Source organism: Capra hircus, chromosome 16 (genome assembly GCF_001704415.2).
Source record: "Capra hircus breed San Clemente chromosome 16, ASM170441v1, whole genome shotgun sequence".
In the NCBI taxonomy this organism is placed as follows: domain Eukaryota; kingdom Metazoa; phylum Chordata; class Mammalia; order Artiodactyla; family Bovidae; genus Capra; species Capra hircus.
This window is the reverse complement of record NC_030823.1, coordinates 77,681,888-77,753,477: the sequence shown is the minus strand read 5'-3', so window position 1 is coordinate 77,753,477 and position 71,590 is coordinate 77,681,888. Positions and strand designations below refer to the sequence as shown.

The 71,590-nt window shown below is 46.8% G+C and overlaps 1 protein-coding gene and 1 long non-coding RNA gene across 2 annotated transcripts; one reads left to right on the top strand and one right to left on the bottom strand.

Annotated features, from left to right (window-relative positions):
* ZNF281 (zinc finger protein 281) lies at positions 39,393 to 51,116 on the top strand. Its single transcript, XM_018060820.1, has 2 exons — positions 39,393 to 39,502; positions 39,649 to 51,116. Exon 2 carries the CDS (start codon positions 39,663 to 39,665, stop codon positions 42,282 to 42,284), a length of 2,622 nt encoding a protein of 873 aa, XP_017916309.1. The 5' UTR covers positions 39,393 to 39,502; positions 39,649 to 39,662; the 3' UTR covers positions 42,285 to 51,116.
* On the bottom strand, positions 65,261 to 71,390 carry LOC108637796. Its single transcript, XR_001919340.1, has 3 exons — positions 71,151 to 71,390; positions 69,546 to 70,843; positions 65,261 to 66,794 (listed from the first exon to the last, which is right to left on the bottom strand). It is a non-coding gene; the product is annotated as an uncharacterized LOC108637796 (long non-coding RNA).

Below are 71,590 nucleotides of genomic sequence, written 5' to 3'. Positions count from 1 at the left end.
CTTTCTCATTAGAATTTTCTACAAAAAGGTTTTGTTTTTACATTTGAAAATTAAAAGCAACTGCTATTATACTTTACTTATATACACTCGTTTTGCCAGATAGGTGGGTAGATGGAATAATACATGTAAAGAGTGAAAATCAGTGGTTGTATACATCAAGCCATGTTGATCGGTCGATGGGAGCATTAATCCAGACTTGTGAGAAAATGGGACTCGTGTGCCGGGGCCGTGGGATGTTGTGGAAAGTGGACTGAGGCCAAATCTGCCTCAAAGCCAAGTTTAGTTTTCCGACTGTGGACGAGTCTCCTGACTTTTGTGAATGTCAGTAGCTCCATCTGTAAAATAGGAGTAGTGGTGGGCTTCCCTGGGGGGTCCAGGTTAGGACTCAGCGCTTCCACTGGAGGTGGCGAAGGTTCCACCCCTGGTCAGGAATTAAGATCCTACAAGCTGTGGGGCACAGCAAAATAAGAGAACCAAAGGAAAAATGACGCTTGCCCTGCTCACCCCTCTATTGCTGTGAGAGCCAAATAAGATATTTCAGGAAAAGCATTCTGCAGACGGAAGAGGTGCAGGAACTATCTGTGCATTGGACATAAAAGACACCGAAATAAACAGAGAATTGAGTGCTCACAGCAGATAATTTGCTACAATATTTGAACAACTTTTATGACAATATGGGTGAGTCAGGCCAAAAAAAAAAAAAAAGCCCGTCATTTAGTTAGTAATTATTGAGCACCTCCTATGTGTCAGGCACTGATTGAGCCTGTTGTATTAAGAAGAGTTGATGACCATTTCTGAAGGGGTGATGAACTTGAACCAGGTTCAGTGAGAGTCCCATTCACCTCCTCTAGCACCTTTACACGGAAGGTGAAATCCTCCTTCAGCCTCAGGGGGATCGATTAGATTCTCTACATTCCTCAATTTCTGGGAATGTGCAGGCTTTCCAATGCTCCGCAGACGTTCAGCTCACGTGGGGCTGGTCCTGTGTGAAGTTGTTAGGCTCTAATTCAGTGACAGTGACTGATCTCTGGTAAGGAGGTGATGCTTCTGGAAATAAAAATAGTCCTGCTGCAAAGAACAACCTTAGATTAACAACTCAAAGCAAGAGAAACAGTCTTCAGGTTCCTGAAGTGACCATTCAGTTGAGAACGGAAATGTCAACACGGTCGTGGACTTTATTGATTTTCCCATGGATGTTATTTAGCTCTGGGTGTCTGGGAGATCCCCTCCTTTGTCTGTCAAAAGTCTTGCTAATTTTTCAAGGTGCCGTTAGAGGGTCTACCCCTCATATGCCATCACACTGTTTCTTACTTATAATTCTAAGATTCTGCCTATGTTCTGTTATTTCGTGTAATTATTTAGTATAGTTTAAATGTTTTAGAGCAAGGACAGTCATCTTCTCCTTTGAGCTCCTTTTGGCTTCTGGTAGCATGCAAACCAAATAATCATTAAACCTAACTACAACCACTTAAAAAAACTGTCTGACGTAGGTGAGCATACAACATTAGGATTTTTATTAATAACACACTGGTGACCTCAAAACTAACAGCTAAAGCTGTTTTAGGCACTAAAGAACAGTGGCATATTGGGTTGGTTTTCCTTTAATGAAATTAATTTTAAAATATCACCAGTCCAGGGACTTCCCTGAAAGTCCAGTGGTTAAGACTCTGAGCTCCAAATGCGGGGGCATGGGTTTGATCGCTGGTCAGGCAACTAAGATCCCACATGCTGCAGGGCACAGCCAAAAATATCACCAGATTAACCTTTAAATGCTGTTTAAAAATTCTGTTTTCTCCTTTGTACATCTTATGACAGGTTCTTTAGTAAAAAGCAACACTAGTTCCTATGTGTTTTAGCACTGCAGTGGGTACAAAATAGGCTCGAGAATATAGCAGATTAAACACTTTCTAGGAGGCTCAGCTGTCTGAGAATTCTAACAAATCCAGTGGACTGGAGCTCATCAGAACAAGCCATTGTGAAGACCCCGTGAGGAGGGGTTTGATCTTCGGGATTTGATGTTGATGGGATCAAAGGGGAAAGCGACGGAGTGAGGATGTGCCCGCTTTCCCAGCTTCCCCGTGGTGGGGGCACCTTGTCTCCGTTCTAGAACATGGCACATTTCATCTCAGGACAAGACAGCACAGAACTGTAGCAAAATAGGTTTGATAAAATATGCCCAGAGCCTTCCGTTTGAGGTAATTTTTAACCATTTTCTAAACACGTTTATCTTCCTTTTACTCTAAGATGTAGAAATAAGCTTAAATATTTGTGTTAGTAATAACAGAAAAGCAAAGTCAGTGCCCAAAAACAGCCCTGGGGAAGCTCTCTGTGTTAGAGCAGCTCGAGCGCCAGGCACACCCCCGGCCACACAGCGGCACCTCTATATACGCGGGACGGTACTTTTCTATTTGTCTCACGGCAAATGTCTAATTGTGCCTTTTAACATCAGCATGTGTGTGCTCAGTCGTTCCGTTGTGTCTGACTTCGAGACCCATGGACTGCGGCCTGCCAGGCTCCTCTGTCCATAGGATGCTCCAGGCGAGGATACTGGAGTGGGTTCCCTTGCCCTCCTCCAGGGGATCTTCCCGACCCTGGGAGCGAACCCACGTCTCTTACGTCTCCTGCATTGTCAGGTGGTTTTTTTTAACACTTGCGCCACATGGGAAGCCTTTTAACATTAGAGACTAAGATGGTTTAGTTCAAACTTCATAAAACTTTTGAAAGTCTACCCTTCCAGATCGTTTCTAGGTGTATGTACACACGCAGGCGTGTGCACCTATGTTTTGGAGGATTCTGTGAACAGAAAAACAGGTCTGTCCCGGTGGACTATGCAGACGTGCCCACAAGGTCAAATGGCTTACCACGTATGATGCGGAACTACCTTCTGCACAAGGGGTTTCATTAAGTAGGATCTCTCATACAGTATTCAAGACACATTTTCCCAATTTCTTTTCACTTTCGTTGTTTTTGTGTATTTCAAATGTCTATCCTCTTGGACTGGAATCTATTATCTTTTGTGATTTAAAAAGAATTTTTTTTTTTTTTTTTTGCCAAATCTTGGAAATGATCATTCTTTCAAAGAAGGGATAAATACACATGAGTTTTTCATGATTTGATTAATATTTAACTCTTTAATCCAAGTTTTGTTAAAGCAACATTTAAACCACTGTGAACCCTGGTACTTTTCCTTCACCTTTCAGCCCAGTGATCACTCCCTGGAGGCACTGGGGCTGAACGGGGGGTCGGGGGGGGGGGGCGCCCCGCTGCCTTCTCCCCAGGCAGCATTCCTTTCCCTCATGCCACTGATCCAGTGATCCCAGTTGAACCTGACTGAGATGATATGTTTCTTCCTATGACTTGTTTTATTTTGTGATGTATAGACGGCAAACACCATGGAAACAGGAATAAGTTCCGGTTTTGTTCAGCCTTGAGTTCCTAGCGAGGCGGTGGCGACGGTGATGGTGCTGAACATGGAAAGAAGTGGCAGACCCAGCACACAGTTAGGGTGTGAGGCTGTCAGGACGGGACAAAGTTCCTGGTTCACAGAACTGGGTGAGGGGTGGCGTCATTTCCCAACAGAGGAAAACCTGGAAGAGGGCCAGCTGGATGAGCCTTGCAGACACGCAGTGGAGACGTCGAGCAGACGGCTGTCTACCTGGAGCTCGAGAGAGCGACCAGGGCTAGAGATGACGACCTGTGAGTCCTGAGTGTGGTCGCAATGAAGACGCCTCAGGAGAGGTTTAGCGTGAGAAAAGTACGGAGCTGGGACCAGTCCTGGAGAAAGTCTAACATTTGGGAAGGGAGAATGAGGCTGAGGAGGACACAGGGTCCAGCTCCAGCTCCAGCTCCCTGATTTCTGGTAGCCAGGATATTGCACTGTTTCTTTTTATGGAAAAAAAAAAAAGATCTCATATTCTACAAACTCTGATCTGAGTCATTTGTGTCTGGAGACAAATCTAGATGGTTACTCATGGTTCTAAAATTTTTAATTGAACAAAGATGTGTTGGCTTGTGATGCAGTTAGACCACGCAGTTCTGTTCAAAAAACCCTTCCAAAGGTTAAAATATTCCTATTTTATCTCCCGTTTCCTGAGTTACAGTGAGGTTGATCACCTTTTCCTTTTCTTACATAAATAGGTAGGTGGGAGCCACCTTAAAATTTAGAGTGAGGGGTGGGGGGAGAGGAGGACCTGGGGAGGCACATTTCCAGAGCCCTGATAGCTCAATTGGTGAAGAATCTGCCTGCAATGCAGGAGACCCTGGTTCGATTCCCGGGTTGGGAAGATCTGCTGGAGAAGGGACAGGCTACCCACTGCAGTATTCTTGGGCTTTCCTTGTGGCTCAGCTGGTAAAGAATCCACCTGCAATAGGGAAGACCTGGGTTCGACCCCTGGGTTGGGAAGATCCCCTGGAGAAGGGAGCGGCTACCCACTCCAGTGTTCTGGCCTGGAGAATTCCATGGACTGCATATTCCACAGGGTCGCAAGACATCAGACATGACTGTCACTTCCCTTCCCAGCTGCAAAACCTCTCCTCCCTCTGCTCCTATCATCAGAGGCCTGACCATGATTTACTTGGAATAATTCTCAGAACAGAAGCAATCACCTCGCCTGGGGAGAGACACAAGCTGCCGGGAAGCCTGGACTCCCAGATTCTCAGATGGAAGACCTTCTGGGGGTAGAGGGTGGAGGGGCGGTGGCCATCCGTGCCTGAAGCCAACACCCCGGATGCCTTTGTGGGTTTGCCCCTGTGCTGACACAGGGGAGGGGGCCTTGGGGTCATTTCAAGGGAAGGCCAAGCACGACGTGGCCTGGAGTGTGTCCATGAGGCTGAGGAGGTCACTTGCAGTGGGGGTGGTTTGGGGAGAAGGGGTTTTCAGGGAGTGAGGAGTGGGTGGGACGTGAAGGGATACTGAGGAGACAGCAGATGACGCTACAAATCTGCTGCTGCTAAGAAGAGCGGGGGGGACTGAAGGGGAGGGAAGATCCACGGGAGGGTTTGGTTTTCTGTCTTGGAGGGGAGCGTATTTAATCTCTTTGGCAAGGATCCCACCGAGAAGGTGAGGTGAGTGTTCCTGTGAGGAAAGGGATGAGGACGAGCCCTGGGAGTAACACTCCTGAGAAGGACCCGGAGACTGGGGCCAAGGGGCAGGAGGCCGTCAGGAGCGGAGGGGAGGGCGGGGCCAGCGGGTTTAGGAAACTGCAAAGGTGCCCTTGAAATAGGCACTGGGTCCTCTGACCCTACAAAGGAGGCAACTGAAAGTAGTTTAAAAACTTGGGGAAAATTTCTCACCTTGGAATGGTGAGTTCGTGGATGTTAAAAAGCCTCTGCCCTAATTCTTTTTGGCCCCAAGTGAAAGTGAAAGTTGCTCAGTTGTATCCGACTCTTTGTGACCCGGTGGACTATACAGTCCATGGAATTCTCTAGGCCAGAATACTGGAGTGGGTAGCCTTTTCCTACTCCAGGGGATCTTCCCAACCCAGGGATCCAACCCAGATCTCCCGAATTGCAGGCAGATTCTCTACCAGCTGAGCGACAAGGAAGTCCCATTTTTGGTCTCAAATGAACAGTAAATATGTGTTGAACTGAACTGATAAAAGTCTCACTATTTCTTAAATCTTCCCTTCAGTTCAGTTCAGTTCAGTTGTGTCCGACTCTTTGCAACCCCATGAATCGCAGCACACCAGGCCTCCCTGTCCATCACCAACTCCCGGAGTCCACTCAGATTCAAGTCCATTGAGTCGGTGATGCCATCCAGCCGTCTCATCCTCTGTCATCCCCTTCTCCTCCTGCCCCCAATCCCTCCCAGCATCAGAGTCTTTTCCAATGAGTCAACTCTTCGCATGAGGCGGCCAAAGTACTGGAGTTTCAGCTTTAGCATCAGTCCTTCCAAAGAAATCCCAGGGCTGATCTCCTTCAGAATGGACTAGTTGGATCTCCTTGCAGTCCAAGGGACTCTCAAGAGTCTTCTCCAACACCACAGTTCAAAAGCATCAGTTCTTCGGCGCTCAGCTTTCTTCACAGTCCTGCTTGACAGGCGGATTCTTTACCCCTGAGCCATCTGGGAAGTCCGGATTAGAGCTCTCTAACTAGTGGCTCAGTTCTAGAAAAGGGAGTCCACATGCAACTTCCAAAGAGGAACTGAAATGGAGGGGAGAGCGGCAGGCAGGCTGAGGACGGTGGGCAAGGAGGACGGACCGGGGAAGTGATTCCCTGACGCACGACGTCCTTGCGGGCTGCTGTGACCCCGATGCCCAATAGGAGCTCCTAGCACCGCCCCGCCCACCCCGCAACGCCTCCCCCAGGAGAATTTAACGACCAGCCCGGTAAGGAGAGAGAAGGCAGAGATGTGGGGGTAAGATTAGGAGATTTAGGGTGGTGCCCGTCAAGCCCGCTTGCCCCCTACATCAGACTGCCTGCATGCCCGGGAAGAAGGCCGACCCCTGGACCTGCTCCACACTCAGTCCGGTGAATCTTGGGCCGGAGGAGGGGTGCGGCGTGCCGGGTAACTCGTGTGCACCCTGAGGTGGGAAGACTCCGAACTTAGGGAAGCGCCAAGAGGTTGGTGGTAGGTGACATGACAAAATCATAACGGGAAATAAGCTGAGCTTTTCAGCTCAGTCTTCAAAATTAAGTCTCGGCACTTGCTTTCCTAGCACGTATACTAAGACTAACCTACAAACAGCAACAAAAATCAAATAAACACAATTACTTATAGCTTACTGGGATTATTTTTGGAAAAAACATTAGGAAACTTAAGAAAATGTACAGATAATAAAAATCACAGAAAGTCCAACAATTAGAGAAAATCCCCACTACTCTTTTGGCTATTTCTTTTCCGTCTTTTTTGGTATTCAGATTTCAATATATTTATATAATTGAGGTCACCTGCTCTATCCTCTTTTTCTCCTGACATTGTATCTATCATAAGGAAAATTTCAAGCTAAAAAGCCTTTTAAAAACTAATGACTGCTTAAAGCAGAGACGTTACTTTGCCAACAAAGGTCCGTCTAGTCAAGGCTATGGTTTTCCCAGTGGTCATGTATGGATGTGAGAGTTGGACTGTGAAGAAAGCCAAGCACCGAAGAATTGATGCTTTTGAACTCTGGTGTTGGAGAAGACTCTTGAGAGTTCCTTGGACTGCAAGGAGATCCAACCAGTCCATCCTAAAGGAAATCAGCCTGGGGTGTTCTTTGGAAGGAATGATGCTGAAGCTGAAACTCCAATACTTTGGCCACCTCATTCGAGGAGTTGCTGGGAGGGATTGGAGGCAGGAGGAGAAGGGAATGACAGAGGATGAGATGGCTGGATGGCATTACTGACGCGATGGACGTGAGTCTGAGTGAACTCCGGGAGTTGGTGATGGACAGGGAGGCCTGGCGTGCTGCGATTCATGGGGTTGCAAAGAGTTGGGCACGACTGAGCGACTGAACTGAACTGAATGTTATCACTTGGATGAAAGGAACTATCAACAAAGTTGTGGGCATTTAAGTTTCTGTTTTTTCCCTATTTTGTTCAGTATATGGGGCTTCCCAGGTGGTTCTAGTGGTAAAGAATCTACCTGACAATGCACGAGACTCGGGTTTGATCCCTGGGTCAGGAAGATCCCTTGGAGAAGGAAATGGCACCCTACTCAAGTGCCTGGGAAATCCGATGGACAGAGGAGTCTGGCGAGCTGCAGTCCATGGGCTCGCAAAGAGTCGGACGTGACTGAGGGACTGAGCACCATTTGGTGCATCACATACAGCTTTTATTGTTCAAGATCCAGCCTTACTAAGCTAACGGGCCTCTTTCTCATGTCTCTTAGAAAGCTCCAGCGGGCCTCACTGCAGAGCCCTGAGAGGCATGTATATCAGGTGTTCTCAGTACTTTGCATCCTGAGAGGTACGTCTGTCGAGCCGGGGTCCCAGGGGAGGGTTCTCTCTGCATGTACACCCACGAACTGGGAAATGAACTTGGCTTAGAAGGATATTGTCAGAAAGAGTGAATGAAACAGCTATCTTAATAAAATCGAAACCAGGGGATTTTGCTGAAGTTGCTTTCAAAACATGAATGACCCATGCCAGACATAAGGAAAGAATCAAGATCGAAAGGTTTGGTTTCTATATGATTGTTTTGGAATTTTTCCAGTTACAAAGTGTTATTTACTGGTACTGTAAAAGTATACCAAAAATACATCTTCGAATGCAGAAGAGATAATTAGGTTTCACTGTCCCAAGTCAAAAGGAAAAGAATTATTTTCTGTCTGATCTCTCAAACTCTGGCTACCTGCCTGGTACTGCGATTTCACACTTTGGCATGGCCTTCGGGCAGACACCCGGAACGGTACCAAAGAACAAGGCTGCCAAAATAACCCTTTCACCCACTTTTCAAAGGAAACCAGCCATCTTAAATCTGTATTTAGAGGACAGCTAAAATTAACCATTGCTTATGAAATTATTGCTTTTGTGTCATATTTCCTACAGTGCAGCTATCCCAGATTATGAGCCAACAGAATTCATGGAATTTATAATAAATATAAGTTATCTCACCTGAATCTTCAGGCTTATAGAGCTTTGACTAGATTGTGTCCATTTCCCTGCAAAACAAACCTTAGGCAAATTTTTGAAAAAGGCAAATTGTGTCTCTGGATATTCTTGCATCGATTTTTCAGGTTCCTTACATGTTCTGCTTTTTCCCTACATGCAAACTAGGAATCTCCATTATTAATCAGTACATCAGGTGACTCTGAGGCAGGTGACAGATATATAATGGGAAGAGGCACAGATGGGTAGGATTATATAAATACTGCCAGTGGGTGGTTAAATTATCATGTTGAATATTGGGCTTTTTCCTGTGTTTCCTAAAATGGAAGCAGGGAGGAGGCCCAAAATCCGTCCTCTCTGGGCTACATTTATTCCTCAACTACTTATTCATTCATTCCCTCATTAATTTACCCATTCAATCAATCATTTAACAGATACATCTTAAATATAAGTTCTTATTAAACTGTAGGGAGTGGGGGGTGGGGAGCACCCAAGGCGGGAAAGACTATATTTGCCACGAATTCTCGTGTGGAATTTGCACACATTAACAAGCAACCACAGCGAGAGACAAAATTCAGGAAATACCAAGGGATACCTGCAGAGAACATCATGTGAAATGCCGGCCTGGATGAAGCATAAGCTGGAATCAAGATTGCCAGGAGAAATATTGATAACCTCAAACACTTGAATGACACTACCCTTATGGCAGAAAGAGAAGAACTAAAGAGCCTCCTGATGAACATGAAAGAGAGAGAAAAAAATGGCTTAAAACTCAACATTCAGAAAACTAAGATCATGGCATCCGGTCCCATCACTTCATGACAAATAGATGGGGAAACAATGGAAACAGTGAGACTGTTTTTTGGGGGCTCCAAAATCACTGCAGATGGTGACTGCAGCCATGAAATTAAAAGAAACTTGTTCCTTGGAAGAAAAACTTGACCAACCTAGACAGCATATTAAAAAGCAGAGACATTACCAACAAAGGTCCATTTGGTAAAAGCTATGGTTTTTCCAGTAGTCATGTATGGATGTGAGAGTTGGACTATAAAGAAATCTGAGCACCAAATTGATGCTTTTGAACTGTGGTATTGGAGAAGACTCTTGAGAGTCCTTTGGACAGCAAGGAGATCCAACCAGTCCATCCTAAAGGAAGTCAGTCCTGAATATTCATTGGAAGGACTGATGCTTAAGCTGAAACTCCAATACTTTGGCCACCTGATTCAAAGAACTGACTCATTTGAAAAAACCCTGATGCTGGGAAAGATTGAAGGTGGGAGGAAAAGGGGATGACAGAGGATGAGATGGTTGGATGGCATCACTGACTCAATGGACATGAGTTTGAGTGGAGAGGGAAGCCTGGCGTGCTGCAGTCCATGGGGTCGCAAAGAGTTGGACACGACTCAGTGAATGAACTGAACTGAAAGGATACCAACGTTTTTAGGAAGTCTTTTTTTTTTTTTAGCTTATTTCTACTTCATTTGGCTTCAAAAGAGGATTTGGGGTAGCTCCAGGGATGCATGTAATGCAACAGAATAAAAGTAAAATAGATGAGAAAGGCAGAGGAACACAAGGGTAGAAAAAGGTGAAATCAGAGTCAACACCATACACGAAGTGTCTGTCTTCAGTTAAGCACGTGCATGAGTTGAGGTGGGCTGCACACTTGGGTCTGAGCTTTCTCAGCTGCCAAAGGAAAGAGTCCCATCCTGTGGTGAGTTCACTGTGTCCATAAAATATAAAGTTTCCAGGGATCGAGGTCTGAGAGAAGTCTCTTTTGTGGGTTTCCATATAGGGTACTTTCGTGAGGCAGTGGACACTGTTTCCAACCACATCCCTTGCAAAATACAAAGCTGTGTTTCACAAAGCTATTGTAATGCTAAAATGCAAAATGATGAAGTTGGACCCTTACCTCACACCATATACAGAAATTAACTCAAAATGGACCAGAAACCTAAAAGTAAGCCCTAACACTAGAAAGCTCTTAGAAGAGGTGGTTAAGACTTCACGCTTCCACCCAGGGGATGTGGGTTTAATCCCTGGTCAGGGAACTAAGATCCTCTATGCCAAAGGAAAAAAAAAAAAAAAACAGCAAAAGCAAAGGAAAACACTTAGAAGAAAATGTAACAACAAATCTTGGTGACCTTGGATTTGACAATGGATCCTTCTATATGGCATCAAAAGCACAAACAATAACAACAACAGATAAATGGGACTTCACCAATATAGAAATATTTTGTGCTTCAAAGGACCCAACAAAGAATGAAAAGACGACCTGTAGAGTGGGAGAAAATACTTGCAAATATAAGGAACTCCTTTCTAGAATATAATACTGGCATTATTTATAAAAGAAACTTATACAACTCAGTAATAAAGACAAATAACCCAATTTAAATAATGGACAATAATGGGCTTCCCTGGTGGCTCAGATGGTAAAGAATCTGCCTGCAATGCAGGAGACCCGGGTTCGATCCCTGGGTTGGGAAGATCCCTTGGAGAAGGGCATCTTCCCAAGATTCCCTGGATTCACTGGAGTGGCTACCCACTCCAGTATTCTTGCCTGGAGAATCCTGTGGACAGAGGAGCCTGCTGGGCTATAGTTCATGGGGTTGTAAGAGCCAGACGTGACTTAACAACTAAACAACAACAACTTGGGGAGGACTCCTACCAAGGTGAGATGCTCCCATTTCAGAGGATGCTGCTGCTGCTGCTGCTAAGTCGCCTCAGTCGTGTCCGACTCTGTGCACCCCCATGGACTGCAGCCTAGCAGGCTCCTCCGTCCATGGGATTTTCCAGGCAAGCGTAGTGGGTTGCCATTGCCTTCTCGGATTTCAGAGGATACATGGTGCTCATGTTAAGTGGTGAAAGAGGCAAATCAAAAGACCATATATTACATAATTCCATTTATAGGAAATGTTCAGAACAGATGAATCTGTAGAGACAAAAAGCAGATTAGTGGTTGCTTAGAACAGGGGGAGAGAGACAAAGAAGAGGGGTAATTAAAGAGTGGCTTTTATATTTTTTGGTTAGGCGACTTAAACATTCTGAAATTGATGGTATTGATGAGAATACAACTCTGAGTGTTCTACAAACCAAAAACCATTGAATTGGACACTTTGAGTTAACATTTATATCTCAATAAAGATGTTACCAAAACAAAAACAATCCTAGGAGAATTTAAAACATTACAATCAAGTATATGGCCCTCTGATGGTCTGACTTGTCCCAGAGAAGTCAAGAATATCTAGAAAAAGACATGCTGCATATCTTTCTGAAAATCATCCATTAATGTTATTTCTCGTAAGTGAGCTCTGATATGAATGGAGTACCAGAGAGTTCACATTACGCTTTCTGGCAGGATCCTAAAAATACAATTTTTTTTATGATCAAGCATAAATTCTTGCACCTTGGCAGTCCAAAATGGTGTTGTTTCACAAGCCCTGACGGCTTAGATATCCTCTGGTGAGAGTGCGCCAGGGTGTTTGGATGACAGGACTGCTCAATGCCGAGAATTAAGATGAAACAGAGTGATTTTAGTCACCAGAACAACTGTTCACCACGCAGAACGAACCTGAAGCATCACACTCGATGTGGCCCCAAGTACCACGATGAGCTAAGATGGCATAAATTAAAACGAATAAAGTGGTGTCTGTCCTGATTTTCTTAAAGTAAGTAAAACAGACACTGCAACTAAAATAATAATAATAATTATTATTTTGAAGACGGGTATTCAAGGGACAGTCTGACACAAGCTCTGGGTGAGTCATCATCATCGGCATGGCTTCACGTTATCTTGTGTGATGTGTGACATTCAAATATTGTTACATTGCCTCCCTCAAAAATAACTACAGTGCAAGGGGAGGGAAGGCCAAAGGTCATCTTGTTCTGGGCAGAGAGCCGCAGATCAGTCTTCTCCTTGGCACATTCTTCTGCTTAGAAGGGGCACAGGAGAGGCGTCCCAGGATGGTGCCTCGCCTGCCAGCGTCGCCTGCTCGGAGCCCAGGCTTCCTGCTGCAGCGCTGTCTTTAGACGCCCGGCCTGCATGCTCACCGGCTGGCCTGCTCTGGGCACTTTCTGTCGCCGCTGTCACACTGGAGGCCACGCAGGTCCATCTCTGCCACCTCGAAGCTCCGCCTCTCTGCCTCTGAATCCCGCACACAGCCCTCATCTCAGGCGTTGGCCCCTCCCCCAATCAACCTCTTTCTAGTATTTGTGTTTGGCCGAGCCACGTGGCATGCGGGATCCTAGTTCCCTGACCAGCGGTCAAACCTGCGCCCCTGCAGTGGAAGCATGGAGCCTTAACCACTGGGTCGCCAGCACGTGCGTGCTAAGTCACGTCAGTCGTGTCCGACTCTTTGTGACCCCACGGACTGTAGCCCGTCAGGCTCCTCTGTGGAATTTTCCAGGCCAGAATACTGGGGTGGGTTGCCATGCCCTCCTCCAGGGGATATTCCCGACCCAGGGATCGAACCCGTGTCTCTCATGTCTCCGGCACTGGCTGCTGCTGCTGCTGCTAAGTTGCTCAGTCGGGTCCGACTCCCAGGGGCGCCATGGGCTGCAGCCCGCCGGGTTCGTGGGGTTTTCCAGGCAGGAGCACTGGGGTGGGCGGCCGCTGCCTTCTCCGCCTGCACTGGTGGGCAGGTTCTTTCCCACCAGCGCCACCTGGGAATTCATGCTGCAGTTCTGATTTATTCCCTTCAAAAATACAGACGGTAAGAGAAAACAGCATGCTACAAAACGGAAAACAGTGTGGTCCTATCTCTTAAATGTGTACGTTCATATCAATAGGCATGGAGTTTCCTTTTTTGGGGGCCACGTAGTGTGGCTTGTGGGATCTCAGTTCCCTGACTGCGGGCTGACCCGGGGCCATGGCAGAGAAAGCGCCACATCCTAACCACTAGGTTCCTTTTTTTTTACCAACAGAAGTGAGATTATACAGTTTGGCAACTGACGTTTTTATGTTTTATGCCATCGACCTCTCTCCGTACTTAAAAATGACAAAACGTAATTATCCATACCAATGTAAAGTCTCTAATAAATCATGTTTGTTTTCTTTCATACTATTATAGACACAGATTCGTAGGCATTTTTAAATGTGATTACTCCTAGGGAGAAGAATTTGGGGTGATTTTTACTTTCCTCATTGTACTTTTCTTGTTTAGCCGCTAAATTGTGTCTGATTCTTTTCGATCGATGGCCTGTAGCCCTCAGGCTCCTCTGTCCACGGGATTTTCCAGGCAAGAATACTGGTGTAAGCTGCCACTTTCTCCTCCAGGGATCTTCTTGACCAGGGGATCAAAGCCATGTCTCCTGCATTGCAGTTTGCCACTGAGCCACCAGGGACGCCCCTGGGTATTTTTCCCACCAGATTTTTTTTTTTTTTTTACAATGAAGAAACATTTTTTAAAATGCAATAGACTGCTCTTTTAATCATAAAAAGCCGGTCTAAATAACAAAAACAAAGAAGATAAAACTCTGATTTCAAATCCTCCAAATAAAGCACAAGAGAGGAGAGGCAATTGGATGGTTTATGTGAATAAGATACGGGGTTTTCAGTCACTTCATGCGTCTCACCCAAACCCAGGAACCCTGTGGGGTGCTGCGGTGCTGAATTCTAACACACTTGTAGGAGACGTTAGCGTTGAATTACAGCATGCCGACCGTTGGCGTTGAGCTTGTCCAGACACTCGTAGGTCAGCTCCAGTTGTGCGTGGTCGACTGAGGCCTTACAATCCAGGGGCTGCTCACACAGAGGACAAAGATCACAGGTCAGTGTCGAGAAAACCCCAGCAACTGGCACAGAAGGGATGATGCAAGAGGACGCGTGTTGGTGTCCTCAAATATCTTCTGCTTTTGAAAGCAGGATGGAGTCCTTCTGTGTTGCCCCAAAGAGCCAAACTAGGGCAAGGCAGCGGGATTTGCGCCGAGGCAGCATGCAGCCCGGCGCCCCCCTGTTCACCAGCGCTGGCTGCGCGCGGCAGCAAGTGCAGCGAGCTTCCCACTGCTCTCAGAGTTTACCCTCCGGGAAGTCACGGCGCTGGGGGGCTGATCCCAAGCCAAGCCCCCTTCTGCCCATAAAGGCATATCCTCAGTGGCCCCACAATCCACTCACTTCTCAATTTCTGTCTTCAGTCACGTCAGTTCAGTCGCTCAGTTGTGTCCGACTCCCTGAGACCCCATGGACTGCAGCACGCCAGGCCTCCCTGTCCATCACCAACTCCGGGAGTCCACACAAACCCATGTCCATTGAGTTGGTGATGCCATCCAACCATCTCATCCTCTGTTGCCCCCTTCTCCTCCTGTCTTCAATCTTTCCCAGCATCAAGGTCTTTTCCAGTGAGTCAGTTCTTCATATCAGGTGGCCCAAGTAATGGAGCTTCAGCATCAGTCCTTCCAATGAATATCCAGGACTGACTTTTAGGATTGACTGGTTGGATCTTCTTGCAGCCCAAGGGACTCTCAAGGGTCTTCTCCAATATCACGGTTCAAAAGCACAATTCTTCAGTGCTCCGCTTTCTTTATGGTCCAGCTCTCACGTCCATACATGACTACTGGAAAAACCAGAACTTTGACTAGAATCTTTGTCAGTAATGTCTCTGCTTTTTAATATGCTGTCTAGGTTGCTTATAGCTGTCATCTCTGTCTTATCAGTTGCTTTGAACTACAATCTCATGGGGAGGGATAAACTAGGAGCTTGGGATTAATATACACACACTTCTATACATAAGATAGATAACCAAGGAGGACCTACTGTGGAGCATAGGGAATTCGGCTCAATACTCTGCAATAACCTGTACGGGAAAAGAATCCGAAAAGGAATGAACATTTGTATGTGGATAACTGGGTCACTATCCTGTACTCTTGAAACTAACACAGCATGGTAAATCAGCTATATGCCAATAAAATAAAAACAGCACAACCACCGCTACGATAATGGCATGGTTCTTAGTCGGAGCAGCCTGTGGCCCACAGCGAGGGGCTCCAAAAGGAATAGGAATATATCTTGCTGAACAACCTCATGTCTTTCCACTTGCAGGATTTGCCTCAATAAAGGAAAGTTTTGCTAGTAACAGACAGGCAGTGCTGCCTGAAATTGGCAATGACGATTCAATTGCCTCCCCCTGATGACCCATCAGAATCACTCAGCAGGCCCCGCATCGATTGTAGCATCTTCTGTTAGCAAGGACACTTTTCTGTGAATCACTGGTGTCTACGCCAGTTACAATCAGGCTTTTAACACTTCAAATGCTATGAATAAGGTTATTTTATCACAGCTATTTAAAGATGGCCATTTTGACCAAGTATTCTGTGCAAGAGACATTCTCACCCCTTAAGGTTGAGGCCTTGTGTTAATTTTAACCCATACTCCTCTTCTGTTCCATGCCTGAGTCTGGCTCCATTACAAAACCTTACCGATCCCTTTATTCCTATCCCATGGAAGTCTAAGCTCTTCCTCATCCTCTCCCGTCAAGAAAAGGCTGTGATTCCTCAGGAAACGGTGTAGAAGGCCTTAGGTAGGTACCAGACATAATTTCTCATCTCTCTCTGGGCCCCCTTTCTTAGATGCAAAAATCTGAAAGGCAAGGAGTCAAATGAAGAAGGAGTGAATTAAGATGCCGAAATAGTGCCCCATTGGCTAGGACGGGATTGCTGTTGTTCAGCTGGTAAGTCTTGTTTGACTCTTCAGCGACTCCATGGACTGTAGGCCTTCAGGCTCCTCTGTCCATGGGATTTCCCAGGCAAGAACACTGGAGTGGGCTGCTGTTCCCTCCTCCAGGGGAGTGTCCCGACCCGAGGACTGAACCTGCATCTCCTGTGTTGTAGGCAGGCTCTCTACCACTGAGCCACCAGGGAAACCAAACTCCTGAAGGGAGGCTCATTTTTAAAGCAAGACTATTTATTGATTGTTTTTAATCTGTTTCCCTTCTAGTCTCCTCTATAATGAGAAAGCCTTTATTTGGTCTTGCTTAGAAGTTTCACTTCCAATGAAGAATCATACAGGATTAATTTACTGATTTGTTGATTTCCTCAATTATCCATTCACCGATCCATCACACCCGTATTGAACAGTGTTCAACAGGCAGGGAGATGAGAAGGGACAAGACACAGACCTGCCCACCAGGTGCCCATTCTGCAAACTGGGCAGGAGCTCCCTCCCTGATGCTCTTCGAACGGTAAGGTCCACATCAGGACACCGGTGATGTCATCTCTATTAGAGAATTCTCTTCCCAAAGGCCAGTCTTGAAGAAGCAGGTTTGTATTGAGATGGCAGCTCTCTGGGAAACTCCTGTTCACCCTTTGAAAGTTACAGATGACACTTAGCGTACCGCCTGGCTTCCTGTCTGGTAAATGCTGCCTGGCTCGTCCTGGTGTTGTAGGGTAACGAGTAACTCCCCAGACGACTTGGGCACTTTGCTGTTTACCTTTCCGTCTCCCTCCCAGAGAGTTAACTCCTCCGGGAAGGACTGAGTTTCACCACTGCTGCGCCCCAGCGCCTGGCCGTGAGTCGGGCACACAGCTGGCACGTGTTGGCACCCCGTCTCCGGAAGGGGAGTCGGGGCCGCCTCTCTGTTTGGATCTCTCCGCAAACTGTCGGGATGTCAAGGTGCTGGACTGGCTGAGCAGCAAGGGGAGGGAGACTTGGAGAACTCCTTTTTACTTAAGGGACAGTTCTTTCCATTCTCTCAAGTCTCAGCGTTGTCCGTCTTCCATGTGAAGCTTCCAAATGGGTTTTCCCCTTGATGGGAACTGCTGACCAGGAATCAGTCATTTCTGCACGTCTGTGCTTTATCCACAGCAGCGAAGGGGAGTCCTCGTGCTCAGGGTTCCTGCCCTCTGCCCCTCATGCGCTGGTCTGAGCCAGAGGAAGGAGTCATTATCATTAGGTCTGTTACCCTGGATACCCTATACCTGTGGTGATCAGATTTTATAAACAAAAATCAGAGCTTATGTTCAGTTGTGGAGGGAGAGACTCACGGGATAAGGCAGAAATCGGGGCGTCGTGGACATGATGTCCACGGTGGGGTCACTGGGCCCTCCCCGAGTCCAGTTCTCAGAGTGTCTCGTGTGTGCTCTCCTCTTTTAAAGGTACCACAGCGGTTAGCAGGGTTAATAGAGCACCGAGCCAGCCTTGCCTCTTATTCCGTGAGAAGGGCCGAGCACTTGGACCTGGGCTTGAATTCCGGGCTCTGTTACCTACTGACCTATGACGCTGGGCGAGTGGGTGGACATCTCTGCGTCTCTCCGCTTTCCTGTTACAGGGTGAGCTGGAGAGCAAGGGCGCTGAAGCACATCGCCTGTCTAGTAGACACCACGGGCACTGCGTACACGCTAAGGCTGCTTCTGTTTCCTCAGCTCCTGGGGACGGGCTGAAATGATCACTTTATAGAACCAAATCAGATGAAACCAAAACAAGATTTTAAAAAAATGTTAAAATAGGAAAAGACAACAGCTTTAAAATTCTGGCTTCCAAATTCCTGAATGTTTCACTCCAGGAGCTGTGGTCACGTTCAGAACAGCCTGGGTCACACTTGGACTTGGGTCCCCTCGCCCCACTGTGGGCGCCAGGGCTGGATGCTGTGTGCTCCTTGGGGTCAACAGAGGCCAACTTCCCTCTATGTAAGGCCCCACTCCACCGAGGGCAACGTTCATTCTACTTTTGTCATGGATGCTGATGAGCGCTGTCCAGAGTCCAATTCACAGTCTTGTCAAAATCACATTCTGCATTTCTTCAAACAGATACTGAAATGTATGGTTTATCATTTTGGGTAGAAACTCACGTTCTCTGAAGATCTGCTTATGTGATGTTTCTCAGCAAGTAACATTGTGAAAGTTGGTGGTTGTCTAATAAAGGTTCCTGGTTTCAAAATCAGTTTATTTCCTTGTTTCCTTATAAGTGTGTTTAAGTTCATTCTTGATGGTTTTTCCCTAAATTTTTCCAAGCTATTAAAAAGAGGCTGACTAATGCATTTGTACAACGTACACAACACTCTGAAAGGAAAACAATTTAACTGAAATGGAACCACAATGCAATTGTGTTTGAGATATGTTATTATGTGAAAAAAGCGGAAAGTACAGAAATAGCCCTCCTTCCCTTTTAAACATAATATATGTACATGTTTAGTTGTGATAAAAAGACTAGAAAGCTACATACCAAACTAACAGCAGTGGCTGTCCCTAGGTGGCAAAAGTACAAATGACTTAAGGTTTTTTTTTCTAATTTCTAATTTGTGGGTCACTTGACAGACAGTCTAAAATAAGCATGTATCCCTTGTTTAACAAGGGTGGAAAAAAAGTCACTTTAAAAAATATATTTAAAATATGTTCTAATCTAATATAAATATTTTATATTAATAATATAATAAATATATTTTATCATATCAGATATAATGTAGAATATAATATTTAAAATATTTTTAAAAATCTGACTTCTAAAATAATAAGCTGGATGGACAATGATATTAAGGTTACTTATACACAAAGAGCTCTAACAAATCAATAAGCCGTCAAGTGCCTCAAAGGAAATATTTATAAAGGTCCTGAAGAGAAAATTCACAAGAGAAGAAATTCCAGTGTCCAACACAGGTAGGAAAAGACTAGACCTCATTCTTAACCAAAGAAACAGAAATTAAAGACTGCAAACCTCATCGAATTTTCATTAACTGTTTGACGCTGGAGCAGAGCGGTGAGTCAGTAACAAGAGCCCCTATCTACTGAGTGTTTGCTGACAGGCAGGCACTGAACTGAGCCCAAAAGCTTAGGTAACCTGTTCGTGACGACTCTGAAGCCAAACCTGACTCTGTGAACTAGAAACTCCGTGGGTCAGTGGGGCAGGGAATAGGAACCGCAAGGCTCCTGAAGAATACTGACAATCTGCTTTCCAGGAATCTGCCTCAAAACAAACCCTCTAGCCAACTCGTCAGATCCTGCCTTCTAGGAATTTACCCCTCACAGTCAGATAATTATTTTCATTACCTGAAAATAATCAGAATGCCAACAAAAATAAACACAAAAGTGTGCTAAAGTAAAACGCGTAACTTAGAGAAATAGTGAGATAGATAACACTATATCCTATGCTGCTGTCCTAAACGTAGCTATTTTGAGGAATTTTTAGCGACCTAGCAAAAAGCTCATGATTTAACACTAAACCAGTAAAACACTCTAGCCAGATCACCATTTGGAGAAGCCCACAGTTGATAAGCCCTCATCCCCAGGTACAGAGCTTCCAGCCAACTTTTATTGTGTCCCACTCTTAAATATATGTAAGAGAAAACTAAAAAAAAAAGACACCCCCAAACTGTAAAATTAACATCACTGGTATCCATGAAATGGGAATAAGATACTGCTAAAGGACAAGAGAAATCCAGGGAAGAGAATAAGAGTTTTTGAAAATTAAAAAACAGTATGGCATGACAAATTAAAACCTCAATATAAGGTCAGAGACTTCCCTAGTGGGCCAGTGGCTACGACCCCGAGCTCCCAATGCAGGGTCCTGGGTTCAGTCTCTGGTTAGGGAACGAGACCCCGCATGTCACGTGCTGCAGCCAAGGCCTGGAGCAGCCAAATAAGTGAATATTTAACCAAACAAACAAACTCAGTAAGAGGTAAGAAGATAAAGTTGGGGAAACATCCCAGAAAGCAGAATTGTTGTGCTTCGTCCCTCAGTCGTGTCCGACTCTCTGCAACCCCATGGACTGTAGCCCGCCAGGCTCTTCTGTCTGGGGGGATTCTCCAGGCAAGAATACTGGAGTGGTATGCCATGCCCTCCTCCAGACCCAGGGATTGAACCCAGGTCGTCCACATTGAAGGTGGATTATTGATCATTTGAGACTCTGGGGGAAGGGGTAGAAAGCAGAATAAATAGATAAAAGATGGAATGTGAGAAGAAACAAGGAAATTAATGATTCTATCCAGGAAATCCAACATTTAAATAATAGAGTGTTCAAAGGTGGGAGGTGGGACATCAGGGGAAAGAGAGGAAATGATCAAAGAAACAATTTGAGAAAGATTCCCAGACATAAAAGGTAAGAGTTTTCAGGCTGAAAGGACCTCCAAGTGCCAGCTCAGTGGGTGAGACGCCTCGACACCAAGAACACCATCAATACCTGCAGCTCAGCTGTATTTGCCGTTGTTTGGTCGCTCAGTTGTGTTTGCCTCTGTGCGACCCGATGGACTGTGGCCTGCCCGGCCCCTCTGCTCATGGGAGTCTCCAGGCAGGAACACTGGAGTGGGTTGCCACGCCCTCCTCCAGGGGAGCTTCCCGACCCAGGAGTCGGACTGACATCTCCTGCGCTGGCAGGTGGACTCTTTACCACTGAGCCACCTGGGAAGCTCATATCTGAAGAATAAGCAGATCGGCAGAGTCTGGGGGCTTGTCCGCCTCCCCCCGCCCAGGGGCCCCACCCACCTCTGGGACTGCTCGCCCCATCTCGAAGGGCGTCAGGACCACCTCGTCCGTGTAGGTCTGCGCCAGCACCTTCCGGGTGGTCTCCTGGGCCTCGGCGTCGGTGGCGTTGGGCATGTGGTGGTAAACGTGCTTGATCTCAGGCACCTGCGGGGCTAGGGGGTGGGGAGTGCCTGCTTCCTGGGTGCTCGACACCGGCTCGGCAGGAGCCTCTCACCCAGGTATGGTCAACCATACCTCAATAAAACCAAATGAATCAAATAAGGTTTAGAATAATAAATAAATAGAACGCACCTGTGCAAACGCTGGGACTAGTGAAGAACAAGCTTCCAGACAGAACAACGCGGTCTTCACAGAAAGGACGAAGAGGAACAGTGACGTCCAGCTCTGAAAAGCAGCCCTACAAGCTGGAGGATGACGGCTAGAGGCCTTCCGACTTCTGAGGGAAAGTCATTTCCAAGCTAGAATTCAGTGCCGTCCACCAAGCACGAGGGAAAGCCCAGAGGCGTTTTCAGATGTGCGTGGCCACAGCTTCGTCTCCGGTTCACCCTTTCTCAGGAAGCTACTGAAGGACGCACTCCACCACAAAGAAGGGGTAAGCGCACAGAAAGGAGAGTCAGGGTCACCGAGTAGAGCGGGGCTATGGGGAGCCAGGTCCACATTTTCCACTGTGGCATGTCCACAGATGGAATGCAAACCGAGAACTAGGAACTAGTCAGATAAGCATATCATTTAGACATGGTAAGTATGAACACAGTCAGCTAAAAGAGTAGCAGTTAGTCGCCGCTGCAGAATGGGAAACTGCAGGCAGAGGTCCATGTTTTTTATTACAGGTCTTGGGCAACCGTGTGGCTCTGTAACCTCTGTATAACTTCTAAAAGAATAAAAATTCAGCTTAAAAATTCACATAGATAATATAATTACTGGCTGAAGGAAATCGTGCAAACACGGTTTGAATATATTGCTTTCTGACAGTGTCACTTCATGCAGAAACAGCACTGAGACGCTAGGAAGAGTTGACAGCTCCCATCCCTCGACCGTCAGGTGTCCCGGACGCCTCTGACAAGTGCTGGGCGGCGGTCAACGGATCCTTGACACCCTGTCAAGAGCCTTAAGGGCTGGCACTCAGTGGTGCGATGGAAGGGCTGCCAAGAGGCTCAGAAGCCTAACAGCCCAGGCGGATCTTTCTCCCACCACACCGAGCAGCTCTGCGACCTCTTGCAGCTGTGTGTGCATGCTTGCACACGGCTGGGGGAGGTGGGGTACGTGTGCGGCTTGCTCCTGAGTATTTCCAAGCTCACTGGAAGCCCACAGTCTTGCTGCAGCAACACAGAAGTGCTTATTTCAGCCCGAAGAACTCTGGCCTGAAGAAGGCAGCCTGACAGAGCTCTCAAGATGCCATGCAACGGCGTCCTGAGGGTCTGAGTGCCGCTGCCCAGCCGAAGCCTCTCGCAGCTCCTTTCATATTGAAGTTGTCCGACTGGAGACGGCGCTCTCACGGTCAGTAGTGGATTTGATGCTAAGCTGCTGCTTCCTCCTCTCCTGTGTCCATTGGATCAGCTGCTTCTGAGGTCAGCACCCAGGTGAGACACAGCTCTCCAGGCCATCTGCTCAGGGGCCAGAGCCTGCTTAGAACAGAATAACTATTATTTAATTTAACCAAAAAGTGAGAGAATGAGGAGCCTACCTTCAAGCCGTATTTTATCCTGCTTAGGAGTGAAGGTTCTTTGACCTGATCTCAGCAGTAACGGGCTTCCCAGGTGGTGCTAGGGGTAAAGAACCCGCCTGCTAAAGCAGATTGACATAAGAGACTTGGGTTCGATCCCTAGGTTGGGAAGACCCCCTGGAGAAGTGGCAACCCACTCCAGTATTCTTGCCTGGAGAATCCCATGGACAGAGGAGCCTGGTAGGCTATGGTCCATAGGGTCGCAAAGAGTCAAACACGACTGAAGTGAGTTAGTGTGCAGAGCAGTAATATCATGCTAAAAATTTTTGAAAAAAGAATGACTAATCTTTCAGGATTTGGCGACAATTCAGTTCTAGAACCCAGAACCCGGGCTGTGGGTACACCAGAGATCCACGCTACCCTCAGCTCTCATGGACCCACTGCTCCTGAGCGCTGCTTAATCTCACCAGATTTTAGGTTAGGTCCAAAACTCATTGCCTAAAAAACTCAAGATATTTGGCAGAAAGAGTAGATTTAGTCAGTTTCGCCTTTCAAAGATGGGTTAAATGGGCTTTTAAATCCATCTTAAGAAATGGTGATTACACAGTATCTGCTGTAGGAAACTCACCCATCAATTTTTGGCCTGCCACACGAAGTGGGTGAAGATGACAAGTTCAACAGTAAAAGCAGAAGCAGCAGATGGGAGCGAGCCGTGTGGTTTGTTAAGCAGGAGAGCGCGACACCAGATCGCCAACCAGGGGCCACAGCGCCTAGGTTCTGTCTTCACTCTGCCACTCTGCAACGCTGGGCAAATGACTTCTTTTGCTAATTTTTAGAATGGGATGTTGTAGGCCAAGATGAGATCATGCTCCGTTAAAGTAACTCACAAACTATAAAGTACTATGCAAATGTCTATAAGGAATAAATTAAATACCAGGAACTGGAAACGGGAACTTGCACGGGCCAGCCTCAGGAGTTCTGGCGCTTACAAATAAATACTATGCCGGGGGTTAGATTTAAGGGGGGATTTCCAAGCAGTCTGGACTTGTGCCATCTTACTGTTGATTTTTAAAGTTTCATACTTATTCCTTCTTTCAAAAAAGCTTTTTTTGGGGGGGGGGAGGGGTATACATGTAATAACACCACCAAATTTTACACTGATTGGTATATGTATGTATGATAGAGGAGCCTGTGAACTTGATGAGATGGTCTGGAGACTAGAAATCCGAAAGTCCACTATCTGGCCAATTAAAGCCCTCAGCAACACATATTCACAGCGCACGCTCAGCGGTATCTGTGCACTGAGTGTAGGTGATGAGGTCCCACCAGCAGGGTGCTTTTGGCCAGTGCGGCACCTTGATCTGAGAAACTGCTGCAAACGGTACGTTCCAAGAGCTAAAGTTGACTTTGGCAGAAGATACAAGTTGTTTCATCATGCCGAGATTTTTAGGCTTTCTTTGTTTTTCGAATTTTTCAGCAGACCATGGCAACCACTCCGTGGATTTGTTTGCCTGGAGCAATTTGCCCGAATTGCATAGAGGAGGGCACTACAGGGTTTTCTGGGTTTGTATCAACAACTTTCCTCCAAGCTCTGTTTCCAGACACCAAAGCAGCGAGATACCCCTGTCTTTCTTAAACTGTCCACGCCATGTCATTATCTTTCAGACACAACAGGAAGTGCGGAAATTATCATTAGCTCTGATTTTCTGGGACGTTCTAGGAAACTTAACAGGTTGTCCAGTCCTGCTAAAATGTTAAGCTGGTTTTGCAAAACTCTCCCAGAAACATGTTGTGACATCTGTTTTAAAAAACGCAAGTGGAAGTCTAGATTTAAGACAGATTTAGTTCACAAATAATTAGAAGAGTAGCTACTCTGGATAGCTCAGATTTATTAGGCTTTTAGGCCCATGAAGCTTTTTTATATTACTTTGGAAGAGCAGTTCTGATTGTAAAAGACACACCCATCCACTGGAGAACGAGAAAAAAAAAAAGAAAAACAGGAAAAAGGACATTTTCTTAAATTTACCACATAGTAGCGACATTTAGGTGTATTTTTGTCAATTTTTTTCTACGTGTATCATTGTATTTTTGTGATTGTATTGTGACAGAAATATGTATGAAGATTTTTGTCATTTAACAGCCTAGAATATTTTTGCTTCATACTATTTAAAAAATCTTTTAAAACCCATTTTTGGAAAGCATATTTCTGATAATAAGAAAATAGAAAATTTGAAAAATATATAGTAGATGTGGAAAATAAAATAATCCATAATCTTACAACTCAAAGTAATCATCAATACTTTGACATATTTCCTCTCTTCTCTTTAAACGCATTTTCTTTTACATAGCCAAGATAATACTTCTTTATTGTTTTTCTTCACTCACATATCTTAAGTAGTTCCCCACAAAATTAAAAACATTTTATAAAAATTATGTTTAATGTCAGCAAGTGTTCTAGCGTGTCACTATACATGCTGGTCATACCAATATATCATACGCACATAGGTACATGCTTAGTCCCTCAGTCATGTCTGACTCTTTGTGATCTCATGGACTGTAGCCCACCAGGCTCCTCTGTCCATGGGATTACCCAGGCAAGAATACTGGAGTGAGTTGCCATTTCCTCCTCCAGGGGATCCTCCCAATCAATGTATTTCCTTAAACACTCCTCTTCTCAGTCAAAGTTGTTTTCTAAAAGGTTAAATCTTTCTTTAAGTAATCCAGGAGTCTTGAGTTTTGTATTAATTTTCAATAAAAACTCAAATAGCTTGAGAAATTCTACCAAAGCTAAGGAAGAGAAAATGGGTCACCATAAATATGAAGTCAAGACGTCATCATTCTCCACCACGGGTCCTGAGCTGGGCTTTAAATATTTTCTGCATGTACATCTGCTTCTCACCTTTTCCAAAAAGAGCTTGAGAAGGTTTATAGAGATCCTCAGAAATCAGGACAAAGCACAAAGGTGCTAATGGCAGGCCACACTTTTGATTCTGAGCATCCAGCCGCCAAAGCAAATTAATCTTAAGAGTCACAGTTTCCTTACAATGGAAACCACGTTCGGCTCAGAAGGGCTGCTTCACCTGGTATGGAGACCCAAGAGACTTCTTTATAAGCCAGTGAAAGCTTTGGGCATGGCGTTGGAGGCTGTGCCTGAGCCCAGGAGCAGAGGGTCTGAATTCCAGCTCTGGCCTGGCCACTCACTAGCAGAGCAAACTGGGTAATCACTTGTTCGCTCTTACAGCCTTTATTTTTGTTACTTAGGGGGTCATTTTTTAAGTACCCCACAATGTGCCACTAAGATTGGAAAAGCAAATAAGAAGCTTGTGTCCTGAAGGAGCACAGATCCTGGTGGGGAAGACGAGTGTGTGCGTTGCTTGTTTGAAAACTCGGCCCAAAGCTTATCATAAAGGTGTAAACAAGGGCTTCCCTGGTGGCTGAGTGGTAAAGAATCCGCCTGCCACTGCAAGGGACATGGGTTTGATCTCTGGTCCAGGAGACCCTGAAAGCCGCAGAGCAACTGAGCCCATGAGCCACAGCTACTGACGCTGTGCTCTGGAGACTGGGGGCCGCAACTACTGCAGCCCACGAGCCTAAAGCCTGTGCTTCGCAGCAAGAGAAGCTGCCGCGATGAGAGGCCCACGCACCAGAATGGAGAGGAGCCCTGCTCGCAGCAGCTCGAGAAAAGCCCACGCGGTCATGGAGCCCCAGTGCAGCCCCAAATAAACAAACACGCAAACCCGCGTGTACATGGAGGACATTACTTTAAAAAGTGTGGATAGGTCTGCGAATGTCCTACCTGACACCTGTGACTTCCAGGTTAATCCAGACACCAAGCAGCACCTTCTGCGACATTCCATTATGCTGGTCAAAATCCATGCCCTGAATCAGGGAACACTGAAAGCTTAACAGGATTGAACTTTCTCAAGCATCGGTGAGGCAACCGTAACTGGGGCTGGTATGACACGGAAAACAGTTCACGCAGAAGGTAAGCGGCGGTGGCATTCTCACTCACTTTGTAATTATAACGTGGGTTGTTTTGCAAAATCTGTTCCAGCAGAGCGCGGTCTTTTTGAATTGCATGCCCTGTTGGAAAGCCAGCCCTGTCTTTCTGTCCCTACATCCACTTCTCCGGCACGACAGTCTGGCCAAGCCCTTTCCAGTCTCTACATGATGCCCTCCCGTCGTCCACCTATCCACACTCAATGCAAGTTCCCCTCTGCTGTTCCACCTTCAAGTTGAAAATATTCACATTTCTTTGGCACTGAGTTTTCTTTGGTTTCTTGTATCCAGTCCATCAAACTTGACAACTCTTTTTTCCTGAAACACACGTTCCGGCTTTCCATTCACCTCTGTTCTCACTAAGGCATCCTGGCCTCCATGCTGGGGTTTTCCAATAGCTTGTGGTTTCCTGCCTTTCCCCCCAAACTCCCTTCTAATTATTCCTATATATCTTTACATTATTAGCTTCTATGGTGACTTACTTCTTAGAATTCCTTTAATAACTCTACCGTTTTCCAGAGTAAATAACCACTTTGGACTCAGCGGAAAACTACAAAGACTCTAACCAGGATTTTCCATCCAAGCAGGTTTTTTTCACATAATCTTTGTCTCTCAGGTATGAGACCTCTCATTGGTCACTATGATACCCCCTCCTCTTTTAAGACTCAGAATCGCAATTCACAAGAGATTCTTTCATTTTTTTTTAATCATTATTATCATTTGTTTAGGCTGTGCCAGGTCTTAGTTCTGGCATCTGGGATCTATTTCCCTGACCAGGGACTGAACTTATGTCCCTTGCATTGGGAGTGTTACCCACTGGACCACCAGGGAAATTCTGATCCTTTCATATTTAACTTCGCATTTTCTTAATTCCATAATTCACATGTATGAACATTTCTGCATTTTTAAAAAATGTTTGATATAATTATTTAAGATTCAAATCAACATTTCGAAGCAGACTTAACTCATTGGAAAGATTATTAAAGCAGAACACCAAATGAGCCAAATTCAAAGCACTATTATTTCTTCTGGTTACTGATGGAGTTTATTATTCATTTTGCATTCATTAATTTTTTCAGTCTATTTACATCTGTATTTCTTATATACAGCCTTGTTTGTTTCGCTCTCCCACTAAGTTGTGAGTCCTGGGGACAGTGAGCTTATCTGCTGGAAACTCTTCCTGGGAGGTCAGACATTTCTGTCTACCCCTCCCCATGGCTTCCGCCCTGTGGTCTGAAGGGAAGAGACCATCTTTTCTTAGGATCTTGCTTTTCCCAGTCACAGGATTGGTTAGGGGTAGGACTGTAAACCAGTGTGAGCCAATCACAACAGTCCACTCCTCAGCCCACCGTGATTGGTCCACCAAGGGACATGTGACCCAAATGGGGCCAGAATCCTGCCTTAGGACTTTGGAGAGAAAAGCTGCTTTTCCCCCCTTGTGTGTAGAGGTGTAAGAACCAGGAGTCTGGAGCTTGTCGGGCATGACATCTCCCACCCGAGGAGAATGGTCTGGGAGAGTGTGGAAAAGCAGGCAGAGACTCCTTCACAGGCCTCTTCCTGCCATTCTGAGATTTAATTATTCAACTAGCTATTAAATTCTGACAGCTACCCCAGTATCCTTCCAATAAATCGCCTCCCGTTTTATGTGTTTCATCTGGTTTCAGTGGAGTTTCTGTCGTCTGCAACCACGAGGGTCCTGACAGAGAAAATTTAAACTGTATTCTGAAGTTCTTGTAGCAGAGAGCTGTAAAATGCTAACGCGCATATAATGCAAGCCTTAGAGAATATCAGGCCAATTAACTTCAAAAAAGCTTTAGAAGAACATTTTTGTTGCTAAAATTCTTTACATTCTGTCCTGGAATTCTTCCTATTTTTTTTTTTACTACCCACACCTTGTGGTTATAACGCCTAAAAATTGTCACGAGACAGAATTTATTTGGTCTTCAGATAAGGCAAACTCCAACCTCTCTAAAGTGAAACAGACTTATATTTGCTGATTATTCCTTAAAACACAAAGCACCATGTATAAAATAAATAACGTACAAGAATGTATTGTACAGAACAGGGAATATGAGAGTATTTCACAATAAGTCTAAATGGAGGATATCTATAAAAAGGTTGAATCACTATGTTGTATACCTAAAAGTAATATAATACTGTAAATCAACTGTACTTTAAAAAAAAATGAGTTGTTTATTGTACAGGACAGATATGTGCACAGTGCTTATATTGAGCCAGGCATGTGCTGAAATTTAACTCATTTGATTATCCCAAGGAATCTGTGAGGTAGGTGCTATTATTATTGCCATTTATAATGAGGTAATTGAAGCACAGATGGAATAATTTGCCCCAGGTCACAGAGCTGGTGGAATGACTCTGACAATTTATTACGCATCAGAACCTATAGGGTGTGCGTGAACAGTGCAGACTCCTGAGACATACTTATGCAGAACCATACCAAGAAAAGGTAAGACTGCTCTTTCAACTTTTTTACATTGACCAAAAAACTCTGATCTCTCCTCTGAACGCTTTAGCCGTCTCAAATCTGGCCAAGAATACATTTTGTTGTCTTTGATTTTTGTTATAGAATGAGATTCTGCCACATGTGGCTCTGATATTTCAATTACACTGACTTTGCTTCAACAAATAGTGCCAAATATATACTCTCAGGCATTCACGAGAGATCTTAGTCTTGACTATCCCCCGAGCTCACTGCAAAAAAAATAGTGGAAACAGATATTTGAGACAGACTTAACCAAAGAACAGACTTACTATTCCACCTTTCAGCCATTTTCTGACTCTATCATGCAAACAAGATAAACCCACGAGCTTGGACTTTGTTAGTTTGCTTCTCTGTGGAAATGCTTTCAGTCTCCCTCCTGATAAACAAGCTGCCACTCAGTGCTGTCTTAACTGCAGTCTGGGTACTCCCCCCAGCCCCGTGCTTCCACAGCGGCTGTGTGTGAGGTCAGCAGCAGCCACCTGGAGACCACAAATGTAGAAACCCAGAAGGTGTTTTCCAGAGCCAGTCCAGCTCAGTTCAAAGACTGCTCTGCCTCTTCCTGGCCTCCGGGGACTTCTCAAGTCCCCCGTGTTCCTCAGTGTTCTTATCTGTAAAAAGGATAATTACGGTACTCGCATCAGAGGGCAGTCGTGAAGAATGAGTGGGGTCAGCCTGCCACGTGATGAGGACAACACACATAATCCACATCCAATAAATCCCCTTCAGCAGAGCATGAGTTCCACGAAGAGCAAGCTCACTGTCTTGTTCACGCATCTCTCTAGAGTGAACTGCAGCCACGAAATTAAAAGATGCTCGTTCCCTGGAAGAAAATCTGTGACAAACGGGGGAGAGTGAAAGTCACTCAGTCGTGTCTGACTCTTTGCGACTGCCTGGACTATACAGTCCATGGAATTCTCCAGGCCAGAATACTGGAGCGGGTAGCCATTCCCTTCGCCAGGGGATCTTCCTGACCCAGGAATCGAATCAGAGTCTCCTGTAATGCAGGCGGTTTCTTTACCAGCTGAGACACCAGGGAATCCTAGACAGTGTATTGAAAAGCAGAGACATCACTTTGCTGGCAAAGGTCTGTATAGTCAGAGCTATAGTTTTTCTAGTAGTCGTGTCCAAACGTGAGAGTTGGACCATAAAGAAAGCTCAGCGCCGAAGAACTGATGCTTTTGAACTGTGGTGCTGGAGAAGACTCGAGAGCTCCTTGGACTGCAAGGAGTTCAAACCAGTTAATCCTAAAGGAAATCAACCCTGAATATTCACTGGAAGGGCTGATGCTAAAGCTGAAGCTTCAGTACTTTGGCCACCTGATGTGAAAAGCTGACTCATTGGAAGAGACCCTGATGCTGGGAAAGATTGAAGGCAGGAGGCGAAGGGGGCAACAGAGGATGAGATGGTTGGATGGCATCACCAACTCAACGGACATCAGTTTGAGCAAACTCTGGGAGACAGTGAAGGACAGGGAAGCCTGGAGTGCTGCAGCTCATGGGGTCGCAAGTCAAACGTGACTTACTGACTGAACGGTAACTAGCATGCCTCAAATACAGCAGGGACACAAACATAAGTGGAGTGAAAAACTAACTCCCAAGCCCATTGGTGCTTCAAGGCCTTTGTTTGACCTTGCTGTCACAATTATCATTCAGTAGCAATTACCTCATGCCACGGTCTGTTCTGAGCGCCTTATAGACACTTTAAACCATTTAATTCCTGTAACAATCCTGTGAGACAGTTACAATGAGTGTGTGCCTTTTATGCAAGATGAAAGTGAGCAACAGAGACGTCGAGTACTTTGCCCAACCTCACACAGCTGGCAAGCGCCAGAACTACATCCGTTTAACCTACGTTTGCCACTAATTGTTTCTTCCCCCTTGAAACGCTCTTCCCATGTCTTCCCTGGAAACACCCTCTTTTAACCTGATTCCTCCTTCACTGGCTCTTTTCTTTCCTTTTAAAACAATATTTATTGAAGTATAGCTGATTTACGATGTTGCGTTTACTTTCTGCTGTACAGCAAACTCGCTGTTAAACGTATATATTCTTTCTCGTGTTCTTGTCCTTTGTGGTTTATCACAGGATATAGAATATAGTTCCCTGTGCTGTACAGGAGGACCTTGTTGATCATCACTGGTTCTTTCCTTTCTGCTCATCTCTGCAGCAGAAATGACACCCCCCAGAACCTTGTCCAAGGCCACTGTCTCTACTTACACCCTAACATACTGACCCAGTTGTTGGTGTCATTTTCCACATGTACATCATGGCTCCCAGTCCATACACACTTCCATCCCAGACATCCTTCCTAAGGCTCGAACTTCTGTGCCCGCTTGCTCACTAGACCACACTCACATCCAGCATATGTGAAATAGTAAATGGTTTGGTGTGAAACTTTCTACTGTTTTCTCTAGTTTAATCAGTTCTATTTGGGCAAGGGGAAGGGAAGGTTTCGTCACGACGATATAATCACGTGTCTGTCTTTTCCTCTTGCTTTCCTTATTTAACAACGCATGGGAATCTCTCCAGGCCAGTAAACAAGCTCTCACTCACCCCTCCAGGTGCCTGATAGTCTGGGGGCTGGAGGTGCCACAGTCTTTCTGCTGTATTTGGCTGGTACTCGGGTCATAGGGCCTGCAGTTGTTTCCAGGTCTCTGCCACCTCGCCCCGTGCTGCCGCGAGCAACCTGGAGCATACATGCCACTGTCCCCTGATGCTTTGTTTCTATGGGGTTTTGTCCCCCAAATGGGAATTGTTAACAGCAGCTAATTTGGAGCATGATTTATAAAGAAACACACAGAGAGGGCCATCCATACAAAGAAGTTCAGGAGATGCTGATAATGATAAGGATATTTGACTATACGGTTACTTAGAAGCCTTTGGGTGTGAAAAGATACATTTCCCAGCAACTAGCAGGCAGATATCATTGAAGGAGAATTTGGTAGGAAAGTACAAAAGATGGGGCCTGGCACAGAGCAGCTAGGGATCACCGTTGCGAAGCCCATTTCCTGTTGCACTTGCCAGGCCCCCTTAGGCTGGCAGAGGAGCAGGGTTATTGCTGGAGACTGAGTCCCTGATCTTGAGCTAATCAAACTGCAAAATGCTTCCAGCAAACCCCAGCTCTGGAAGATCTTTCCAAATGCATTATCCTGAAGCTGGTGACTTAAGTTATGAAGGTGTCTACTGAAGGCAGCGTGTGTGGAAGAGCATCGTGTGAGGAGTGAGAACTCACGAGTCCTTGGCTCCGCCAGCTTGTCAGCATGCTGGCCCTCCGAGCGAGCCTCCAGATCCCCATATATAAAATAAAGCCAATAATACACATGCCGCCCGCTTGGCAGCATTGTAGTGAGGAGCAAACGGAATTATGTAAATGAAAGTGCTTTGAGAGGGCTCTACATATATTAGCATTGTTAATCTTATTCAGATTCCTGAGTAGGCGGTATACTGTGTATGGTGGCACCTTTCCTGTTCTTTGTATTGCCAGGAAAGAACATATTAGCACTTAAAAGAAGATTATTTTGTAGCAGTCGTGAAGTGCCCTCTGAAGGCTCAGAACAATAGTATAGAAATAACCGACTAGATATCAGCCCTTGAATCCATCAGCAGACACTCTTCTACGGACTTTTGTAACAGTATTTACAAAGCTGCCTCAGTTTTGAAAGGTTCATAGATAAACGAGAATAAAGAAACAGAGGGTGAGACCCACCTCCTCCCCTCAAGTTCTAGTTTTAACTTCTGTACAGTATGAAACGTGACATCCTGGTGTTCTTCCCCTTTGTGGCTCTTGCCCGTAAGAACACACACGTTACAGGAATCCAGCCACACCTGGGGTGCTCCCTCCCAATCAGGGTTATTTTTATGGGGACTATGGGTTTCCCTGGTGCCTCAGAAGGTAAAGAGTGTCCGCTGCAATATGGGAGACCCAAGTTCGATCCTTGGGTCGGGAAGAGCCCCTGGAGAAGGGAACGGCTACTTATTCCAGTATTGTTGCCTGGAGAATCCCAGGGACAGAGGAAGCTGGTGGGGTACATGGTTCATAGGATGCCAAAGAGCCAGAGTTGGACACGACTGAACAGCTAACACTTTTCACATTACTGGGACCAAAATATTGAGAAAGTGGTACCTCTATAGATAAGGACTCCAAACACACGACGGCGGGGTGTGTCTGTGGATGGAACTGCAGAAACTTCCCAACAGACGTGAGGGGTCATCCATTCCGGAGACGTGGCACACTCCAGTGTTCACCCTGGCGGCACAGAATGTGGGCATGAGGAGCCCCAGGACCCTCAGTGTCCGTTGAAGTTTGGCAGTTGCTTCCTTCCAGCTGTTCGTGAAGGCATTCTCTGCGGGGGTTGGAGAGTGGGTCATAGTTACGGCTCCCGACTGCCATGTTCCGCTGTTTCTCTTTTGATTCTTCTCATTGGAAAATAGAGGAAATGGGATGTTTATCCAGCAGGGAAGGGTTTATGAAATCCTTCAGAGTTAGGTGCAAACCATCGCAACTGTTCAATAGCTGGTGAAATCAGAGGGGGAAAAGGCATCATGGGTGAGGCATACGGGTCAATTAAAAATTAATTATCACTAACGCTTTACCTTTCAACTGGTTGTGGTGGTATCAGGGGCACAACCCGAGAGGAAGAAAGGCAGGCATTCCTTGGAGTGACTTCGAGGCACAGACTTCTTGGGGTCTTGGGAAGTCATCATTTAGGGGCTTTGCTCATCATGCTCTTGAGTGCGTCTGTTGAAGAAACAGGAGAGAGAAAAAAATGTTTGAGACTGCAGCTACTTTTATTTAAAAATCTCTCTTCAGTCTAATTTCTTTTTTCAACAGGGAGAGTTTTGATGTTGATCATTCTACAGTACTTTAAGGATAAATTATTAAATTTTAAAATGTGTAACAAGAAACATGGAAGTGCAATAAATACAAATGTTCTCATTACTTCACCAAGATGTGAGGGGAAATGTGACTGTTTTTTTTTTTTCTCCTCTTGGAGAAAATTGAATTGACAAAATAAATTATTGGACTAATTATACAAATTTTAGAAGAGAAATGATTTTCAGAGCATCAAGAGGATTTCATGAAAACAGCTAAATTTCTTAATATATTTATACCATAGTGCATATTATTCAATATACAGGAAATTGTATTTAGTCCTGAAGTAATCTATTATTGTAAACAACATTGACTTTAGGGAAAGTGTACTGATTTCTGTACCAAAAAGTAAGATGGGTTGATGGGTGATAGAGGATGGACAGATTGATAGATAGGCAATTAGGCATATATAATGCTGTGTTAATGGTAAACTCTTAAAAAAATAAAAACTTATCTATTTCACAAAGCAAAATACTCCTATCTCACGAACAGAATTGAAGTCTGAATGACCTACTCTTAACTTTACAACTATGGAACACAATACGAAATCAAAAGCAGCAGTTACTAAAAAGGAGGGGGCTGCCCAGGCATCGCAGTGGCAGAGAACCCGTCTGCCAGTGCAGGAGACGGCGGGCTCCACCCCTGGGTCAGGAGGGCCCCTGGAGGACAGCATGGCAGCCCACTGCAGTGTTCTTGCCTGGGAAATTCCATGGACAGAGGAACCTGACAGGCTACGTCCATGGGTTTGCAAAGAGTCAGACATGACTGAACACACACACTCACACACACAAAGGAAGGAGGACCGCCCGTTATCTTACAGCGTTTTCAGAGATCGGGGAAAGAAGTACTTTTATCTTGAATGATCTAGAATATGTACAAATAGCTTAGAACATGAGTGCTACTCAGGCAGCTTAAATTCAGTCTGCACTCTGTATATCTTGACAAAGGCAACTTGAAAGATGGGGTGTGAGTACTATAATTGTTCTAGTTTCTGGCATTACATAGATAGTAGTATTGAAATCCAACAGGATTGATTATTAAAAAAAAAGTGCATACTAACGTAAAATGTTGACAGTAGAGGAAATTGAGTGCAGATATAAGCGAACCCTCGGTACTATCTTCTGAATTTTTCTGTAAATATAAAATTGCTTTTAAAAAATAAAGTCTGCTAAAAAAGGAACAAGAACAAAGAACAAAACTCATTTCTGTTTTATTCAGTCTCCTTGTTCTGGGGTGGTTCCCATAGTCTGGAAGATGTAAGTATTCAGAGGTTAGACAAATATTCAAATTTCCCTGTAATGTTTTCTTTTTGAAAATGCCATATTACTTTATTTGAATCATGTCCAGATTTTACCCCAGACACCTATTTAGTATTTATTAGTACCTAACAAGACTAATACAATATAGATTTTTATTTCCTCTGTAAGGCAACAACACATGGGAAATTTCTTGCTCCATATTATTTCTAAGTTTAAGCCATATCAGTTTCATTTAGTTTTAAAATGTAAGATACTAGATTTTAAAAAATGTTTATTTTACTGAAGTATAGTTGATTCACAATGTTGTGTTAATTTCTACTGTACAGTAAAGTGATTCAGCTGCACACACAGACACACACACACACTTATTCTTTTCATATTCTTTTCCATTGTGGTTTATCATGGGATATTGAATATAGTTCCATGTGCAATTTTAGATTTAAGAGACAGATTTAATTTATATCTTACAATTAAGTATTTTCTAATGCTAAGAACTAATAAACACAGATCTCTGGAACTTTTATTACATATAGGATACAATAAAATATGTGCAGTTTCACAACAGCTGATAATGTGAAATTTTAACTTGAAGTGACATTTTAAATATTTAAAAACTATTCACACCACCCTCAATTTATCTTTCCAGCTGTTTTATACTTTAATATTAACAAAGATTTTTTTACCCCATTGAAGACTGTAACAAAGATATTCTAATTGCTGTAGTCTAAAAGATCGGTTATAAATACTGATGCTTAGTGCTACTTCTCTGATTCCTTTGATGCCGTTTTCTGAGTTTGATTTTCATTACCCAGCTATCTTTCAGAGACTGGTATACTGATTTTTCTAATTAATGTTCTATGTACCTGGGATGGCATTTTTATTTTTTCATTTCTAAGGCTGAATAACACAAGCACTGTAAGTGACTGTTGGTCTGTTATCTTATAAATAAATGCTCAAGGTACCGCTTCTAATGCTGAAAAATAGAAAAATAAATTGACCTTGATGAAGTGTGTCTTCTTTTGTCTGTTCCCAGGAAAGTTTATTTCAGGTATTTCTACTGCTGAAATGATTAGCGTTAACAGCTTTTTCCCTCCACTTTATTTTACAGGGTCTCTTCATCTCCCTGATATATGGGGTGCACAACACAGAAGCAAGTCGGCTTGGAGTAGCTCAAGGCTGACAGAGTGAATGAGAGAAATGACAGGTTTCTCATCTTGATAACTGAGGAACAAACTTGGCTTTTCATATGAGTGTCCTGCTGCCCTTCACGCTTGGACTGGCTTATATGCATCCCAGCTCACCATTAAACACTGCCGCCCCGAGTAGAGGGACGGCCTCATTTCTCATAGGCATTGATGAATACTGCACTCCCGCCTGAAATTTGTGAATCTTCAGTCTTTCTTTTAACACTTAACTATACTTGACAGTATCAAAGTAGCAGTTTAAGTGGCAGAATACTTCAATGTAGTTGCACGAGGTTAGAAAAATACTAATATTTCTCTACTCAAAATACTTATTAAATACTGGCTCTAAGTTTTTGAGGGGCTTCCCTGATGGCTCAGCAGGTAAAAAAAAAATCTGCCTGCAACGCAGGAAACACAGGAGACATAAGTTTGATTCCTGGGTCAGGAAGATCCCCTGGAGGAGGAAATGGCAGCCCACTCCAGTGTTCTTGCCTGGGAAATCCCATGGATGGCTACAGTCCAAAGAATCGTAAAGAGCTGGACGCGACTGAGAGACTGAGCACAAGGTTTTGAGCAGCTCAGAGAGGCCCATTTATTGTTGTTTGTTGTCAGTTCAGTTCAGTTCAGTCACTCAGTCGTGTCCCACTCTTTGCGACTCCATGAATCGCAGCACGCTAGGCCTCCCTGTCCATCACCAACTCCCGGAGTCCACTCAGACTCATGTCCATCACGTCAGTGATGCCATCCAGCCATCTCATCTTCTGTCGTCCCCTTCTCCTCCTGCCCCCAATCTCTCCCAGCATCATAGTCTTTTCCAAAGAGTCAACTCTTCGCATGAGGTGGCCAAAGTACCGGAGTTTCAGCTTTAGAGCATTCCTTCCAAAGAAATCCCAGGACTGATCTCCTTCAGAATGGACTGGTTGGATCTCCTTGCAGTCCAAGGGACTCTCAAGAGTCTTCTCCAACACCACAGTTCAAAAACATCAATTCTTCGCTCAGCTTTCTTCACAGTCCAACTTTCACATCCATACATGACCACTGGAAAAACCATAGCCTTGACTAGACGGACCTTTGTTGGCAAAGTAATGTGTCTAATTCTTTGCAACCCCGGAGGCCTGGCCTGCTGCAGTCCATGGGATCACAAAGAGTCAGACATGACTGAGCGAATGATCTGAACTGAACTGCTGCGTGCCAGGCTACCCCGTCCTTCACTATCTCTTTGAGTACACTCAAACTCAGGTCCATTGATTCAGTGATGCCATCCAAACATCTCATCCTCTGTCGTCCCCTTCTCTTCTGCCTTAAATCTTTCCCAGCATCACGGTTTCTTCTAAGGAGTCAGTTCTTCACATCAGGTGGCCAAAGTATTGGAGCTTCAGCTTCAGCATCAGTCCTTCCAAAGAATATTCAGGGTTGATTTCCTTTAGGATTGACTGGTTTGATCTCCTTGCTGTCCAAGGGACTCTGTAGAGTCTTCTCCAACACCACAGTTCAAAAGCATCAATTCTTCAGTGCTCAGCCTTCTGTACAGTCCAACTCTCACATCTGTACATGACCACAGGAGAAACCATAGCTTTGACCATATGGACCTTTGTTGGCAAAGTGTTGTCTCTGCTCTTTTGCTGTCTAGGTTTGTCCTAATTTTCCTTCCAAGTGGTAAGCAACTTTTAATTTCATGGCTGCAGTCACTGCATCGATTTTGAAGCCCAAGAAAATAAAATCTGTCACTGTTTCCACTTTTCCCCTTCTATTTGCCATGAAGTAATGGGACCGGATGCCATAAGGATAAGCTAATGATTTTTAAGTTTCCGATTGGGAAATTTCAATGAGACGTCATTTCTTATTTAACCATGAGAAGTTATTTGGCTAAAAATACTAGCAATGGACTAGTAATTTCAATGGACTAGTGAAGCAATGGACTTGTAATTTCATTATTAAAACGTGCCATGGAAAGAAATTATTGTCATAGGGCTGGTTTTTCTTTGGAAAAAAAAAAAAGTCTGGGGTTTACAGTCTTGGTTAAGAAAGTTGCTGTCTTAAGTTTCTGCGTGCTTTCCATGAAGGTGAGTGCCTTCCTTGTGTGTGCATTAGGCAATGAATATATATTTGTTCGATTTTTGTTGATCTGTGACTTCATGATTTCGCTTTGTGATTTTCTCTTAAGAAAACATATTATAGTGATTTTGGCCGCGTTTCTCAGTATCCTATACTAGGGAAGGGAGACTGGATCGGAGGAGGGCTGTTAGAGGGGCCTGGCGGTCCATTTTCCGTAAATAACACAGACCGCCAGGCAGCAACTCAACAGGGCCGGCAGACTTATTAGACAGGCTGCGAAGGTATGCGGGCATTTAAAACACATCTGATGACGATGAAGTGTGTGTGTGGGCGTGTTTTACAAGGTTGCCGCTCCTGGATTACACGCGGTCTCCTCTTCCCATCGCCTTCAGGTAGGTTGGCAGTAAGACAATTTTTTTTTCCTTTTTTGCAACTGTACCTCTCTCCGCTGCGGTTTCAAAGCGGGCCCCTCCCACAAATGCAGAGGGTCCGCGCCCATTATTAAAGAGTGTGCCAGCCCAGGAGGGGCGCCGTAAGCGCCCCGTCTCGGACCCCGAGCACTGGACGCCCCCTGCAAGGCAGGCAGAACCCACGGCGCCCCGCGCCTTCCCCGGGTCCGAGCCGGGGTTCGGCTGCGACGGCCGGCCCGCAAGCCGCAGAGACAGGAGAGGCCGACCCCGCCGCGCGCAGCCTCGCGTCCCCTCCGGCCTTCCGCCGCCGCCGCGCAGCCGCACAGCCCGCAGCCCGCCCGGCGCGCGCGTCCCCACCAATCGCGCCCTGCCGCCCCGGGCCTCCCCTCCCGGGGGGCTCCCTCCGCCCAACCGCCCGTGTGATTGACAGGCGGCCGGGCGGAAGCCGCCGCGCAGGCGCGTTGGCCGGCGCCGCGGCCCTCGGGCCGGGTCGCCGAGCTCCCGGCAGGCTCCGCGCCGCGGCTGCGCAGTGCCGCGCAGGCTTTTAATTCCATTGTGGAGAGGACGGCGTTATTTTTATTAACCGGAGGCGGCGGCGGCGGCGGCGGCGGCGGCGGCGGCGGCGGGACCCGTAAGTGCGGGGCGCGGGCGCGGGCGGCGGCGGCGGCGGCGGCGGGCGGGCGGGCGCGGGCCGGGGGCGCGGGCGGCGGCGGCGGCGGGCGGGCGGGGGCGCCGCGGCCGGCGGCCGGCCCACTCCTCTCTCCTCTCCTCAGCCAGGCCTGCTCCGGGGCATGAAAGTCGGCAGCGCGTTCCTGAGCGGCGGCGGCGGCGGCGCGGGCAGCGGCGGGCGGGCGGAGATGGAGCCCAGCTTCCCGCCGGGCATGGTGATGTTCAACCACCGGCTGCCCCCGGTCGCCAGCTTCGCGCGGCCGGCGGGCGCGGCCGCCCCTCCCCCGCAGTGCGTGCTGGCCGCCGCCCCGGCCGCGGCCCCGGCCGCCGAGCCCCCCCCGGCGCCCGCCCCGGACGTGACTTTCAAGAAGGAGCCGGCGGCGCCCGGCGCGGCCTTCCCGGCGCAGAGGACCTCCTGGGGCTTCCTGCAGTCGCTGGTCAGCATCAAGCAGGAGAAGCCGGCCGACCCCGACGAGCCGCCGGGCGCCCCCCACCCCCACTACGGGGGGCTGTTCGCGGGGGCCGACGAGCGGGCTTCGGGGCTGGGCGGCGGGGATGGGGGCGGCGCGGGCGTCATCCAGGACCTGAGCGCCCTGCACCCGCCGCCGCCCGCCCCGCATCCGCACCCGCACCCGCGCGACGTGCTGCTCGGCCGGACTGACGACCCCCGCGGCCCCGAGGAGCCCAAGCCGGACGCGAGCGTCAAGAAGGCCAAGAGGCCAAAGCCAGAATCTCAGGGAATCAAAGCCAAGAGGAAGCCGGGCGCCTCTTCCAAGCCGCCGCCGGCGGGGGACGGGGAGGGCTCCGTGCTGTCCCCGAGCCAGAAGCCCCACGTCTGCGACCACTGCAGCGCCGCGTTCCGCAGCTCCTACCACCTGCGCCGGCACGTCCTCATCCACACGGGCGAGCGGCCCTTCCAGTGCGGCCAGTGCAGCATGGGCTTCATCCAGAAGTACCTGCTGCAGCGGCACGAGAAGATCCACAGCCGCGAGAAGCCCTTCGGCTGCGACCAGTGCAGCATGAAGTTCATCCAGAAGTACCACATGGAGAGACACAAGCGCACGCACAGCGGAGAAAAGCCATACAGATGCGACACTTGCCAGCAGTACTTCTCCAGGACTGACCGGCTGCTGAAGCACAGGCGCACGTGCGGGGAGGCCCTGGGCAAGGGGGCGCCCAGCGCGGAACCTGCGTCCTCCGGCAGCCACAGCAGCGCGGGTAGCCTGGCTGTGTTGTCTCAGGGAAATACCAGTTCTTCGAGGAGAAAAGCGAAGTCCAAGAGCCTCGCCGTTGAGAGCAAGGAGCCCAAGACGGGGAAAGGGAGTGAATCCCACCTGTCCAACAGTATAAACATGCAGAGTTATTCCGTAGAGATGCCGACCGTGTCTTCCAGTGGAGGCATCGTTGGCCCTGGCATAGACGAACTCCAGAAAAGGGTGCCCAAACTGATCTTCAAGAAAGGAAGCAGGAAGAGCACCGATAAGAACTACCTGAATTTTGGGTCACCGTTACCAGACCTGGTTGGGCAGAAGTCCTTGTCCGGGAAACCCAGCGGCTCCCTTGGCATCGTGTCAAACAGTAGCGTGGAGACCATTGGTCTCCTCCAGAGTGCAGGTGGCAAACAAGGTCAGATAAGCAGTAATTACGATGATGCCATGCAGTTCTCAAAGAAAAGAAGATACCTACCAACCGCCAGCAGCAACAGTGCCTTTTCCGTGAACGTGGGACACATGGTGTCCCAGCAGTCCGTCATTCAGTCCGCGGGCGTCGGTGTTCTGGACAGTGAGGCCCCGTTGTCCCTTATTGACTCCTCCGCCCTGAACGCGGAGATTAAGTCTTGTCATGACAAGTCAGGAATTCCTGACGAGGTTTTACAGAGTATTTTGGATCAGTACTCCAACAAGTCGGAGAGCCAGAAGGAGGACCCCTTCAGCATAGCGGAGCCACGGGTGGATCTGCACGCCTCAGGAGAACACTCGGAACTGGTTCAGGAGGGAAATTTGAGCCCCGGCACCCAAACTCCTTCAAATGACAAGGCGAGCATGTTGCAAGAATACTCCAAATACCTCCAACAGGCTTTTGAAAAATCCACGAATGCAGGTTTTACTCTGGGACACGGTTTCCAGTTTGTCAGCCTGTCTTCACCTCTCCACAGCCACACTTTATTCCCAGAAAAACAGATATACACTACATCTCCTTTGGAGTGTGGTTTCGGCCAGTCTGTTACCTCAGTGTTGCCATCTTCATTGCCAAAGCCTCCTTTTGGGATGTTGTTTGGGTCTCAGCCAGGTCTTTATTTATCCGCTTTGGATGCCACACATCAGCAGTTGACACCTTCCCAGGAGCTGGACGACCTGATAGATTCTCAGAAGAATTTAGAGACGTCGTCAGCCTTCCAATCCTCATCTCAGAAACTGACTAGCCAGAAGGAACAGCAGAAAAACTTAGAGTCCTCAGCAAGCTTTCAGATTCCATCTCAGGAGTTAGCTAGCCAGATAGATCCTCAGAAAGACGTGGAGCCTAGAACAACGTACCAGATTGAGAACTTCGCACAAGCGTTTGGTTCTCAGTTCAAGTCGGGCAGCAGGGTGCCAATGACCTTTATCACTAACTCTAATGGAGAAGTGGACCATAGAGCAAGGACTTCAGTGTCAGATTTCTCAGGGTATACAAACATGATGTCTGATGTTAGCGAGCCATGTAGTACCAGAGTAAAGACCCCTACCAGCCAGAGTTACAGGTAAGGTCCCAGGAGTGACCAGGCTGGAGGTCTTCTAATGTAATTCTGTTTTATTTTGAGAACACTGCCATTGGAATGTTTCTACACGATCCTATTAAGAATAATGTAATGCCCTTTCAATGCAACTTTTCATATTTAGTTTATTTTGTTAGCGTGATTTTAGCTCTGTTTGTATTATGATTTTTAATCAAAATCAATAGATTAAAATAGTTTGACATTCGAAGTGACAATGTTTAGCAATCAAATTTACATGTATAGATTGTCAGGGAATAGCCCAAAAGTTTTAAATGCAAAAAAAAAGAAAAAAAATCATACAAAAAAAAAAAACAAAACAAAAAACCACGAAAAAAAAAAAACTTTGTTGCTAGGATTAAGGTTATTCTAATTGCTTTACTCTCAGGAAAGTGTAATAACGCATGGGAATTCTGTACGTTATCACTGTAATGGAATATCCAATTTACAGATAGTATGATAATACATTTCATCACATAAGTAAGGGATCGAAAACATTTCAAATTGCTCTATCTGGGCTGATGTGATAAACGTTTCATCATTTAAGGGATCGAAAACATTTCAATTTGCTGTCTCCATCTGGGCTGATCCAAAATTCTGAGATGTTGGCTACCTATATTTTGTTGCAGCTTTTAAATGTACTCTGATCTTCCAAACCACATTCATTCCAGCCTGGTAGAACAAATATTCTTGGATCTTTGATCAAAGCCTGGAATGATAGCTTTAATAAGAGAAGGAAAAGAAAAGCACCCTCTCCTTATCCCAGCTGTAAGAAGGCTGTGACTCCATCCAGAGCTGATGGGCACAGTGTTAAAACCCACGTGGTTGGTTGGTTCCAGTATTAGAACCCAAGTTGGAATTACATAATTCTTTGAGGTTTGGGGTGTGTGGTATTTATACATGGCCTAAAAACATTGTTCTCTGTCTCTGTTATTACGTCACCCACACTTCTGGGGGAGTTTATGTTATTTTGGTTCTTAACCTGTCCTCTCTTAAGAGTTCTAGGCCTTCCTGGTCCCCTCTTCTCCCTGTCTGAACAGTTTTAATTTTAGAACAATTCACATTCCAATGCATGATCCGTCGTGCGTTTCCCATGCCTTATGGCATCCAAACACCAAACAATAGGTCAGACACCCCCTCCCCCTTTTTAAAAAACAGCCCACACAGATGTCCATGTATAATAAAGCCCCACATGCTCGGAGCTGTGGATACAAATAAGGTGGTAATTCCAACTGGTGACAGAGCCAGTGTGAGGGTTAAGAGTATCTCCTTTAGTAAGGAGCGACGTCAGCACCTCTTTGTGAAATTGCAGCCTGTGTAGTGTACATGTTAAAAGGGTGCGTTAGTCAGTATTGTAGAAGGGTCCTGTAAAGTCATCCAAACTTGCTTTGAACGCTAATTGCCATTTGAGGCCACTGGTAGACAGTGGCTCTGCTCTAAACCACTTTTTAGCAGTTGTATTTTTTTCCTGATTATATTTTTAATGTACTTTGATGTTTATGCTGATGAGTTTTTTATGTACTTTTGGTGATGTTTCAGTCTTATGTACTCTTCTGACGTCAGAAAAGTACCACTGGCTGTTTGCAGTCTTATTGTGTAATGAGCCTACCACAGGCTTCCATGTATAATAAAGTAATTAATATTGTGCAAGTGTAAAACACTTCTGTTATGAAAGCAGTGTTTGGAAAATGAGAAATTATTTAAAATGGTTACAAAATAGTTAATTTCCTATCCCCACTTTCCTCTTTTAAAGGTCTGCTTTACCAGCGAAAGGGTCACTTATTTGTCATTGCAAGATTCTTAGAAAACGTGTCTAATCCTCTTAAATACACTCAGCACTAAAAGTCTGTGCTGTCTTGGTAAGCGCTGTCAGTCCTGTCGGGCGCAGAGTGCCAGCTGCAAGCAGAGGGTGGAGAGGACTTTCCCACCGTACCTCTTGAGCTGTATGACTTTTGCCTCCAGTGTTTTGTTTTATACAGGTTTTGAATTCCTTTACCTTTTATTGTGTGTACTGAATACTCCTTATGTACTATTCTGATTGTTTGCTCTAGTTTACTACCAATAAAAGACCTGTTACTCACAAAATCGAAGAAAGGAGATATCACTTAATGTCCAGTCACATTTTTCAGGTTTTTCTTTTCAATACATTTCATAAAATATTCATGTCAGTAATACAGCCTGCAGTTTAGGGACTGGAATTTTATGTCTGTGTTTTTAACTTGAGTGTTTCATGTTTCTAGGTTTTATTTTACTTGAAAATTGTATGAGTATTTTCTTCAATTTGAGGCGTATGCAACAATAGAAACTTAAATAGTATGGCAGTTAGAACGTGGAAATGCGGTTAGCCATCCCAAATATTCCAGGGAGATGACTTATTGAGGTTTCATTTTAAATCAGATTCCAGTATCTTTGGGTTCTAGGTGCATCCTTTTTAACTCCAGAAGATTGTAATAAAAGAACAGTAGGAAACAAAAGTGGCCCTGAGCATTTTTAGTGGGAAAGAAGACATTGTTAAATCGTAGTTTAACAGTGTTTCATTTCAAGAAGTTGTGAGTCTAGATACTGGAGAGAGCCAAGACATGTATATACTGGGGATGCAGAAAAGGTTTGAAAGTGTGTGTGTTAAGGTTAAAGATGAAAGAGAAACATTGTAGGTGTGTGTAAAGCCTGTGAGAAAAATTATGCTTTGAAATTCAGAGGGTAGAATAGGTCTTTGAAGCTTTGCTTTTTCCATATATGATACTATGTAGAGAAATGATATATTCATGTTAAGCATAAATGTGGATTTCTCTGTAGAGAGGCTATCTACTTGTGGAGCCATTTAATTAGGGAAAGTAAATTTGTTTTTTTCTTTGCCAAGATTATTCCCTAGGTTTGGTCATTTTCTTGAACAAGAGCACTAAGTGAAATCTCACTGATTCTGTGTCAAAATCCAACTTGTGATGTCTTCTGCACCGGTGACATTGCTTTGTTCTAGATTAACCTTAATATGAATTAACCTTAGCGTTAATTTCGTTCATCTACTGTCCCTCCCCCTTCTTTATCCTTTGCATGGAATGTCTGTATCTGAGTATGATAATTTTAAAATTAAGGTTTTACTCCTCACATATTAGGGTATGAAGTAGGGAAATATGCTTTGAATTTGGATTTTGCTGCTGTGAATTCAAGATAAGGTCTACCATAATTTGGCAGTTGCCTGTTAGTGATTTGTAAGGTAATCTTATTCAATAATGAAAACAAAAAAAAATGGGGGGGGGAACTTGTGCAGTTTTGTAAAGTTTTTTACAAATATTTCTACCTCAGATAGTTTTTCTGTATTACGGTCATCAGAGGAGAGAGGCGTAAGTTTTGGTTCATCTCTGGTGTCTGATTCTGTAGTTAACCTGTCATAGTAGCATTCAAGCCTGAACTGGGAGCAGCCCAGCCTCCTGAGGACACACAGTTCTTAGCTTCTGAATCCCTAAGTTCTTGCAGAACTGGAGAATTTCCCTCAGAGAAGAGTTCACTGCTGGACTAAAGGGTTCCGCTTCTAGAGTGACCTGCGTCTGAAGATTGCTGTTTTCCCGGTTCTGTGGTCTGTGTGCGCTCTGCGACACGTGACAGGAGCGCACCTGGGGAGCGCGATGCGAGGCCCCGTCAGCGCTCTGCTCCCAGCCTCGCGCCATCGTGTGGGGTGGCGTGGCTGTGGCCCGCAGGCGTTGGCAGTCTGGTGTTCACAAGGACAGGCCCGAGGTGGCCTGCCGGCCTGCTGTGCTTTCTACAGTGGGATAGAGGGTTTCTGATAGATTTGGAGCAACAGTGTTGTTTCAGTTTCCACTTGTCACTTTTCTGTCTCCTTAATAATTTACCACTTAAAATGCACATGATCATGAAGACAGCATCTGGGAATTCTGATGTCCTTAACCCTTGATCAAAAAAAAAAAAAATCTACAAAAGCCCTCAAATTCTCTGAGATTATATAGTTTTAAAAGAGATGATTACCATAAAGAGGGCATGCATTTTTCAGGTTATATCTGCTTTGTTTTTACCTCTCTTCCTTTTTCAAAAAGTATTGACTGTGTGAGTATAACTTAAGCAGATTCTATTTAAATTCTTTGTGAACCTTTGGGAAGAGTTGTGTTGCATTTCTCGGGTCATGGACTCTGGGCAGCTCATTATAGAATGGATGTCTCCCCACCTCCTGCATTAGCAGAAATATATTTGCACATGAAAATTTACAAGAACTGTCCCCCACCAAAACCTGGTAATGGTAAAAAAAATTCAGGTTAAAGATCCTTTCTTTAGAAGGCTGTTTAAACATTGAACTTTTGTTGTATAAATAACAGGCAATACTTTAAAAGCATGGAATAGTGGTTTTCAATATTATAATTTCTTTTATCTGTTACTTAGCATTTATGGAATACATTCAGGTTACATAAAGCCATAGAGTTTTATGGTAAGCTGGTCAAATAATGAATAGAATTGATAATTCTTTGCAGTTTCTCCTCTTATAATAAGTACCATCGAGATGCTAGGCTTGACAGTAGTTCAGTCTTTTCCATCAACAAAGAAACGTGTTAACAGTGCAGTGACTGCAGCCAGCTACCGTGGTCTTCACTCGCACGGAAGTAGCTTCCCGCGTAAGCGTATCGGCCAAAATGAAAGCCCACAGCCTGTTTGTCTGGAAGGAATAGTTGTGAGTTTTTAATAACGACGCCTGTACCTCAGGTAGCCTGAGTGTCTAGCTGGGTTGAAATACGCTGTGCAAGATAAAAGCCTTGTAAAGCATGTTTTGTGTTGAAATAGGTATCTTCTTGGGAAATGTAGATGAATAGCCACAGAAAAAATAATGATTTGGACCTTATACTCCACAGGGGCAAATGTGCTGCCTGTTTTGGAGAAGTGGGCAGAGGTCGTGTGTTCAGGGAGAGAGGTAGGGATCTCTTAGAATGGAGGAGAGAAAGAACAGGATTTGAAGGGGAAATAAGGAGTGTAGAACAGCCCAGCACTGTCAGGGGTCCTGGAGAGTAAGTGGTCAGAAGGGTAACGGGATCTCTGACGGGAAAACGCAGCTCTTTTGTGATTTTCAGTTTAGGCTTCCTTGGGTACTTGGTATGAACTGTAGTTCATTGTGGGGCAATTAATAAATAACAGACAACCGCGGTGAACTTCTGTTTACATTCCCAACTAGGAAAAAGATGGCTAATCTTTGTGTTTATGTATTGTTATCTTTGCTTTAGTAACTCAAAATCCCATAGCTTCCATTGGTTGGTGAGAATTTTAAGTGACTTTCTCATCAAAACGATTAGAGTCAAAATTACTGTTACATGTGGTGAAGTGAATATGCACAGAATTTAGGAACTAAAAGCTCTTGAGTCGCCCTTCCCAACCCACGAAAGAAAAAATGACAAGTACAGTATATAAGGGCCTAGTCAGTTATGACAATGGAAAAGTGTGATTGTAAAAAGTTGGGAACCCCCTAATTAATATTTTTTAAGGTTTGCATTGCAAAATGATGTTTAATTTTAACTTGTGATGGCTCGTCCGTTCTTTCTAGTTTGAATAAGAAGCTTGTTTTATAAGCTTTATCTATTGGAAAATTAATTTTAGTTGGGAGCTAAAGTTTTGATTTTGATTTTGGGGATGCAGGTTTTTAAGTCTGAAAGTGATACTTTAGATTGTCTTTTTTTCTTTAAGGAGTGGATTGCAAAACTGAATGACAGGATCAGCAATTTAACTGTTTTATGTTTGGTTGTGCATAAACTAGGCTCTTCCCTACAAGAAAGCCAAGTGCAAACATTGGAGAGTTCCTTCTTTACGGAGGGTAGTGAGAGCTGTAAGTGGGTATCCTTCTGGGTCTCTGGTAGACAACCTTGACCTTGAGAGCAAGACTGGAAAAATCCTTTCTGAAGGTGCCCTCTCTTACTTAGTGGCCCAAACAGTAAAAGTGCCTGTTAGTGATTACATTAAAAAAACCTTGGTCTGGTACTACTTTCCGCTTTTGCTATAAGTAGACCTTCAGTGAACGTCTTAAAATCGGGTTAATACTGTTAAGGCTTGTGTTTGTGAGGTAAGTTACTGTGGAATTTTATTCCTCTGGACTCGGGAGACAGTCCTGCAGAAGTTACAGACGTTTAGCTTGTTTTTAATGAAGTCCACTAAGATATTGTAGGTGTTTCTATACTCAGTCACATTTGGAATAGTTAGCTGTGTGTTTTTCTTAGAGGTGTTGGTAATTTAGCTGACCTTTTAAAGTTTAGAAAAATCTGAGCCCATGTCTCGCTAACATTTTAAATTGCTAAATTTTTAGTCAGGAACATAGTCAGGCTGTGGCTAGATCTAACATTGTTTACTCTGAGGATTTATGTGAATATGAGAGACCTATAAATGCTGAACAGAGTGTAGCGTGTTCAGAGTATCAGAGCTGTTCTGGCAGACTCGTCTCTGAAAAGAAAGGGAGGACGGTAGTGTAAAGGAAAGAGGGAGGAGGGGTCTGGGAGGTTGGTATTAAAGGGCGATTCCTCTGATCCTGTCGTTGAAGGTCCCTGAAGGGCTGAGTGAGACAGCTTGGGAAGACGGGCAGCAGTGGTGAGCTGACGTGGGTTCCTGTGGGTTCCTGCCGGTGAGACACAGGAGTGCATTATGGAGACAAAATAAGATTGGGGGACATTTTCTTTTTATAGAAGACTGATAGGATGAATAAGAAAATTACAGCTTTTCATTTTGTTCACTCTGAGTTTTACTAAACTTCTGAAATGGGCATTTGGCAAGGAGAAGAGAGGACTGTTGATGACATGATAGTATTTTTGCCGATGATGCTAGTGTAAATGACGTGCGAAAAGGAGGACAGGTTGTGTGCGTGTTTCATAATTTAACAAGAAGTGATCCCTCTGGATTATATTCAGTCAGTCCACCCAGCTGAACCAGCACTCCATCGGGAACTAAAAGACGGAAGCGTTTGAATGGCCTGAAAGTGCTGTGGGTTAAAAATGCTCAGTGCTGAGATGTCAGTTGGAGTCTTGGCAACTGAATATGAGAAAAGAAGTTTAAAATATTTGTAGAATTTTCTTTCATGTTTCCGTTAATGAATTTGTTTAAAAGCCAGGTGTAAACAGTTATTTAGGTAATCAAATTTATTCTCAGTACTCTGTGCTCGCCATGTACTGTATGTTTTGTATTCAGAACACAAATTACTGGGGCTGAATATATTCCTTAAAGAAAAAAATAATTTTCTGATGAAATACCAGCAGGAACAGATGGTGGGGACGTAGCTCAGCAATAAATAAGATTAATATGTTCAGAGCTCTTTTGAGATTGTGAAGACAGGGGAAGAAAGTTTAGCCTGTCAAGAGGGAGCAACCACTGCCTACCTGAACCCAGCTTGACTTGGGCTTTGGAAAAAACCCATTTCTGATCAACATGCCTAGAAAATTGAGCTTCACCTGTGTTTGAAATTCTTTGTTCCCGTACGGTTTCTGCCTGTGTTTCAAGAACAGCCACTTGAGACCTTTCAGGGGACCCGCAGGTGTTGGGTGGCACCAGTCAGGCTGATGGTAAAATGTGAGTTAAAGATCTTTTTGTGAAGAAAACTAAAAGTTTTCACTTGATAAAATTGCAGTGCATTTTTAGAAATATCTGTCGGAAGGTAAAAGTTAAACAACCGAAGAGAGTAACATGAGAAACGAGTTATCTTTTAGAAATAATCACTATTGGGTATTTGATTAGAACCAAGAAATCATAAACTTGGTTTGCACTTCAGAAGTGGGTATCTTAAAAATTCTGTGATTCCTGTCATTTTTTTTCTATCAAACGTCTTGGTTAGCTGAAACTTATTAATCCGTGAATAATATGAGTTTTAGTCATTTTTTTCTAAAATGTAGCATCACTTGATTTTAAATTAGGAGTAATTTTTTTAAAAGACGTTTTGATAGTTGCACTTTGCTCACTTTAAGTTGCGTTTTGTAATAAAACTAAATGGAGTGTTCTCCTGGTACAGAGGCTCTCAGAGGCAAACCTACTTCAGCTAGCTGGAGATGGTGACGATCTTAATTTTGGTCCCGGCTACATTGTCACTGCCTCGGACTAAGGACCGCCGCCTGCTCTTGCACCTGGTGGGTCCCCTGCCCCATCAGGCGGCGTTGGAGCATTACTGCAGCGTTCAGTGACTGGGAAAGGGCGTTTGCTCTCCCTTACTGAATGAGGCGCATTCACCGTCAGTATTTATTTATGGTAATGAGGAATTAAGGTTGATATTTTTAAATATTATAGATTCCAGTATATTACTGCCCAAACAAGACCAAAATGTACATAGATGGTCATTACATTGTGGACAAGATGTCGTGTAAACTTGGGACTGTTTAGTCTGGGACGTGCAGGCTCTGTGCGCCTCCTCGGCCTTTGAAGCCAAAAGGCAGGCGGCACAGAGTCACGCACGAGTGTGCTTTCCACGGCAGGTCACGCTAGTCCTCTGTGGCCGCGAGCCGCCTCTGGAGCAGCGTTGTCTTAGACCCTGCCCAGGTGCCCTGTCTGGTGTCCCGGGCTGGGATGTGCTAAGTGGGCCTGCGCCGTGCTAAGTGGGCCTGCGCCGTGGGCGCCACCTGGGCCCATGAGACCCCTGCGTCTCAGCCCTGCCCACCCTGGGCCTGCGAGTCGGCAGCTGCAGCGGAGCCAGAGCCTCTGGGACGTCTGCGGAGTGCTGCCCTGAGACTTGCACCGAGGCGCCCACTCTTTCTCCGTGGCTTCCCTTCGATGGGAGAATCAAACTCCATCCCGATCCCACAGGTCCTTAACTCGAATTTCTCTGGTTTTCCTCTGTTCACCTTTTAAATAAATTGAACCTAATTGACATGTGACTTTGTTCTAGCTTTTGATGTACACGTGGGTATACACTAGCTTTTGACTTGATACACGTGGGTACACAGTTAAACATTCCTCACCACCACTGTTACAGTCATGGGTTTAGTTCTTAAAAGTCAATCCACCAAACACCTGGGTGCCAGGCAGTGTTTTGGGTGGTTAGAGATGAAAAGAGGACAGAATCGAGTGCCCTGAAGCTCTAGTAGGGGGCGGGGCGAACGAACATGTCACAGGTTGCAGGCTGGGGTGTGTGCTTGCAGGGAGTCAGGGAGGCCTGGCAGGGGTGGTGTCGGAGGCAGGAGGGGAGCCGGGGGAGGAAGGGGCCGCAGGGGCTGCTGTCCTGCTTGGGGGTGTAAAATCGCGGGGATGACACACCTGGGTGTCAGCACGGGTACCTTGTGCGGGGGGTGGGCCCACCGTTTCCACATCCCTGGTGAGGAACAGAGACCCGGGGGAGGCCGCACCTTTGGTAGAAGTGGTGAAACCCCTTGGTGATTCTAAGTCTGGCGGGGCCTTTTTGTCTCGAACTCTGCCCAGCTACGCTGTGCCTTCTTTCATCAGGGGCCTTCTGGCCTTACGGAAAGGTCCAGACAGAAGTTGGCAGCTGGACATGATTTAGCATCGAGGCTCCGCGTTGGATGGGAGCGAAGTGACGTCGTCCTGAACCTGAGTTTCCTGTCTGTGAAGCGGTGCGCGGAGCTCCACCCCAGGGGCTGGAGCTGATGGCCTTCCTTTACCTGCCAGGCCACGCCCCGCCCACTGCGACACCCAGGGAGAGACAGGAGAGGCACTGGTTCCCGGCCCTGGAGCGGTTCCGCCCTCCGGGGGACAATGGGGTTTCTGGAGACAGGTGCGGTTGTCACAACTTGGAGCCAGGCTGTCTGCTCCTGGCGTCTTGTGGAAAGAGACCAGGGATGTCACTGGACAGCCCCCGCAGTGAAGGTTTCCCAGGCCGCCTCTATTGAGGTGACTGGGGAGCAGGCCAGGGGAGCTCCTGGAACCAATCGCTGTGTAAGAGATGCGTACGGGGCTGTGTGTGGTCAAAGACGGGCCGATTTTTACCCAGAAGCTTTGCTCAAAAGCCTCCTTGGGCCTACCTGATTCAGTGATTTCATTTTTAAGCTTGTTTTAAAGCCAGTTGCTCTCATTGTTTTAGCTGACAGTGATACTAGTTAATTGAAGGAACTTCCTGCTTCTTAAATTTTAAATTAAAATCGCTGATGGAGTATTAGAGGCATCTGGAGATTTGACTCAGCACTATAATGATTCTGGTGCATGCTGGACAATTTCTGGCTCACCATGGTGATGGATTTAGGATTATTATGTGATATTTGGAGTTTGGGATCAGCCTAGTTTCTTTAAAATTCCTTATTTATATTAATTTCATGTTTATATTGAAAGCATCAAAACAGAAACTAGTGAAGGGAGAGATAACTAATCTCCCTTTTGTTCCAAGCCTCTCTTCTCTTTAAAAAGGAAATGTCCCTTAAAGACTAGTCTTCAGCTGTGTGTGTTATCTGATAACCCCTTCACATGTGGCGTGCAAATCACTGCTTCAGATCAGCAGCAGTTCTGGACATGCATGGAGCAGGGAGGGGGCCTGTCATCTTGGGAGAAGCAGCTTATTATAGGTGACCTGGAACCGTGCTCCCTCGGCCCAAATGTCTGATTCTGGAGTTGCGTTAACCCAAAGGAGCCCGGTTAATGTGTGCCCTGTCACCCCAAGCACATGTCCTGCAGAACCCAGCTCCCGAGGTTCCACTGGCTTTTGTGGTGGTGGGGCGTTACCATTTACTGAACACCTACTTTGTGCAAGAGCCGGCATACTTTGCCTCATTTAATTCTCCCAACAAGCCTGGAAGGCAGGGTCAGGATCACTTCATCTTACTGGTGGACAGAGAGAAGGTGGCAAGGGCAGAGCGGCGGTGCGAGTGTAGCTCAGCCCAGACCCCCTGCACCTTCCACAGGGCTCCTTGCCCAGCGTGGCACCCGGCTTCCAGGGAACGGACAGACAGCTCGAGCCCCAGATTCCAGAGGCGTGAGTTCTTTGACCAGCTCCTGGAGGCAGGGCTTTGAGCCTCTGCTAAGCTGTTATAGATGACTTCTCCCCATAAGTATAAAATGAGTGCCTGCCCGGGTCTCGGGACTGCTGTGACTGTCAGAGCGGGGACAGGAAATTGCTCTGTGACAGGTAAGGCCTGTGGCCTTACTTGAAAGAGGTAGACTTGGCAGAAGTAGGCTGCGTGGATGTATAGGAGTGAAGGTTTCTATCTTTACCCTTTCTTACAGACTCTCTGCATTCCTGTCTGTGGTTCCACGCCGAGGCGGTGTTGATGCCGCTGTGCTCAGCGGTGTGTTGGCAGTTCGCAGTGTGAATAGCGGAAGCAGATAGTGCTAATAGTTGCAATTTGTACACTGGAATAGGTTTTTTGAGGAAAGGACATTTTAGAACATGAAACAGTAAGTTGCTTTCTATCTCTGCAAGGTTCGGGTTATTTTTGTGGTCTGCACTGGGTGGTGAATATAAAGGAAACCTAGTATGGTTATTACCACCTTCTGCAGTTTGTTTCCTCCAAATGTAACAATTTATAGAAAAGGTTGTCTTCTTGTTATTCACCACAGCATTCCCACTTAATAAATACTAATAAGTAGATAAGGGAAAATACAGTTTTCTTAGAAATGGGAGTTGTACGATGGTATCAAGGTTGTTAATGATACCATGCAGTTTGTTTTCAGAATAACTAATTTAGAGAGAAAATAGAAAATGGCATAGTCAAGAGTAGAAACTAGTGTTTATTACACATTAACTGTATTTTTTGATTTATCGTCTACTGAGGAATCTTTGCTGAAGCTGTTTGGTTTAGAACTTGCTTAGAGGATGAACTGGGAAACTGATGATAGAGAATATTTTTAAAAACAAGAATGTCACGTGGTTTTTTACTGCTTGTGATTATAATCTGATGACTGGTTTTTCTGGGACTTCTCATTATATAGTCAGCTCTCCCACTCAATCTTTCCCCACAAATAGTAGAAAGGAAAACAAAACTTAATGCTGGTATTTGGGGTCTGACTTCAATATTCCACATGAGTGGATGTCAGGCATAAAACACCTCATCTTGGAGGATATAGAGGCTTCTCAATGCAAACCAGCACCTTGTCATCATTATCTCATTAAGAGGGAGCTCATACTTTTTATTGCTTAAGGATTTAGTTTAACTAGGACATTTCAGAATTTTTAGCAAAACAAATTGCTTACGATACCTGTATAAGATGAATAGTAATATCGTAGTTACGTGTAACATGTTGGCCTCACTTTTGAGACTTCCCACTTTAAGATGCCGATAACACAGACATCTGTCTTTTCTAGCAGGTTTAATGCCACACACTTTTAATGATTTTCAATATTAGGTTTTTATTTAAAAATTGCCAAAAAAAGGGAAAAATACCTTAACGTTTCTAACAAGTCGATGATTCAGATATTCTGTGCTGCCAAGTAGATCCTAACCAGCCAGGGGTGTTGCAGATTTATGCCCCTGGTTGCAGGGGAGAGCAAAAGAGCGGATCCATGTGAAGCCAGTCCCCGTAGGTGAGAAGTGGATCCGTGTGAAGCCAGTCCCCGTAGGTGAGAAGCCAGTTTTACATCCCTTTCATGGTGGGCGGTGTTTCCTTTCCAGTCAAACGTAACAGACTAGGTGAATTTGGTGAAAGGCCTAAGATGATGACTTCACTCTTCAACTCAAGAATCACTTCACTTTAAGTATGTCAGTGTTCAAGATAGGGTATCACCTGTAACAGTCGGACTGTGTGCCAGGCACCGCTAGCTGATGGAGAAGCTAAGAGTCAGACGTGGCCCTTCCTCTTGACCTTAGTTAAAGTCAAGTGACGGAGGGCAGCTGCCCAGAGTGATGAGGGGGGATTGGGAGTTTCCGGGGGAGGGGGCAGGGACGTCAGGCAGGCAGGAAGCTGAGGAGTCGGGCAGGCAGCGTGGCCTCGAGGAAAGGAGGCCAGGCCTGGGCACAGCCACGACCGTGGGGCAGGTGGCACCCCCTGGCCAGGCGGCAGGACGGAACCACCTTGGGGAGGATGTCAAATGGGCAGGGAGAGGAGAGCCCTGGGTCAGGAGAGCGGCAGGTGTGGGTGGGATGGAACGGGAGGTGGAGGCCGAGGCAGTGGGGTTTAGTCCAGAGGCCGACCTTGCTGTGGGGGCCGGTCGGATGGTGCCGAGCGGGGTGTTAGGAGCTCGGGGGGCGAGGGCATGGGTGGCGGCCCCTCGGATCCAGGGGTTTCCAGGAGCACGGCAGGACTTGGTGAGGAGAGGAGCCCCTTCTAGAGCATTCCCCCTGGGGCCTGTAGATGCTTGGGAGATGTCCACCAGGAGACACGTGGGCAGGGCCGGAGCCTGACACCCTGAGGCCCAAAACAGCCTTTCAGGAGGGGAGCATTCAGGAAGTTTTTAGAAAGGAGAAGGGTGAGCCCTCCCCAGCCCCCAAACCCGATCCTTCCAAATTCTCCCCGTTTCAGGAGGCGCCTGGGTTCTCAGTCGCCCCGAGAAGAGTCCCTTGGTCTCTCCACTAACTGCCTTCCTCTTCTCCCAGCCTCCTTTTTGCCTGCAGTCTGTCTCTAGAAGGACTCAGTGTCGCTCCTCGGCTAAGGTAAACCCCAAACTTCCTGCGGGGCCCTCCCGGCCCGCGGTGGTCGCCTCTCAGAGTCTGCCCCTGCCCCCCGACAGACAGGCGTGTGTCCCTGCGGGAGCCCAGCGCAGGCTGACGGGCCCTGCCAGTCACTCTGTCCCTGCCTCGGGGCCGGGCCCGTGGCAGGTGCCCCGTGAGTGTTGAGTGAGTGGAGAAAAGCCTCCTCTTGAGAGGCCGCGGGGAGAGAGGTTGCGGTGAATGCAGGAGGTCGGGCTGGAGAGTTCCATCTGGGCTGTGCGTCCAGAGTTCACAAAGGGAGGCCTTGAAGGGAGCAGTCTGGGCAGGAGTGGGGCTCAGAGAGCCTGGGGTTTGCGGCGCCCCAGGCTGTGTAATTACGGTGTCACAGGGGAACCAAGTGTCAACAAACAGACCAGGGCTCCGTGTGGCCGAGCTGCCAACACTTCCTGTGGTTTGGGGTTCAGGTTAGGTTAGGGCATAACTGCGGGATCTTTCTGCCCCACGTTACTTTTTCATACTTTCCAGGAATATTTCATTTGGGGTTTCAGCCTGATGAGGGGTGGGGGAGAATGTTGGTTTCACTGTTTCTCCACTGCATTAGAATAGAAGCAGCCTTCAAACTCTCCCCGTGACGGCACTGTCCATCACCTATAATACAAATCAGATAGCAGATACCGTTTTCATGCAACATGTCTTCAGTATTGGGCTTCCCAGGTGGCAGTGGTAAAGAATCTGCCTGCAGTGCAGGAGACCTGGCTTCAATCCCTGGGTCAGGAAGATGCCCTGGAGGAGGAAATGGCACCTACTCCAGTGTTCTTGGTGAATCTCATGGGCCGAGGAGCCTGCTGGGTGACAGTCCACAGGGTCACAAAGAGTTGGGCATGACTGAGTGTGCGCACACACACACACACACACACACACACACACACACACACACATCTTTGTTATTGCCCTCTGATGTATTTTATTTCATCTTTGAAAAGGTACTGCAGGGGACCCACTAAAACCCAACTGGTAACTTGAAAAACGTGTTCTGGAAAGTGAGGAGCATACCTTCCCTGAATGATGGAGTGTCTTTTGTGTCTGCCTGGATCTTATCCCTTAGCGGGAATGAGGGAGAGAAATGGGCGTTTGCGACTCTAGGTTTTATGCCAACATTTCAGGGCAGCTTCTGAGTGTTTCTAACGAATAAACAAATAACCCCAAAGGCCTCTTCCCAATCCCCTTTCCTTGCTCTGTTTCCAGATGTCTGCTGCACAGGGCAGTGAGCTAGAGAATAAGTAACTAATTCTCTTCCTTGTATCCGACCTTCTGTCACACTTCATTGTCTTTATGCAAGGAAAACATCTTTTATTGCCACGCGTGCCATAGGTGGGCCTTAATTGCAAAGTTACTACGCTGTTAAAAGCTCATATAAATCATCTCATCCTAAAGAAAAGCAAATTTTAAACACTTTCATGAACTCTCCAGAGATCATGGGACAGCATTTAGAAGCAAACATATTTTAAGTTATAACCCTGTAGGTGCACAGAGTCCGTTAACAGTGTGAGCCAGGAGGCAGAAGATAAAACTCTAGAGCAGAAGGAGGATTTGGTAGCATTTTTACCTCACCAGAAGAAAAAAGTTTATGTATATGTTTCTTTTGCTTTTTCTGGTTATCAAGATAACAAATGTTCATTGCTAAGAAGTTGGAAGATTTAAAAAAAAAAAAAGCATTCAACGTTTAGAAAACTTTTTAATCAGCGTTTCGTCGAGTTTCAGTTTTCCCTATGCCTGTGCAGTTTTTGTCCTTTGTATGATTTTTCTGTGTATTTTTAAACATCTGGTTTTTGCTTCCCTGTTACTGGTTGTTGGTAATTTTTCACTGTTGTGATGGTGAAACATATGAAGCTGTGAATGCCTTTGTGTCTAGCTGTTTGTTCCTGTCTCTGATTACTTTACTGCACTGAGTCTGTAAGTGTAGGTTAGAGTTTGAACATTCTCAAGGTTCTCACACTGCTAAGTTCGCCTCCAGAAACGTGTGTGCGTGCTCTCTCAGCTTCACTGTCTGAAAGTGCCCAGCTTGTGCCCAGTCTCGCCAACTCCAGATAGTTCTTCCTGAGAAATGTTGCCATTTTGATTAAGGGGAAATTCAGTCCTTTTTCTCTGCATTTTCATGATTATTTTATTGGCATTTTTTTGTTAATGGGTTTTTCCTGTGTTTTGATTTAAGACATCATGCAAGTTAAACACACCGTTAATGTCCCATCCCTTTGAAATGGACTAAACTTTCTCATACAGCCGGTTGTTTAAATTAGTATAATTTTGCTGGCGGTCAATTACGTCAAAAGTCTTAACATATTCAGAGAGCATTTGAGCTACCAGTTAATCCTGGGGTGAGTTCTGTGGGAGTGCTGTGGGTGTGACGGTGATGCTCACCCAGCACTGTTTGCAAGTGGGAGATGGAAGCACTCTAGATGTGCAGACAGGCTGACTAGCCCTCTGTTTCTAGAGTGCAATCATTAACAGTGATTTTGTGAGGAGCTCCTGGTGGCCTAGTGGTTGGGATTCTGCGCTTTCACTGCCGTGACCTGGGTTCAGTCCCTGGTCAAGGAACAGATCCTGTAAGCCGCACAACGCTTAAAAAAGTGATTTCATAGAAATGGGAGAATGCTCGATATTGATTCAGTTTGTTAAAAAAAAAAAGCAAGGAGCTGTAAAATAAAGTATAGGATCATTCCTTTGTTCTTTTTATAAGAACAAGCACGTAGAGAAAAGTCTGGAAGGCCTGGCTGTGTTGTGTCTGGCTGATGGGATTGTGGGTGGCTTTCTCCCCAAGTCTCTGTGTACTTGCGCGTTCTAATTTGTCTACATCGATACTTGTTATGTAGAGATTAAATTTCTGCAGAAGGCAACAAAAGGAAGTGGCCAAAGCTTCCTAAAGCGTCAGTGTTGTCAGAAACAAAAGCAGCTTCGGCCTTAAGTTACAGAGAAACTGGTACAGGGTCGCTCTAGTTGGAATATTACTGTCTGCTTAAAATAAGCTAATACAAAGTTTCTTTAAATTTAACCCTCACAATTTAGTTGGAATAGTGTTTGTTCCATCTGGAGCTAGTGCGGAATATAAATTCACCTTCGTGATTGTTGGTAGGCCTGTGTTACTACGCTAATCCAGCAGCTTCTGGGCTTTGTAGGACGTGTGTCCTCGTTCCTCTGAGACACACAGAGACAACATATTACAGCGTGCTTAGGCTATCTTCAGAGTTTCTCTAAATTCTAGAATAGTTGTAGGATGGTTCTGTGTATGGCAGTGAATTCTGTACCTTTTTGAAGGAAAAAAAGATTATTAAAGAGAGTGAACCGACGTGGTTTTCTCTCTCTCTCTTTTAAGTCTGTCTTTTTTAAACGTTTTATTTGTATGGAGCACATTTGATTCACAATGTTGTGTTACTTCAGGTGTAGAGCAGTGTGATCCAGCCCTCCATACACACATATCTATTATCTTTCAAATTATTTTCCCATTTAGGGTTGTTACGTGATACTGAATGGGCTTTCTCTAACCACATGAATATGAAAGAGTGTGATGCAAACTTGTACTTGTGTTCGGCCTCTGTCTGCAGTAGAGCTGATGTGCTGCACTCCTTAACACTCCTGTGCAGCATGGCTGGGGGCCTGCTCTCGTTTCTGTCCTCGCTGGAGCTGCGTGTCACCTGCGTTCTATTTTTCACACGGCTGTTAGTGTGCACTAGTTACCCAGAGCCACATGGGAGTATCGCGTATGTGGAACACGCTGCGTGGCTGGAGACAGGTTACCCCGAACTTGGTGATGTGTAGCTAGGTGGAGTCGTCCACTGACTGGAGAAAAGTGTAAAGTTTGCTTAACTCCCCAAGAGCTCTTGCATTAGAAACCTTCCTAGGGAATCTCAGTGCACTCTTTCAAAGATGGTTTATGCTGAATCCCACTACCGACCAACTTGTAACTAGAAGCCACAAGCAAACTGTAAAGCAACTGGACAAAGCTTTCTGTTTGTCGGGTCAGCTCTTCTGTTGGGCTTTCCTTCCCGCTCTCCCCAAGCGCTGGCTCCTGATCACCCTGGGTCGCTGTGTGGCTCCTGCGGTGAGCTGTGTTTGGCTTGCACGTCTGTTGTGGAGAGGCGCTCGCGGGCCCGGTGTTTCCTCTGGGATGTGTAGTCCGCTCGTCTCATGCTGCACCTCCTTCAAAGGGAGCTATTTGTGATGTGCACCACGGCTGTTTCTTACTTTATTTCTTCCAGTTAAATTTATTTAATATTCCTGTGTAGAGCTTGGTCCTTTAGAGAGTAGAAACATACAAAACGGTCAGCAAGGAGTGCAGCCGTGTGTCAGGGTGTTGGGCTGGGCAGGGCAGCCTCCATCAAGTTGAATGTGGCTAGACCTCAGGGAGGGGAAGGATCTGAACTTGACCTTCCCGGAGGGCTCACCTTCTGACATTCTTTGAAATGTGTTCTGACTAAGAGATCTGTCAAAGAACAGATCAGTAGGTAAGTAAAGATTCGCTGAGTGCCAAAGCAAGGATTGTGTCTGACTTACACAGGTATGGTGAGTTCAGACCTCCTTCAGTGTTGTTAGCATTCAGGAGGCGGAGCGGGTCAGCACGTGTACGGCAGAGCCCAGGGCTGCGCGGATGAGGGCGGTAATGTCCTGGCTGTCAGAGGATACAGCCAGCACCTCTGAAGCCGGTTTCCGAAGAGAAGGTGTACAGGATAGTTTTATGAATAATTACTGCGGAAGTGCTAAGGAAAGTGAAGGTATCCTGAGGACATAGCTTGTAAGCCGTCTCAGAGCACCACGACTCCCCATCAACTCCCAGCTGGGTGGACCAGCCACTGGATACGGCTGACCCCTTTCCTGTTTCTCCGCTGCTTTTCTTGACGTAAACAAAAACCACAATGTTTTTATACTCATTCTGCATTTCGAGGAACACCCAGATTACTCATGCTTCTGAGAACAAAGCCGAAGTCTGGGTTGAAATGTGATCTAGATGTGAAAATGTGCGTGTTCTCTGATTGGATCCCTCAGTCCAAGAATTTGCTTTAGAATCTGATAGATGTGTGTGGTGTTTCTTTTGACAGTCTCCCTACACACGAGTCATACCTCGTGTCCCACAGAAGGAGCATTAAAGAGAAAAAATTATGCGATTTATCAGATGAAATATTCGCCACTGAAAAGTATAAATGTGAAGTGTCTGGCAACATGGAAGAGATAAAGCATAAAGGACAAAAGCTCCAATAGAATGTATGCTTTGCATGCAATTTAAAATTACGTTTGGGAATTCCCTCAGTCCACTGGTTCAGTTCAGTTCAGTCGCTCAGTCGAGTCTGATTCTTTGCGACCCCATGGACTGCAGCACGCCAGGCTTCCCTGTCCGTCCCCAACTCCCAGAGCTTACTCAAACTCATGTCCATGGAGTCCGTGATGCCATCCAACCATCCCATCCTCTGTCGTCCCCTTCTCCTCCTGCCTTCAACCTTTCCCAGCATCAGGGTCTTTTCCAATGAGTTGGCTCTTTGCATCAGGTGGCCAAAGTTTTGGAGTTTCAGCTTCAGCATCAGTCCTTCCAATGAACACCCAGGACTGATCTCCTTTAGGATGGACTGGTTGGATCTCCTCGCAGTCCAAGGGACTCTCAAGAGTCTTCTCCAACACCACAGTTCAGAAGCATCACTTCTGTGCTCAGCTTTTGTTATGGTCTAGCTCTCACATCCGTCCATCTGTACAGTCCAGTGGTTAGGACTTGGGGTTTTCACTGAGGTGGCCCAGGTTCAGTCCCTGGTCAGGGAACTAAACCACAAGCTGGGGCAAAAAGACCCCACTTTTCTTAGTTGGAGTGATGAGTTAGTTTGGTGCAATGCCAGTACGTCCCCTAAATGCCTTCCCTTCTTTCCATCCACAGTTCAGGGAACGCAGGGTGCTTCCCCTGCACTCAGTGGCACTAGAGCTGAACCAGCCGTGCAGTTATAGAGGCCGGCGTCGAAGCTCCCATTTCTGATCAGAAAAGGCCCCATTAGGTAACAGCATCCTTTCCTGAGAATCCAGACATAATGAAAAACTAGAGTACCCTAAAGTCACTCGGTTAGGGCAAAAAGAAGAAATCTTGGGTTTCTATAGATTCACTGTCGAGTTAGTGGATTGGGTATGCTCACTATACCCGTGATAATGAGAAGCGGGGCAGGACCTTTATACTTACTTGGTAAGTTGAATAGACTTGCAGGCGATGCTATAGCTGGAATCTTGCAGGTTTTAATACATTAATTTTAAAAAATACATACACTTGTAGGAATGTAGGCCATACCTTAAATCTGAGAGCACTTTGAACTGTTCAGATCTTTCCTAGAATCTGCCTTCAGTGAGAAGACTTGGATGGTTCCTCCACAGAGAATAAAGTCACTTAAGTTAGAAAGCCTCTTTCTAAATCTCACTTAGAAACAGATAGCAGTGGAGAGTAAGCAGTCTGAGAGCGTGTTTGCACAGCTCTTCCTGGAACTCCTGATGAGCTGTTTACCTCACCCTCAGATCCAGTATTCTTTCAGTCTTTCATTCATTCTTAAGAGTTTGAATATCTGCCAGGTCCCAGGCACTGTGTTAGGTGCTGGAAGGTGCTGATAAACTAGGACAGCAAGGGTCTGCTCTCCGGCGGGAGTAACAGATGGAGAACAGCAAACGAGATAACCGGACTGTGATAAGTGCTGGGAGGAGCGAGCCGGGACCCCGAGCCGGGCGCGGGTGCAGGGTGCTTTACAGGGGACCCTAGGAGGAGTGGCAGTGGGCGTCCCCGAGCAGCCTCGGAGCCCACTCCTGCTCAGAGCTGAGACGGTGAATTAGGGGCGCAGGAGGTTTAGGTGGGACTGGCTGGGGGCTGGGAGTGTGCTCAAGGCCTGGTGGTCGCTGTGACTGAGAGCCTTGTGAAACTCGAACGTGACCCAGTCTACAGAGATGGCCTCCTTAGCCCCCGTTTGGTTTTTTTAATATTGTCTCTGCCTTTTAAGGAGAAGGCAGTGGCAACCCACTCCAGTACTCTTGCCTGGAAAATCCCATGGACGGAGGAGCCTAGGAGGCTGCAGTCCATGGGATCGCTGAGGGTTGGACACGACTGAGCGACTTCACTTTCACTTTTCACTTTCATGCATTGTAGAAGGAAATGGCAACCCACTCCAGTGTTCTTGCCTGGAGAATCCCAGGGACAGGGGAGCCTGGTAAGAGGCCATCTATGGGGTTGCACAGAGTCGAACACAACTGAAGTGACTTAGCAGCTGCCTTTTACAGGCAGCGTCTGTACCTGAATTTTAACACCCAGGTTTTGAATACGGTGTGTATGCAGCATCCTTTCTGGGGTGGGGTCTGTCTTCTGACTTGTGAAGGCAGGTCAGCGTGCTTCCACAGCCTCACATTGCACACCGTGTTTCTATTCTTTATCTGTGCCTTTATTCATTAGTTATTCCACACATTTATAGTAAACTTGCTGCTGCTGCTAAGTTGCTTCAGTCGTGTCTGACTCTGCACAACCCCACAGACGGCAGCCCACCACGCTCCCCATTCCCTGGGATTCTCCAGGCAAGAACACTGGAGTGGGTTGCTATTTCCTTCTCCAGTGCTTGAAAGTGAAAAGTGAAAGTGAAGTCTCTCAGTTGTGTCTGACTGTTCACGACCACATGGGCTTCAGCCCACCAGGCTCCTCCATCCATGGGAGTTTCCAGGCAAGAGGACTGGAGTGGGTTGCCATTGCTCCTGGACAGGCCACAGTGAACAAAATAAGCGGCATCTGACTCAATTCCTTTCTTTTCCTTTCTGATTTCATCCTCATATCCTGCAATGTCACTGTGTAACATCGTATGCGGAAGGCAGTCTTTATGTGACGTAAACAGATGTGCTTTACATTCTCTTGCTCTCAGCACTTGAGCATGTTTGGGGGTCCCTGGCGGCCCAGCGGTCAGGACTTGGCGCTTCCCCTGCAGGGGCTCAGGCTCCGTCCCTGGTCTGGGAACTGAGGTCACGATGTGTGCGTGCTCCGTCGCTTCAGTCGTGTCTGACTCTGCGACCCCAGGGACCGTAGCCTGCCAGGCTCCTCTGTGTGTGGGATTTTCCAGGCAAAAACACTGAAGGGTTGCCATTCCCTTCTGCAGGGGAGCTTCCCTACCCAGGGATCGAACCCATGTCCTGCATTGCCAGGCGGGTTCTTTACCACTAGCACTACCAAGATCCCGCGTGCCGTGTGGACGAAAAAAACCCTTTTTTTTTTTTTTAAATTTTTATTGGTGGTGGTTGTGTTCTTTGGGGTGTGGGTAATGGAACTTTTATTAAGGTGGTTTGGGTGTGTGAGATACTCAACACTTGGGCCATTAGAGCGCCCTTCTTTGTTTGGGAGCGTGTAACCACTTGTCCCTGACGGATTGTGCGGTCCTGACAGCTGGCAGGAAGATCAGCTCTAAACATTGCGAGATAAATCATTTCCACATTCTTGCTTAAGTGGCCATTTTAGTGTGAGAAGCACATTTTCTGCGGAGGGCCAGCACCAGTGTCTCCTTGACCCAAGGTCACAGCAGTTTTTGAACAACAGAGGCAGGACGGCTCAGGAAGAGCTCCACAGATAAGAAGAGATCCCAGAGAATTTCAAGTTTTCCCTTTGAAGAACTAGTGGAAAAACACTTATTTGAAACCGTGTAAGTCACATCCATCAGTGATATCAATAGGGACTCTTATTTACTGACACACCAGGATGACTGTGTCTGGGTTTCCTAAGCCTTGGCTGAGCCATAGGTGTTCTCCCAAGATACCTGAGTTCAAAGAGCTCAAGACACTGAGACAAACCTACAGAATTTAGTAGATCCCCCATCCTTAGTGCTTTTTGTAGCAGATGCGCACGGTCGCGCTTCATGTGGAAACACTGGTGACCAGCTTCTGCGTGGACGCCACTGTAGTGTTAAGGCCCCTCCCTGCACTGCCTCTTCCTGCCCTGTCCATACAGACAATGAATCTGATGAATCCGCTCTCTGCATCCCCTCCTCTGCACCTCCCCGAGGAGAGCAGTAGATGGGTCCCGGAGGAAGCTGCTCTTCCCCGGGGGGTGAAAAGTCTGCTTTTGAGAAACAAACGTCAGAACAGGTCTCACTGCTGTGGACCTTCCTCCCTTTGGGTGCAGGATCCAAAGTCGAGACTAGGGAGGGCTTACTGGCCTCCCAGAGGGTGCGTGCGGTGGCTGAACGGGGCGGACCCGGAGACTTCCACAGACCGGTCCTCTTTGGAAGTGGGAGGGGCCTGCACCCGGGTTCCCCGGCCGAGGGCCTGCGCTTCCTGCCTCGAGCCGGGAGCCCGTGTGATCATACCGTGTCCGACCGCCATGTTGACCCCGGCATCGTCCCCATATCATGACACTCTTCTTAATTCCCATTAATGGCTCTGTAATGAAGAGACGGGCACCATAATTAACAGATTTCCTGTTATTGGACATTTAGGTGGTTTCAGATTTTGTAGGGAACATCTTTTTCTTTTGGCTCATCTCTGCAGGTCTGTTTCCAGCTGTAAGCTTCCTGTGTCAAAGGGAACAGACATTTTTATGACTCTTGATACACACCATTAAATTGCTTTACAAAAGGTCTGACCTTTTCTTTGCACAACTTGAAAGGTGACTCATCAGCTGTGAGCCAGCACTCCGATTCTGGGCAGTTAATTATTATTCCCATATTAGGCAGAGAGAGAGTCCTGGGCCCATCTGAATTTCTCCTAATTGCTTTCATTACACAGAGCTGACTTGTTGAGAAAAACGTCCTGGCCATGGGATATTCCAAACAACCGACCATCACTTTTGAAAAGCTTGGACCCATCCCAACTTTTGTAATCATTTCCCAGAGCTGTTCGTATTTCTTTTGGCAGAGATCATCTGTGGTCAAAGGCAGCTGAGTGGTGAAGTCCTGGGGTGAGCTGGTCAAGGTGCCTATTTTAGCATTAGGTTGGCAGCCTGTGGCCAGGTGTCTGGGTATTTTGAGAGAAGTAATTTTGAAAAGTAATTTGCAAATCATAACTGTGAATAGCATCAGAAGAGTCATCTGCAGGCCTTCCGTAGAAATTCTTTCTCTCTTTCTCTGTCTCCCTCCCTGCCCCCTGCATCACCCAGAGGATAATCATGTTTCCGTGAAAGCATCAGGATGGCAGGGACGTCAGGATGCTTGCACACATCACAGCACCTGAGCTTTGCAGCAGACTGCTTGACCTGGGTTCCCCCTCTGACGAGCAGGGATGTTGGAAATAGGAGTCCCAGAGTCCCTGGGAGTTTTCAAGTTTTTTGTCTGCCGGGTGACACCAGTCACATCTACATTTTTGTAGCCAAATATACAGGTTTCCTCTTCACTGGTGGCGCTGTCAGGCAGCAGCGGAGAACAGGATGTGAGACAGAAAGCGATGTGTACAGTCTTCCACTTCCACCGAAAGGCTTCACAGCCTGTACAGTTAGGGCTCCGGGCGAAAACTATTTCTGGCCTATAGAATGAAGACCTTGTAGCTACCTGTGGCTTGAATTTACTTAGGCCATCCTCGTTCCTCATTAATATGGTGAACACAGAACCAAGGGGAAAAGGGAGAAGAGCCTTCGCTCCTGCCCAGCGGGTTAAGAGGAAGTTGGCCCAGGCCTAGGGACTGGCCTGGAATGCGCTGGCCATGACTGTTTGCTGACGGCAAACATTTCAGCATAAAATTAGCGCTCTTGGCAGCAGCACCTTCAGACCTGAAGGCCAACTGTATTGTCTTTAGCACATTGTTGTCAGCCACTCAGTCGTGTCTGGCTCCTTGCGACCCCGTGGACTGCAGCACGCCAGGCCTCCCTGTCCGTCACCAACTCCCAGAGCTTGCTGAAACTCGTGTCCGTGGATTCAGCGATGCCATCCAACCATCTCATCCTCGTCGTCCCCTTCTCGTCCCGCGTTCAATCTTCCCCAGCATCAGGGTCTTTTCCAGTGAGTCGGCTCTTGGCATCAGGTGGCTGGAGTATTGGAGCATAGCATTTGGAGAATCTAAAAGCAATTTGATAAGAGAGACAGGCCATTTAGGGGAGAAGATAAAGGGTGAAAGTCGGGCATAGGGCTCACTTCCTGTGAGCAGGACTGAATTAATTTTCATTTGCTCTGTCATCAAAGTAATGATTCTCATTTCCTCCTAAGAAGGCACAGAATCAAAAGAGATTTAATCAGGAGGCTGCGTTGTCACCAGGTGGCCCTATACGAAGGATTTTCTGCTGCTGACGGAAACCCCCCTTGCGAGGCAGAGAGAGGCTCTCTCCAGCTGACCTGGGCAACTCCCCTCACCGCTGTGTCCACACTGGGCCGTGTGTCGCTGTGTGATCAGCACCAGAGCAGGGAGAGCGTGCACCCGCCCCCTGCAAGTGCGGAGACAGAGTTCAGAGAGGAAAAGAACCTGCCTGCCATGCAGGAGACCTGGGTTCGATCCTGGGGTCGGGAAGGTGCCCTGGAGAAGGCAAAGGCAAGGCACTCCGGTATTCTGGCCTGGAGGACCCCACAGACAGAGGAGCCTGGTGGGCTACAGTCCAGGGGGCTGCAAGGAGTCGGACGCGGCTGAGGGACTGACTCCAGGCCTCAGCGCTCCCCAGGGGATATCTGCAGAAGGGCTGAGATGCTTCGAAATAGTTTTTAGCACCATCATGAAATCTACATTCTTTCCTCCAATTCCGCTCTCTCCCCCCCCCCACCCCCACCCCCCCGCCCCAGTGCCAGGCACTGTTTCAGGATTAGGAATAGTGGTGTGAGCAAAACAGACAAGGCTCTGCCCTGCTGGAGGCGAGAGACAATAAACAAGTAAACAAACAGGGTTTATCAGATGGAGATAAGTGCTCTAAAGGAAAGGCTGGAGACAGCGGGTTTGGGACAGGACTTTCCGGGCAAATAAGGGTGGATCCACCCGCCCTCCTGGGAAGACACTGGGGTGTGTCCTGCAGGAAGTGCAGGGGTTCTGAGCTTGTGACAGGAGAGTGTGAGTTAAAGGCCCTTGGCAGGATGAGATGGTTGGATGTCAGCACCGACGCCATGGGCATGAGTTTGAGTAAGCTCCGGAAGGTGGTGAAGGACAGGGAAGCCTGGCGTGCTGCCGTCCATGGGATCACAAAGAGTCGGACACGACTGAGCGACTCAGCAACAACACAAAGGCCCTTGGCAACAGTGTCCTCGGTAGTGGCCCCTGCAGAGGCCAGAGTCGCTCCTGGCTAGAGTGGACAAGGAGAGTGGTGGGGACTGGCCAGGGCGGTGGGTGGGGCAGCCAGGCCCTGGAGAGCGCACCGCAGGTGACGATAAGGACATTCTTTGGCTTTTGTTTTGAGTCAGAAGGGAAGCCATCGGGACTCTGAGCGGAGGCACGGCTGTGCCTGCCTGCCGGGCAGTGTTTGTGGCGGACAGACTCGGGAAGGGGGCGCCCGGGCGCGGGGTGGGTGAGGCACGCAGAGCTGTTCTTCCCAGTGTGCTGGCCTCCAGCCGTGGCGGCGGTCTCCATGCGAGGAAACTGGAGTGTTTTCTCTTTTCATTAAAAGTTTATATCCTCAGGAATTCCCTGCTGGTCCAGTAGTTAGGACTTTCACTCTCAAGGGCCCAGGTTCAATCGCTGGTTGGGGAACTAAGATCCCGCAAGCTGTGCAGCCAAAAAAAAAAAAAACTGTATAATTCTCATCCCCGTGTTTTCAGCACTCACCTCCCACACGTAGCATTGATCGTGTCTCCTGCGATAACAGTGGGATCACGTCCACGGGGGCCTCCCCAGTGGCCCAGGGGTTAAGACTGCATGCTTGCACTGCCAGGGGCTCTGGTTCCGTCACTCATGGGGGGGACGAAGACCCCATGTGGTGAGGCCAAAATCATGCCTGGGTCACTTCCACAACCACAGACATTTCCATCAGACGGGGCCGACCTGTTGGCCTCTGTGGGGGCCCACCTGAAGGTTTCAGGCAGAGGAGGATTTCGCTCCGGGCTGTGATCACCGGGCTGCTGTGTGGAGAACAGACTGTAACCCAGCACTGGGGGGAGCAGGGGGCCGTTAACTGGCCGGACAAGCGATGACTGTCTTGGATGAAACGTCCTGGCGTGGTGGGGAGACACAGTTGGTCCAAAGGTATTCTACAGGCAGGACCGAGAGTCTCTTCCAGTGCAGTCGCTGTGTGATTGGAGATGAAGGTGGTGGAAGTGCCTTGGGTGATGGTGAGGAGAGATTGCAAAGGCAGCGCTGGAGGCGGGTATAGCAGGGGCAGGCAGGTAGGGGAGGGTCGCGGGCCTCCTGGGCTCAGGGGGAAGGCAGGACCGTGGCTGGAAGGAGGCCGCCCCTTGGGAGAGCTGAGCGTGGAGACGGGTGGTGCAGAGCGAGCTGAAGGCACAGACAGAGCCCAGGCGCTGGCCGCGTTGGGGCCTGTTGGTTCTGGTGCTCGGGAGCACGGCTCCCGTTAAAAGTCTCTGTCTATTGTTTTGTTTGTTTGGCTGTGCTGAGCGCGGGCTTTCTCTAGTTGTGGCCGGGGGGCTCCTCTCTGGTTGCCGCTTCTCGCTGCGGAGGCTTCTCTCGTCGTGGAGCGGGGCTCTGGGGAGCGCGGGCTGAGGTAACTGGGGCACACTGGCTGAGCTGCTCTGCGCCGTGTGGCATCTTCCTGGACCAGGGCTCAAACCCGTGTCCCCTGCATGGGCAGGCAGACTCTACCCACTGAGCCACCGGGTAAAGCCCCCCCGCCCCGCCCAGTCTCCCTTTTGAGGTTCTCTGGCAGGATTTGAACTGCTCACCTGCAAGCTGAGGGGAAAGAGGTGCTCGAGTCCCTCCAGGGCTGATGGCTTCCAGCTCCGCTTCGTGGGAAACACAAAGGGATTGGCCAGAGGGAGGTGATTACGGATCCCAGAGTCTACTGAGGGAGGAGAGAAGGGCAAGAAGCAGAGAGTTGGTCAAGAGGAGGGAGCAGGCTGGGGGTGGGGGTGGGGGTGGCGGGTCAGGTTCCTGAGAACAGGCAGAGCTGGAGAGCAGGCAGGTGGGAGAAGCAGGTACTTGTCCAGGAGCCAATGGCCGGTCCGCTCAAGGGTGCTGGCGGCGGGTCAGGCCTCCAAAACGCAGGCAGAAACGTCTCATCCTGGGCTGACTTGCCGAGTCCTGGGATCCGAGGACTCTACCAAGTCTTCAGATGCTGCCTCGGTAGGTTTGGTACCCGGACTCCAGAGAGCCTGTGGCTAGAGCCCAGAGACCCGCCCCCTGCTCCCAGGCCCATCATCAACTGGCCTGTCCCTACAGGCCTCGAGGAACGGACTTTGCTGGCTCTTCCAACTCTAATCTGGGATTCTGTGACCTCATTATAATTACAGTCTTTCCCCAAACACTGACCTTCCACATGGACTCTGAGGCATTTGCCTGTTAAAGTCTGCAGTTTGGGAAATATTTATCTGCCCCCACCACCTTCTGGATCAGTGAACTTTTGGAAAGCTGCCTTCGGATCTGGTGACCATGTGGCCACGTGAGAGGGTGTGGGGGAACTCTCGCCCACCAGCATCTGGACCTGGCGTCCTTCGGTCCTAGATGGTGGGCCCCTTTCCCTGATTTTCTCTATAACTCCCTCACCTAACAGGCGTTTCTCTGTTACTCTTGTTAGAGCTCTATAGGGGAGCTCCTGCAGCAGAAATGATAGAGGCTGTCCCTCTCAGAAGCAGATGCGATATGGTGACCCGTGTATCCCTGTGAACATCTGAGCATTTCATTGATATTTATTGAGGAGCGATTCCAGGAGGGCCCCCCACTCCCGCCCCTCCATCACTCTTCCTGCTCTGGGGTAGAGAGAGAATTGAGAACAATCCAAGGTAAATCTTTAACAAGACGGTCTAGCTTGGGCTTGGTAGGCTCGACTGAAGTAAGAGGTGGTTTTTCACTAAAATAACTGCACTGTTTGCACAAGTTTCCCCCTTGGAGTTTTCTAGGGTCATTAGAATGATCTCACCGCCTCACCTGCTTTTAAACGGGGCGAGCCTCTGGAGGGACGGAAAACAAAAGCAGGGTGTTGAAATGCAAATAGACCACTCTGGTTCCAGTCCCGGCGGCAAGGCTGCAAAACAGAGCCAAAGCTGACAACCCGGTCCCCACAGAGCTCTGGGGAAGGGCTCTAGAAAAATCTCCCAAGGTATATTTCTTTTCACACACTGGAGCCCCGAGGTAGGTAAGAAAAACAAAACAAAATAAAAACAAACAAGGGGGTCCATACTTGAGGTCTGCCAGTGCCAGCTGAATGGCTAATTGTTTCTTGTTTTCGCTCCCTCCCCCTCCCCCCCCTTTTTCCCCCGCCTGAATAGATAATCCTTACAAAACATCTATTCATTCTACAAGTGAAAATTTCAGGAATACTGGATACTGACCTTGGCAAGACTAACGGGCCGAGGCTGAGTGATGGATTTGTGTGCGTTGTGGCTGACGTGCGTCTTGGTGCTTTGTACGCCAGTGTGAGAATATCTTAGCAAAGGGAAAGGAAGGTCTGTGGCGTTTTAATTAATGACAATGATGAGGGCTTGAACTTGTAGGTAAAATTATGACAAAGTGTTATTTTTATAGCTGATTTTTTTATTGTGTTTGTTGCCTCAAGAAAGGACCTGCTGGTAATTAATGTGGCTCCCTTTTCTATTTTAATGTTGCTATTCTCTGATATATAATAATTACAAGGGAAATAAGGAGGCAATACAGCCTAGTAAAAAGAATACACTTTATCAGATTCTTAATGGCTAAATTGGGCTCTTGTTTGATTTCTGCTGTCATCTAGCTGTAGGGTAACTTTAGGTAAGTTATTTAGCCTTTTTTTTTT

Coding starts and splice junctions, on each gene's coding strand:
- ZNF281 (XM_018060820.1), top strand. CDS start 39,663: ATGAAAGTCGGCAGCGCGTTCCTGAGCGGCGGCGGCGGCGGCGCGGGC.